General features: G+C 42.3%; 10 annotated features.

Annotated features, from left to right (window-relative positions):
* Positions 28,465-28,665: a silencer, noted in NCBI's record as "peak2354 fragment used in MPRA reporter construct". NCBI's record gives its function as "represses an SCP1 promoter by STARR-seq MPRAs in K562 erythroleukemia cells {active_cell/tissue: K562}" and the evidence as "EXISTENCE:reporter gene assay evidence [ECO:0000049][PMID:32103011]".
* Positions 31,082-31,261: an enhancer, noted in NCBI's record as "active region_9469". NCBI's record gives its function as "activates an Ori minimal core promoter by ATAC-STARR-seq in GM12878 lymphoblastoid cells {active_cell/tissue: GM12878}" and the evidence as "EXISTENCE:reporter gene assay evidence [ECO:0000049][PMID:35858748]".
* Positions 36,935-37,435: an enhancer, noted in NCBI's record as "H3K4me1 hESC enhancer chr15:58655345-58655845 (GRCh37/hg19 assembly coordinates)". NCBI's record gives its function as "activates a minimal SCP1, AML or CMV promoter by ChIP-STARR-seq in primed H9 embryonic stem cells {active_cell/tissue: H9 hESC(primed)}" and the evidence as "EXISTENCE:reporter gene assay evidence [ECO:0000049][PMID:30033119]".
* Positions 37,545-37,624: an enhancer, noted in NCBI's record as "active region_9468". NCBI's record gives its function as "activates an Ori minimal core promoter by ATAC-STARR-seq in GM12878 lymphoblastoid cells {active_cell/tissue: GM12878}" and the evidence as "EXISTENCE:reporter gene assay evidence [ECO:0000049][PMID:35858748]".
* Positions 37,695-37,754: an enhancer, noted in NCBI's record as "active region_9467". NCBI's record gives its function as "activates an Ori minimal core promoter by ATAC-STARR-seq in GM12878 lymphoblastoid cells {active_cell/tissue: GM12878}" and the evidence as "EXISTENCE:reporter gene assay evidence [ECO:0000049][PMID:35858748]".
* Positions 42,730-42,809: an enhancer, noted in NCBI's record as "active region_9466". NCBI's record gives its function as "activates an Ori minimal core promoter by ATAC-STARR-seq in GM12878 lymphoblastoid cells {active_cell/tissue: GM12878}" and the evidence as "EXISTENCE:reporter gene assay evidence [ECO:0000049][PMID:35858748]".
* Positions 53,616-54,115: an enhancer, noted in NCBI's record as "H3K4me1 hESC enhancer chr15:58638665-58639164 (GRCh37/hg19 assembly coordinates)". NCBI's record gives its function as "activates a minimal SCP1, AML or CMV promoter by ChIP-STARR-seq in naive H9 embryonic stem cells {active_cell/tissue: H9 hESC(naive)}" and the evidence as "EXISTENCE:reporter gene assay evidence [ECO:0000049][PMID:30033119]".
* Positions 54,116-54,617: an enhancer, noted in NCBI's record as "H3K4me1 hESC enhancer chr15:58638163-58638664 (GRCh37/hg19 assembly coordinates)". NCBI's record gives its function as "activates a minimal SCP1, AML or CMV promoter by ChIP-STARR-seq in naive H9 embryonic stem cells {active_cell/tissue: H9 hESC(naive)}" and the evidence as "EXISTENCE:reporter gene assay evidence [ECO:0000049][PMID:30033119]".
* Positions 67,508-68,707: an enhancer, noted in NCBI's record as "CDK7 strongly-dependent group 2 enhancer chr15:58624073-58625272 (GRCh37/hg19 assembly coordinates)". NCBI's record gives its function as "activates an origin of replication core promoter dependent on BRD2, BRD4, P300/CBP, MED14 and CDK7 cofactors, with strong dependence on CDK7, by STARR-seq in HCT116 cells {active_cell/tissue: HCT116}" and the evidence as "EXISTENCE:reporter gene assay evidence [ECO:0000049][PMID:35650434]".
* Positions 68,057-68,351: an enhancer, noted in NCBI's record as "tiled region #459; HepG2 Activating DNase unmatched - State 1:Tss, and K562 Activating DNase unmatched - State 1:Tss". NCBI's record gives its function as "activates a minimal TATA promoter and a strong SV40 promoter by Sharpr-MPRA in HepG2 and K562 cells {active_cell/tissue: HepG2 | K562}" and the evidence as "EXISTENCE:reporter gene assay evidence [ECO:0000049][PMID:27701403]".

Genomic DNA, 71,002 nt, shown 5'->3' with positions numbered 1-71,002 from the left:
ACCCTTACTTCCAAAATATAACAAGTGTTAGCATCTTATTGGCTCTCCTGTTCTCTCTTTGTATGTATTTGTATATTTATACCATTTATCAATCTGTCGTCTGCCTGCATACCCATCTATAACTAGTTGTAAGAAATATGTAAGAAGTAACTTGAGTTTACCCCCACTTAATACACAGACAAGAAACTTTTCATGTTAATAAGTAAACCACCTCAGCATCATTTTAGAGGTTACGTTGTTCGTATTTCATAATATGGATAGTCTTCCAAGGGGCTGTGGTAATTGATTATTTATAAAAGTGTATATTGCACAGAAATATTTGGAAAATAAATCTGTGATCATTATGAGCCAATAGGGCATGATGACTTCTATCCTAATCACCACTAGACAATTTCACTGCTGTGGTAGTAGTACTGAAAGCTGCAAAGCTGGGCCTTTTTGCCGTTGTGAGCCATACTGGTTGTTTGCTTCTTGTTCATGAAGGAGTCTAGAATGTGCCACCCCAAAATATGCCACTTTGGCGTAAAGATTATTTTGAGCAATTGTGAATCAACAGATAAAGGAAAACTTCTCTACTTTCTTGTTATCTGCCTAAAAGCAGAGCATAAATTTCCTCCCCTCTTCTGTACCACGATAACGTGTGCAACCCTTATCATTGGAATTGAAGAGCTGGCACCAGGATGAGTCTGCATAAACAGACCTTATTAAAATAACCCTGATCTTTCATCAGTTTCCCCCATATATTTCCTCATCACTTTCCCACAATTTGTTACTCCTATTTCCCAAACTTTATCAGCCCTCTTTTCTTTGTCTAGTCACTTCTCCACAATTTATCAACTTTTGTTAGAATCATATATAAGACCCTGGGCCTGACTGATTCTTTGGGTTTCTCACTTCTTTTCTGTGAAGCCCCCATGCATGTAGAATGAAAAAATACTAACACAATTTGTATGCCTTTTCTCCTGTCAATCTGTGTTTTGTCAATTTAATTCACAGTGGATCTCTCCACTCTCCCCTCCGCTTCTGGACTTTAAACAGGATTAAAATTATACTGCATTAAATGCCAGCTGTTTGCTCCTCACAGTGCAGAGCAGTACTTTTTAATTCTTTTTTTGAGACAGAGTCTCACACTGTCATCCGGGCTAGAGTGCAGTGGTGCAATCTTGGCTCACTGCAACCTCCACCTTCTGGGTTCAAGTGATTCTCCTGCCTCAGCCTCCCAAGTAGCTGGGATTACAGGCACCTGCCACCACACCCGGCTAATTTTTTGTATTTTTAGTAGAGATGAGGTTTCACTATGTTGGCCAGGCTGGTCTCAAACTCCTGACCTTGTGATCTGCCCACCTCGGCCTCCCAAAGTGCTGGGATTACAGGCGTGAGCCACCGTGCCCGGCCTAATTCTTAAACTTTAATGTGCATACAAATCACCTGGAGATGGTAGAATGCAAATTCCAGTTCGTGAGGTCTGGGGTGGAGCCTGAGAGTCTGCATTTCTAATAAGCTCCCTGGCAATGCCGATGCCACCGGACGGAGTCCCGCATTGAGTAATGAGGGGGCAGAGTGTGCCTCAGGGTCCCCCAGAGGGCCTGTTAAAACCCAGACTGCTGGGCTCTGAGAACAGAGTGTCTGATTCAGTTAGGTCTAGGTTGCGGCCCAAGAATTTGCATTTAACAAGTGCCTTCTCAGTAACGCTGATGCTGCTGGTCTAGGGAGCACACATGGAGAACCACTGGCTTAGAGGCAGTCACTGGAGCCAGGCCGACTAGCTTTGCAGCTAGAGTCCCGCTTTGTCCCTCTGTAGCCTCAGCGAGTTGCTTAACCTCTGTGCCTCACTTTCTTTAAGTCAGGGATAATAATACCACCGATGTTAGAGGGCTTTTGTGAAGCACTGTGTATGCTCTATATGTAGGCACTGTGTAATGTTATTATTTGCCATTCCTTTCAACTCAGGGATTAAAATGTGCACATTTTCTGCTCTTCAGACAATCTTTTGGGGGTGAGGTCTTCCTCTTACCCAGGCATATCCGGAGAACCTCTCTCCGTTCACTTGTGCCCTAGAAGGTAAAAAGTCCCCACATCTACTTTTGCACTATGGTGTTGATTCCTCAGTAAGCACATGGCTGCTGAGCACTGCCTGCCTTTAACCTGGGTGCACAAGAAATCCTTATAAACAAAGAACGCAGCCAAACCTAATGAGTACAACATCATCTCAGGCTGCAGCAAGGAGGTTTGTCTCCCTCAGCTTCCCTGGGAGGACCTGCTCTCTGTAAGCTCAAAGCCTGTTCTGGCTAGCATGGATTAGAAAGAGTGGTTCCCAGCATCCCAGGCAGCTCTCTGTCTAGAGTGTTTTAATCACATGCAAGGCTGAAAGTCAAGGGAGGTAAGCAGCCCCTGCAGCCAGGAATTTTTTACCTGCCTGGGGAGGCTGGAGAGGGAGATTAGTGGGCTGCTGAACATTTCAGGCAAAGCAGCTAGCAGAGCCCAGAGACACAAGGTAAGGAGGCCTGTGGCACAGCCACATGGGGTCCAGCGTGGCTGAAATGTGGAGTGGGAGGCCAGGAAGGGCATTAGGGTCACACAGGGCCTCCAGTGGCATGTGGGACGGAGGGTCCCTCAGTTAACTGAGGGAGGGAGGGAAGCTATATCAGAACGCTTTTGATGGCAAGTAACATAAACCAACTTGCCTTAGCTTAAGCTCAAAAAAATACTTCATTATAGGGATTCAGTCTGTTTCACAGAACCCAAGGACAGGCTGCCGCAGTCCCGCAGGAAGAGGCTGGAACAGGGTGCAAAAAGCCATCCAGACACTTTCTCTCCTCACTGGCATGCTGCCCCTCATGAGAACTTTCTCTGCTTTTACAGTCCACATGGCAATAGCCTATCCCATAGCACCCAAGCTGATGTGCTGACACGTTTTTGATTTTACCTTCTCGAGAGAGGTTCTTTCTTAGTCCCAATTTCAGATGTCCAGGAAAGAGGCTCTGACTGGCCATCTGGGGTCAGGGGCTTGGCACTGGTTCAATCCAATGCTGCCACAGTGGGGAGCAGAGACACACTGCAGAGGCCCTCGGGGTGGATCAAAGTGGGCAGAGCTGGGCTTCTTCATGAACCAGGTAGATAGTACATGGGCTACCCCAGAGGAAGGATGGCACAAACTCTGGGGTCCCTTCCCACCTGAGGTGCTCCAGTTTGACCTTTCTGTTCAGTATTTGTCCTCTCCCCATCAGCAGTGTAGGGAAAAGCAAGGGTAGAGCCCGTGGCTGTGGTTGCGGGTTTGGGCTGAGAGGATGGGGGCTGCCTTGCTGTGACAACTTTGGAAACAATATTGAGCTCTGGAAGGTAACACAGTCCATAAATAGCAACGAGATCAACCTGGCTAACACTATTTTGGAAGCTGAGAAAATAAATGACAGCAAACTGCCAGGCAAACAGTTCTTCCATAAAACATGAAGAAATGCTTCCCTAAAAGTATCGCTTTTAAACATAAAACAAAAAGCAAATAGTGGCATCAAAATATAAGGAAAGGTGACCCACCTGTGATCTCACTCTGTTTTCTTTGCCCGCTCTTTCCTTTCAGCTTTTGTTCAAATGCATGCAGCATCTTACGTAGTTTTGGAGATCATAAACAACATTTTGTGTTCTGTATTATGTAACGACTAATTTCCATGCTGCCTTGTCATCTTCTTAACTATCTTTATCAGTATGCCATCCTTCAAATTAAGTATGCTATATTTACTTAGTACATAATTAAGATCTGATTTTAAATTTGAGACTGCGAAGTGAGAAGGAATCTTAGGAAATCACTGAGTCCAAGGAAAATGAACTTAGAGAGGAGAGTGTCTTCCCCCAGGGCCACAAAACTGGTTAATTCTGGACCCGGGACTCCATGTCATTCATTTTTTTTTCAAGTGTATGTTTATAATTACCCACCCGATGCCACATATCAGTGCACAGGTTTCATCTCACTTCATGACTCTTTCCACCACATCGTGTGCCCTAATTAACATTTGTTAGATAGAAGTCATTTCTTGTTTTTCTTAACAGAGGTAAGAGTGCTATTTCAACTCACTGTCATGAAAATAAAGGTTGTGGAGCTGAAATGAATAACAGCAATTTTAAACCAGACTGGTTTCGTGACTGGTAGATAAGTCAGCATGCAAAGACATTTATGTCTCCCAGGTTTGGCTGGCTTTCGCAATGCCCTTTGCAAACTCCACAGGGATTTTAAGCTTTAAGTCTGGTTATAAGCTTATGCAAGCTGTTAGTCACCTTTTTAGATGAAAAGCATCACAGGCTTATGCTCGAAAATGTTGTGTGCTTTGCTAGAATTCCTTTTGAGTAATTCAGCTATAGTATGATTTTGAGGGAGAAATGATGGAACAGATACATTTCAAAACACATTTGCATTTAAAAACAGGAGTTTATCAGCTGAAAGAACTTATCTTGAAAGGTACACATGCAGGGCAAATTTAGAACAAGCAGAACAATTTAGACATGATAGCTATGAATTATCCAAAAGCTTAAAATACTGAGGGCACTTGATCGTGCAGAATCCCAGACATGGGTTGAATCATGAATGTCTGGTGTTTTACTTTGGAAAACATATTGGAAAAGGAAATCTTGTCACTGCCATATTTTCACAGATCTTTCCAAAACATTCTAGGTGTGCATCCACACAATTGTCAACACATGTTTGACCAGAAACAAACAAGTGGAGTGACCTAAGCCTTTGGTACAGCGAAGAAGGCTCTGGAGTCAGGATGCTTGGGTTGGTATCTAGGTTCTGTCACTTACTAGATATGTGAACTTGGCTGGATCTCAGCTTCCTCATCTGCAAAATGAGAAAATCATTTTGAATGGATAGAATTGTTGAATTAAACTAATGACATTAAATCATGTAATGTAGCACCTCTCAAACTCTAACAAGCACACAAGTCACCTGGGATCACATTAAAACGCAGGTTCTTAGTCAGTAGGTCTAGGGAGTAAGCTGACATTCTGTATTTCTAACAAGCTCTGGGTGATGCCTGCTGGTCTCCAGGCCACACTTGGAGTTATGAGGATGCAAAGTGCCTGCTATGTGAGAAACATTCGATAGTGTTAGTTATTGCTATCCTTCAGGTGGATTTCTCCCTCTTTTTCTTTCCTACCACACCCCCAATGCTCTCGCCCACCTAATCGTCTTCCTTCTTTCCTTCTGCTTTCAAGAAGGCTTCCAGATCTTTCTGCTCTAGCTACACCTTGACAGGCGCTCATGATTGACTGCACATGAACTTACAGCATGTGTGTGTGAGGGAGACGGTGGAGATGCTGCCGTGGCCATACTCAGATTTGGAAAGGTCAGTTCCACTTCCATCATGCCACACACTATGACTTATACTTGTGAATTAAAAACAACTCAGTCTTTTCTGGGTTAAAATGGCCTTTGTAGCAATTAGTCAATTTGAAGTTCAGACTCCCTGTGGGTGATTTCAGAGGGTCTCCCCTCCCTCTGACATTCCTCAGTGCCTTCAAACAAGAGAAGCTTCTGCATCCTCTCTGCTTCAGGGAGAGGTTCCTGGTGAGAGTGCTGTGTGTCCCAGCTTCCTCTGACCTCCAGCGGGACTCTTTCTGGCCATGGCCTCTGTCCTTGTGCACCTGCTACTGACACATTCATGGTGGGGTCCCCTGGGTGTGCTCTTTTAGCACCTTCCGGGCTTGGTGGCTTCCTTGTTGATGTGATGTCCATCTCTGACCTCAATGGCCTTATAGAACCTCTGGCAATCAACTGTGTCACTTGGCGACTCACAATGGCCACTCAAGCCCAGCCCCTTGCTCTCAACTCTGTATCCCTCACTAGCACATTTGAGAACTCCAGACACTTCCACACCACCTGTGAACAGAGATGTTCTGGACCCCTGCTGTGGCCCTCTTCTCTCACACACACCACCCTGTCATTCTGACCTGCTGTGGCTGCCTTGTGTGGTTGGCGTAGGGCAGCATGAGATGGCCAAACAAGAAGCACTGTGGATCCTCCTTGGTGTTCGTCTTTCCCTTCATCCTACCCCAGATTTCCATCTGTCCTTACTCCCTGCCCTGAGTGAGGCTCGGAGGCAGGGCAGGGAGGTCTCTGGAAGCTCCTTCTTCCCATTTCACCCTCTCCGGTCCTCTTCACTTTCTCTGAAGAAGGGCTGCTACTTACCCTTCTGTCTGCTGGAAATTGCCCTACATTATATCTTTCTTCCTTACCCCATAGTCTCCTTTTTCTAGGGAGATCCAGCTGCCCCTTCCCTGAGGCAATAAGTCTCATGCCCTAACCGTAATGGTGGAAAGGAAAGAATTTTGCTTATCGAGAAGGGAAATTAGATTTAAAATGTTTTAAAAATCTTATCCTAAACTATATATAGCTGCTGCATATACAATACACATGAAAAGTGGGCCTCCTTTGCTCTTTCCTTTTGTCCTTAGCATCACTAATCGATCACATTTCATAGCCTCGGAAACCTCCACATAGTGGTCCAGTCATCCAGTAACAATCGACAGGAGCTCACCTTGGAGATGGAAACTCTTTCTATCACTGGTATGGAGTCAAGCCTGCAGAAGGCAAAGCAAATAAGCTGAATCTACCCCTTATGTCCAAATAGGCAATGGAAGTTTTAAATTTGGGAACTATATAATTGGAAATGGCTTTAATGTTTGAAATAATTACTACATCCCTGCAAAATGGTCATGCAGCCTCTGCTTGCATAACTCTAATGATGGGAAACTCACTACTCCTTGACAGGGGATTATATTTTTAGACTATTCTAAGTAGCAGAAAAACATTTGGTATGTTGCACTGAAACCTGCTCTCTGCAACTTGCTCCTACACATAGCATATTTAATTCCTGTCCACACTGTCAGCCCTGCAGATATTTGAAGGCAGCCACTCTGGGCCCTATTAGCTTCTCCTTTCTAGGTTCAGTCTACCCAGTCCTTTTCAGTGGCCGAGCCTCCAGCCCCATTCACCATTAAGGATCCTCTCAATCCTTTCCCGTTTAATGAGCCGTTAAAAGTCAGGGAGGTAACTTTGACGGAGGAACCACCCACCTCATTTTTTTTAAAACTGGAAATAAATTGCACATAAAGGTGCTGATTGCTCAGAAGTGTAAAAGTGCCTGCCTTCTGCAGACTGACACTGTGTTCTCAGAATCTGTGGGTCATCCTGCTGTGTACATTGCATTTTTTCTCTCCCTACAACGCACACACACACACACACACACACACTCACACACACCCACACCCACCCTAGTGGGAATCATTTCTCAGCTGGCTACTCAAAGCAGCAGCCTGCACATGCTTGCTTTATTGCTTCCTTGTCCAAACTACAGATTTAACAAGGAGGTTGCAGGGGAAAATGTTTTCAGCTTGAATAGTGACATTGAAATCCTTGAGTTTTGAGAGATCTGTGAAAACAGGCTATTGAAAAGAGTTGGGAAAGTCCTGAAAGGGGCTTGCTAATGTTGGTGATACCCCACAATGAAGAGCTCAGAAGCAAAAGTTTTTTTTTGATCTTCTGCTCTCCTGTCTCTTAGTCTCCTTCTCCACCAAGGCTAGATATAGAAACTAGCTTCTTCCCCAAGGCAGGTCCTAGAAACCAGAACCCCCTTTCCCCAAAGGCAGCCCTGTGACCTAAAAATACTACTCTAACTCCCCGCTTCCCCTCTCCCCACCTTTCTGCATAAAAACTGGCCACAAAGAAATTATCTGATCTACCTTGTTTGACTGTAGGTCATAAGACCGCAATTCCAGAGAAGGCCCTGCCCCAAACCCAGAAGGAAGGAATGCGTGCTCAGAGAGGCTAAGAATCCAGACAGGCCTTGCTAGGTTTCCCCAAGCAGTCTTTAGCATTAGATCATAGCTTTTTTATCCCATCGTATTTCTACACACTGTCCGTCCTTTGTTGAACCTAAGCATAAAAACAGACAATTTCCCCTGTATCTTTGGGTCTTCACTGGGAAGGCTCCCATGTCATTGTAAAACTGTAATCAAATAAATTTTATATGCCTTTCAATAAATCTGCCTTTTGTGAGTGGATTTTTCAGGAAATCCTTTAGAGGGCAAAGGGAAAGTTTTCCCCTGGGCCGTATGCTAATTCCCCTTTCATTTTGCCACCCCCAGATGAGTTGATGCTGCTTATTCAGGTGGTGAATTCAGCAGAAACCTGTAGGCTAGGGCTAAGGAACCTTCATTAAAAAGGATGACGATAATAAAAACAGCCAACATGACTGAGCATATTCTGTGTGCCTCGTCCTGTCCTGTCTGCTTTACCCTTACAAGCCAATTTAATATTCACAAGTCCAGCCCCTTGCCCAAGGTCATGAACTAATAAGTGGTGGAGTCAGTGTGAGCCTATAGTAGACTGTGAGATGCTTAGTGACAGAAACACCATCAGAAGCTTTCCCTGAGTTCTCCCACACACCCAGAACAGTGTTTCTCAACCAGAGCCCATGCTGTAAACACCATGGGCTACCATGCACTGGCGGTATTGTCTATAATAACACCCAGCCCATGTCAAAAGGTATAATAAGTAAGCAGATTTACCAAAGTATTAAGCAAAAATATCCCCAAGTTTATGGTTAACGTCTCCATGTCTCATTTCCTTTATCTGTAAAATGGTGCTAATATAAATCAGTGGTGCTATTTATATAAATATAAATGGTGCTAAATACAATTTTTTCCTACTCCCCTTCCCCAAAACATATAGTCAGTTGTTTTTGAAACCAAACTACATTATTCAGTCAAATTTGATACTGAGTTCTGTTCTACTAAGATCTCCTTGGTCTGAAGCATTTCTTTAGGTTTTGCCAGTGAGATCAGTCTTCTCGGACCTCTCGTGAGTGCCATACTTCTGTAGCTTTTCCCTTTCTGAAATGTCTCCTGTTCTCCTCCTCCCTGCCCATCCGAGTTCTACCCATACTTACAAGTGTCTACTAAGCCCATCTCCTCCATGAACCCCCTAACTACCCCACACCCCTTTGAGCTGTCATTTGTCTTCCTGTGAACACGAGCCAGTTGTATTCCATCAACAAACATTTTGAGCATTTTTTATGGGCCCAGAATGATTCCAGATCAGAATTTCTCCACCTCAGCACTATTGACAATTTGGGTAGGATAATCCTATGTTGTGGGGGCTGTCCCAAGCATTGTAAGACATTTAACAGCATCCTGACCTCTTCCCACTTGATTCCAGTAACATCTACCATGACCCAGTCGTGACCATCAAAATGTGTCTGGACATTGCCAAATGTCCCCCCGAGGGCAAAGTTGCCCTGATTGAGAAACACTGTTCTGGATATGTGGGAGAACACAGGGAAAACTCCGGATGGTGTTTCTACTGCTAAGGGTCTCGTAGTGTACTTAGGAGTCAATATTAACCGTCATGAATCAATACGTGGTCAGTTAAGTACTAACTTGTGAAATATACTGCAATCTAATTTTTAGCTAATCTTGTAATTTTCTTTTTTGAGGGAGGGGTAGACAGAAATGGAAGCAAACTCTATTAGAAAAAGAAGATTGCTTTCATTGGGGAAGGAGAAGCATGTGGAATATTGAAGGAAGAAGAATTGTAGTTACTCTATCCGGTTTGTCCTGGATAAGTGCAATTCTTCAGAAGTTATTACTTTTTGAGTATTGAGAGATACGTTAATGGGAGAAAAATCACCCATATATCTCAGCTCTACTGACTTACTCTAGTGAGCAACAAATCTTCTGTTTAATTCCGTTTATAAATTCAACTTGAGTCCTGATCGTTTTGAGGAATTAAACGGTTCTTCAAGTGAATCCATAACCCAGTGTTGCCCTGGACATATTTAATAGCAGATTCTGGGTGTGTAAGATTAAGAGACACAATCCTTCAGTCTTTTCCCAAACAGTTTTATTACTAAAATGATTCATGCACTGGAAGTCATTGAAATTGATCAGTGGTGATTTATATTCCTGGCAGACAGTGCTTTTGAGGTTCTTTTCCTTAGTTGTGAAGTGTCAGTTGTCCAATGAAAGTTGCCAGTTGTTCAATGAAAATTTTGTCCCATTCTATAAGAAATTCACAATCCCAAAAACATTCTAAAGCCTGCAGAGAGCTGAGAGGTGACTCTGGATGCTGGTTTCAGCGAGCTGTACGTGGCTGAATATATAATGCAATAAAGCTAATCTGAGACACAATGTGACAATCAGTAGCAATTCAATGTGTGCTGAATGAAAGATTTAATATTAGCTTAGTGTTGCGACAAGATGCAAGACACAAGTCAATTTAGGGATGGAAGCCTTTCAACTGGATTTAGCAATCATCCAAAACTGGTTGCTGGATCTGGCAGAACTCAAACTTGGGCTCCAGCACCTCCACTCTCCTAGTGTCCATTGTCATTTGTGAAGTGGGGCTGATGTAAGTTAAAAGAGTTTATTTCTGCCTTAGCAAGTTACAGAGCTGTTGGACTGGAAGGGAGTTGGGAGTTACCTGGTTGAACTCCTCATTTTGTGAGCAAGGAATTGCAGGTCAAGAGTGATGATACAATGATTATAATTAAAAAATTAACATACACAGAGTGTTATTGTTTGCTAGATACTCCACTGAGTGCTGTACAGACATCGTCTCACTTTATCCCTAGGAAGTGGAACTATTATGAGCCCATTGTTACAGATGAGGAAACTGATGATCAGAAATTTTAGTCACTTGCCCAAAGTCACACTAAAAGTTAAGAGCTGACAGTATTCAATCCCAGGATTCTTCTTCATGCTCTCTTGACTTTGCCACTGGGGTTTCTCATTGTAAAGCCTCTTTCACTCTTTCTCTGCCTTCTTTCCTCCTTCCCTCAACACAAGGGCACTGAACACTTCAGCTGGATCAGGGTCTGGGAAAGCAGCTTCCTGCATTCCAGAGCTAATAGTGCAGTGTGGGAGGCAAATCCAGGACAGAGGAATGCAGCAGTTCATGTTTGTCAGCTCCAGTCTTTCTCAGAAGAAGCATGTCCAGCACTTTGGGAGGCCGAGGCGGGCGGGTCACAAGGTCAGGAGATCGAGACCATCCTGGCTAACATGGTGAAACCCCGTCTCTACTGAAAATACAAAAAATTAGCAGGGCGTGGTGGCGGGTGCCTGCAGTCCCAGCTACTTGGGAGGCTGAGGCAGGAGAATCACTTGAACCTAGGAGGCGGAGATTGTCGTGAGCCGAGATAGCGCCACTGCACTCCAGCCTGGGTGACAGAGTGAGAATCCGTCTCAAAAAAAAACCCAAACGCACAAACAAAAAAACCCAAAACAGCAGCATATAAGGAAGGGAGCCCTGAACCTAGGGCCTAGGACAAGCTCTGGTGCCTCTGAGGCCTGTCTGAGCAGGCCAAAGGGCCAGGCTGACCAAGGACGCTGCCACTGGGGTGAACCTTGTCCCTGTGATTTCTCTTTGGGTGGACTGAAAGTCATGGATGTGGGCAGCTGAGGTGATCCTGTAGAGAAATGAGTTTAGTTACTCTGAACAGTACAGAGAGCCTTTGTTGAGTTTAGGAAGGGATGAAATGGCACAGAAGGAAGGCCCCTATCATGTGGCCTCCGAGGTGGGGTGGTAGAAACTTGTGTGGGTACCAGGGACTGGGCTTTACTGGGACACGGGTATTCCTGTTCTGTGACTGTCCTTCCACTTGCCCTCTGCCCCCCACCATCAAGCTGTGCACCTTCAGTGAGCAGTAGTGGCGTCTTCTTCCTTTAATCCAAAATGCCGAGATGGTGCCTGGGCTTTCTGAGGTACTCAGTGGAGATTTGTTGAGTAATTGGGAGATCCTTGGTCTTACAGTGTCCAGAAATTGAACATTGTGAGGTATATTTAGAGTATCTGGCTGGTGGGGAGAAATAGGGTGAAGCAAGCCCATATGCTATATAAACAAAATGACTCTATGTCCCAGACTTTTTGGAACAAACAGGTTTCAAATATTCCCTCTGTTTTCCCCAAAAGTACATTCGTATCCGTTTGACCGTGTGCTCTCGTATTTTGGTTCAGAAAATATGAATTGCACAGCAAAGATGACAATTTGTTATCTCCCAGTGGCTGGACTATTGATGTCTGTTTTTTCTCAGGTATCCGGAGGCTTGAGACCCTGAGTAAGCCATTACAAGGCTGTGTGGTGAGCAAGAACGCAGTAGAGCTGTCGGCTGATTTATTTAATATCTTGTTCTGGCCTATTTCTGATACATGGGTTTATCTGTCTGGGTTCTGTAGAGAAACAGAGCAGTAGGTTGTATTTCAAGGAATTCGCTCATGGAGTTGTGGAGGTTGGTAAGTCTGAAACTTGTAAGGTAGGCTGGCTGGCTGGAAAGTCTCAGGCAGCAGTGAATGTTGTAGTCTTGAGGGAGAATTTTTTCTTCCTCAGGGTAACGTGTTTTACTCTTAAGACCTTTCAACCGATTGGATGAGGGTAATCTCCCAACTATGTACCCAACTGTATTATCGAGGGTAATCTCCTTTACTTAAAGTCAACTGATCGTAGATGTTAACCATATCTACAAAATCCCTTCACATCAACACTCACATTAGTGTTTCATCAAATAGCTGGACATGATAGCCTAGCCAAGTTGGCACGTAAAACTAGCCATCACAGTGGGCAAAATTAGGACTGCCCACAACTCGTCCCTAGAGGACCATACGAGGCACAATAGTGGATCTGGACATATCCTAGTAAATGTGGCAGCAGGATTACCCTCATAAACTTCTGTTCTCTTCCCAAAGAGAAGCATCCATAGCCCAGTTGACCTGCTTGTTAAACCCCAAGGGTTAAGTGAGCAAATATCTGGGAAGTTCCCCTTTAAGGGGACTGCTGCTCTATTTTCCAGGAGAGAGGTGTTGGAGTAACTCCTCCCCATTCTCTTCAACCTCTCCTTCCTCTCCCATGGGAAGGGGGTCCTGATCTGATTGGTGTTAGAAGGGGCAATCTACTATGGGCCCTGAGCATCTCTACATGTTCTTCTGTGTATGCCACGAATGTAAGACTGTGAGTACTCTTTCCCAAGTCTGCATTTTCAGCAGCAACCTTCAGAGAGAAGGTAACATCTCTCTCTGGACACAGAGCAGGCTTTGCCTCCACCTGCTATAAAAGCAGTGAACCACCCAAGTAGAGACTTTCTTGTAACACAACTCTCTGCATGTTCAGGGTTCATCTAGGACCACGTATATTTTCCCTATGGGACCTAGTGAGAGAAAATGGGAAATTGGTGTGACCATCAAACTAATAGTTTGGCTACGGCATTTGCTGTGAGTAATACACTCATGTGTCTCTGACTCAGGAGTCTTATGTATTTTGCCAGCATCCAAAAAACAGTTACAAGCTCCTTGTTAGCTTGCAAGTAGGCTACAGTCTCAGACCCTTCACAATTCTTGACAGCAAGAGGCCTTGATTCCCTGCAGGTGACAATATTTGTTCTATACTCCCAGCTTTACCATCCTCTCCATGCAAAGCAAGCTAGCTGAGTGGGATCTGTCCTAGAGACCAAACTCTCCCTACTTCAAGATCTCATTGAGGCAAGAAATAGTAAAAACTGTTTTTGCTTCCACTCTATTATTAAGAAAGCTGATGTTTTGATTCTCAACTGGTTTAGAATCTGGAAGGGATAAGAGGAGAACATCTAGGCTCTTCCAGAAACCCCAACAAGCATGGTATGTCAGGTGGTATGCTAGGATCTGGGGGTGCCAAAGAGAAAAAAGAAATGTCCCTGCTCTCTTAGAGCTTGTAGTTTAATGGGGATGCGACTGGGGGTTGCACAGATATTAAGATAATTACAGTGTACCGAAGAAGGCTGTTTGCTGCTTGCTGGCCATCTCTTTCTACTAACATTTTTTTCTTTCTAATAACTCTCTAAAGTCACATTTTAATAATCTTGATTTGATTTAGCTGATTCCTAAGTTTGTAACAGCAACTCGTTTACAAACTAGCTCTTGGGAAGAGTTATTTCTACAAGGTTAAGCTCATGATTCTATGTCGATTTGTACCAAGTTCATTCACAGGGACTGACTTATCTTGATAATTTTGGAGCCGTTTATGTTTTGATATTACCTTATATAATAATCCAGTGAAACAGAATGCAATATTAAAATTTAAGTGATAATGTGAATATTTAAATTACATTAAAGTAAGTAATGCATACACTAGATCTTTAAGTTCAGTCGTAAATTCTACTTTCATTGTATTTTTTAGCAAATAACACTCAAATGAAGTGGAAACTCTGGAACCCATAGGTCAATCTTTCAGTGCATCCACCCATGAAATGTTGCAAGTCTGCCCGTCACTGTGCCAGGCATTAGGGTTATAGGGTAACTGAGAATTTACTTTTCAAATAGTCTAGTCTCTGGCTAGGCATGGTAGCTCACATCAGCACTTTGGAGGGCCAAGGTGGGCAGATCACTTGAGGTCAGGAGTTTGAGACCAGCTTGGCCAACATAGTGAAACCTCGTCTCTACTGAAAAAAAAGAAAAAATTTCAAATGCTCTAGTCTCCTAAAGGGAGAAATGTAATCCAATCACACATTTGGAGAGGTTTGATTCGTACTTACTGACTAGTTGCTAATGCAATAGCCCTCAAGGTTATAGCAGTCTTGGAGACCGTAAACTTTCTTTTTGTTAGCTTGAATGCAGAAACAAACCTCTATACCCTCATGTAGGAACTGATAACCCAAAAATAACAGACATCCAAATACTGTTTGTATTTTTGCCATGATCTATATACATTCCTGAAATTAAATTTGTAGCAGGAAGCGTAATTCAATTTTGAAGCATTTATTGAGTTTCTACTATGCACAAAGACCTATGGTAGATTCTATGGTGGATATAAGACAAGATCCATGTCCTTGAAGAATTCGAAATCAAGTGAGGACGTTAATTATTGTCTTGGATTTATGAGTCTAATTGCCAAGCAAGGGTCTCCCTTGTCAACATAATAACTTTTTTTATGGCTGTTTGTGACGTTTTCATCAATAGCCTATTGGCTAAAGTATTTTGACATTAACCTAAATCATCAGTCAAGATATCCACATTGCAGGAAATGAACAAAAAGCTAAAAGGGAAGGGCGATGAAGGAATGGGAGAGAAACTAACACCTATGCTGGGCACTTCATTATCTAATACATTCACAAAACAATCCAGGAAGTATGTATTCTTCTTTCTCTTTTTATCAGGCGATGACATTAGAGCTAAAAAATGTTAGAACATTTCCTTAAAATCTGGACAGAAAGTGGCAGAGCTGGGATTTTAGATCCATTCAACACAAAGCTTTCTCTTACACTGTACTTACCAGTTTTCCAAAAATGCATGTGTGTGTATATGTGTGTGTTTTCAGACGTGAGTAAGCAAATAAGCAAGTGAGAACTTAGAAAGAAGTGGGTGAGTTTTCTGTCACTGGGCATTTAAAAATAAGCTGAATAATCACTGGCAGAGATCAAGAGGGGATTAAAACCTTGAGTAGGGGTTAGATCGTGATATCAAAATCCCTTTCAACACTGAGATTCCACTTCTATGAAAACATGAGTAGAATTTGCATGCCTTCTCCTTCTCTTGGAAGTCTTTGCAACATACGCTCCACATTGTATGAAGAGAATCATCTGTGTAGAAAATGGGCAAAGCAAGGTCCATGGGCCTTATCACTCCATAGCTTACCACCACGTGTAGCAATTCACCTGGCTGAAGATTTAACTTGTGATATATGTGCGTTCCCGTTTATTTGTTCTACAGAGGGAAGTTTCTGCAAGTTACATGTCAGCTTTGGAGGAAATGCAGTCTCCTTTTCACTGCAAAGAAGCTCCTTCCTCAAGGGGAAAGAGACAATTAGGTTTCAGACTTGGTTATGGACTGAATGTTTGTGTCTCCCTAAATTCATATGTCGAAGTCCTAACACTAATTGATCGTGTTAGGAGATGGGACCTTTGGATGTGACTAGATGTAGATGAGATCATGAGGGTTGAGGCCCCATGATGAGATTAATGCCCTTATAAGAAGAGAAAGAGAGACCAGAGTTCTCTTTCTATCATATGAGGATACAGTGAGAAGGTGGCCATCTGCAAGCCAGGAAGAGAGCCCTCACCAGTAATTGAATCTACTGGAACCTTGGTCTCAGACTTCCCAGCCTCTGGAACTATGAGAAATAAATATCTGTTGTGTAAACCACCTGGTCTATGATATTTTATTATAGCAGCCTGTGTTAGTTTGTTTTGCATTGCTATAAAGGAATACCTGAGACTGGGCAATTTATAAAGAAAAGAGGCTTATTTGGCTCATGGTTCTGCAGGCTGTACAAGAATGGCAGCATCTGCTCAGCTTTTGGTGAGGCCTCAGGAAAATTTTACTCATGGCAGAAAGTAGAGGGGGAGCAGGTGTGTCACAGGGTGAGAAAGGAAACGAGAGAGGGAGATCTAGTCTCTTTTTTAACAATCAGATCGCACATGAACTCATTACCACTGGGAGGGTACCAAGCCATTCGTGAGGGATCCACCCCCGTGACCCAAACACCTCCCACCAGGCCCCACCTCCAACATGGGGGATCACATTTCAGCATGAGATTTGGAGGGGACAAACATCCAAACTGTATCACAGCCTGAGCTGAGTAAGACAGACCCCTAGAGGCTATTGTTAGAACCCATCTGTAAGAGTTTGGCTGATGGTTCCATTGTTCGAAGAAAGAGGCATTTTGTGATGAGGCCCTTTGTGATGAAACCCTTTGAGTTTCAGGGATTGAAAAGAAGTGTGATTCTTTGAGGATGGAAAGGCAGAAAGGGAAGGTGAGGAGAGCAGTTGAGAGTCTCTGACACAGAGGGATAGGGTAACTAGCTCCTTGGCACATAGGTGTGGCATGGGGCTGGAATCGCTGAGCATTGGGAGCTGTGACCTGGAAGCCTAAGCAGCCTCACTGGCTGGTCTTAGCTCTGTGGGAGTGCATGCTCCTCTCCAAGTTCTGAGGACCATGTTCAATAGTAACACCAAATAGCAGGGAGAAACAGTGATGAGGTGGACTAACTGGACACCAGACCTCAGCTTGGGACGGGGAAATCAGATGTTCCTGTCTGCCCTTTGAACTGTGTACATCTCTAGGGTTTTTTGTTTGTCTTAAAAACTATTCATAGGAAGGAGGAGACTCAGGAGCTAATCCAGAAGGCAGGGCCTGATCAGGGTACATTTGAGTAAAAATCAGTTGCTAAGTTTTGCCTCAGGAAATATTGGAGCAGTTGATTCCCCAGGGCAGCCAGGGTCTCCTGTTTCCTGGGTGGTGGAGGCCAGCTGAGGCAGATGGGAGCAGCCACTTCGGCCACATCCAGATTCTGTACAGTGGCTGGACAGCCACAGTCTTTGCAGAAAACTCAATACCTTTATTTCACTTGGTTTCAGAACTCTCAGACTTGGCATCTCAAGAACAAAAGAAAATTCTAGATGGAAACCTCATTTAAATTCTGAAGAGTAGTTATACTTGGAGGCACAGTGTTCAGCTGTTTGGAGATTTGTATATTTGGCACTTACAAACAGCAGCATCCGTGACAACAACAACAGGGACATATAGATCTAAAGGTTTAATGTTTAATAGTTTATGTTTTGTTGTTACACAGACTTACAAGGCAAAAACAAAAAACCCCCAACCAGGCCTGTTGTGCATGTTGCGATTGAGTGATGGATCTTTGTAAGCTACTAGGGAAGTTCTCCTGGAGTCTTAGAGGGAGGGGAATGAGATGGGCTAGGAAGAAACAATGGTAAATAAAGCCCCTGGCTCCAAATACCCTGACTATTTGGCCTGCCATCCAATTTGCTGAGGAATTAAGAGCAAGTGCCAAGGAGTAGGGATGGAGGATGTCTTTTTTTCTTACGATTTGCTAGTTGCTCTCTTCCTTTGGGCCCGGCACTGAGTTTCATTCACGTCTGACAAATGCTCACCAACCATGACCAAGTGTCCAGAGAAAGACCCAGGGGCCTCAGGTCTTGGACAATGCAGATGCTGTCTTTGTTTTCCCAGACCCTTCCTTCAGCTTCCCCTGAGTCTGGGGCAGGCTTTGTTTTCCCTCTTGCTCCAAGACTGTATTTCAGAGACCTTGTGAATCTGACCATCAACTCCAGAGGTCCCTCCACTTAGGGTATAATCTTACAGCTTTACCAGCTAAGGGGCTGATGGCTGTTCAGTGAGATCCCAGCCAGCCTTGGGAAAGAAGCCCTGCAGGTTCTAAGAACAAACGTTTTCTTTCTGCTTTGGTTGGCCCCTTGCCTTCACCAGGTGTCATCAATTTTACTGATTCTGTCTCTGAAGCCATTGCTTACTCTCCTTCCCCCTGCCTTCATCCAGGCCTCTCTCACTTCTCCCTTGTATAATTGTGACAGCATCATAGCTCCTCTCCTCTCTCTGCCTTCAGATTCCTTCTGTTCCAATCTGTTTTCTACATGGCTACTCAAGAAATTCTTCTAAAACACACATCAGTTTGTGTCATTTTCTTGCTCACCAACTTCCCTGGGTTCCCCATCACCCTCAGGATTTTTGGCTATCCACTCCTTCCCCCTGGACTGCCTCTCCCCTCCCTCCTTCCCAGAAGAGGATTCAACTTTTGTCACCTCCTTGAGAAGCCTTCCCAGACCCCTCTGGGTAGGAGTTAGCCGCTTTTAGTTATTTCCTTCTTTGTGCTTCCATTGCATAATAACGGAGATCCCTGAATACTTACTGAGCTCTCTCCATAGGCTGAGAGCTCTCCAGACACCTTGCAAGCATCGTCTCATTGATTCTCACAAGAGCCTTATGAAGTCTGCACTTTCCTTATTTCCATTACAGTTGAGGAAATGAGACAAGCTGCCTAAACATATGTGAGGTTGTGTGTCTAGATGGTTATGGAAGCCGCATTTGAATCTGAGTAGTTCAGCTCCTGAGCCCATGTCTCACTAAGGGTACACTATTCTGAACCTGTGTATCTCTGTGACAGCACTTACAACATTTTATTATTGTTTATTTACATCTCTTCCTTTCATTTGACTGAGCTGCTTGGGGGCAGAAATACTGTGTTTTTAATCACTAAGACTAGCCCATAATAAGTGCTCAATAAATTCCTGAAGGAGAAAGAAAAGAAGGAAGTGTTACCATGATTATATCAATAAGAACATAGAAATAATTCAGGAAAATGTTCAAATTCCCTAGGGTCAAGACCAGGCCTGTGTTACCTATGTTAAGGGAATAATTTAGTCTACAAAAACAGGTAAATAGTTTTGCTACAAGTAAAAAGCTGATGTTCCTAGAAAGTCTGGGCCAAAGATGGATCAGCCCAGAACATTTGTCTTAACAATGAAATAAGTAATCACAATCAGACACTTTTTTTTTTTCTTTTGAGACAGAGTCTCACTTTGTCACCCAGGCTGGGGTGCAGTGGCCCCATCTTGGCTCACTGCGCCCTACACTTTCCAGGTTCAAGCGATTCTCCTGCCTCTGCCTCCTGAGTAGCTGGGACTACGGGGACACACCACCGCCCCCTGCCGCCCCCCAGCTAATTTTTGTATTTTTAGTAGAGACAGAGTTTCACCATGTTAGCCAGGCTGGTCTCAAACTCCTGACCTCAAGTGATCTGCCCGCCTTGGCCTCCCAAAGTGCTGGGATTACAGGCATGAGCCACGGCACCCAGTCATCAGACACTTATTTTGTAAAGAATTATTGAATTCACCCATACATGGTCTGTGTGGATATAGTCTGGAATCCAGGTGAGAACTGATGGAGTATTTATGGAGAAATGGCTGATTATAGGACAAGGATTTCTAAATATTCTAGGGAACTGACTAATATTTCCAAAGATTTCCTATTCTCCAAGCACAGGAACCAGCTGGAGTGGAGCCAAGGCTCAGGCTTGGTCGGGGCAGAGCAACTCCTCTATTTCACTTGTTAGATGTCCTAAACCATTTTGTCCAATGTTATTGATGCAAATTGGTGGTTGTGATGGTTAATTTTATGTGTCAACCTGACGGGGCCTTGGGTGTCTAGACTTTTGGCTAAACGTTATTCTGGTGTATCTGAGAGGATGTTTTTTGATGGGACTAACATTTAAATTGATAGACAGACTGAGTAAAACAGATTGCTCTCTCTAATGGGGCTGGGCCTCATCCAATCAGTTGAAGACCTGAATAGAAAAAAAAGGCCAAGTAGGAGGAAGTTCCTTCTGCCTGACTGCTTGAGCTGGGACACTGGTCTTTTCTGCCTTTTGGCTCAGACTAAAACATTGGCTGTTTTTGGGTCTCAAGCCTGCTGGTTTTTGGACTAGAACTTTCACCATCTACTCTCTCGATTCTCAGGCCTTCAGACTCAAACTGGAACTATACTTTGACTCTCCTCAGTCTCCAGCTGCCTGACCACAGATCTCGGGACTTCTCAGCCCCCATAATCTTGTGAACCAATTCCTTATTTTATATATGTATACTGTCATGCTCTGCATAATGACATTTAGGTCAATGATAGATCACATATACAATGGTGGTCCCATAAGATTATACTACTTTAGCTTTTCTATGTTTAGATATGTTTAGATACACAAATACTTACCACTGTGTTACAACTGCTGTCAGTATTCAGTACAGTAACATGCAGTACAGGGTTTTTAGCCTAGGACCGATAGGCTCTATCATATAGCCTAGTTGTATATTTGACTGTATCGTGTAAATTTGTGTAAGTACACTTTATGTTGTTCCTGTAACTGAAATGCAGATCCAGTCATTCACTGCTTGCAGAGTCCAATTAACAAGAGTGAGGTCTGATATAAAGGAACTGCTTTATATTCTATTATAAAGACACATGCACATGTATGTTCATTGCAGCACTATTCACAATAGCAAAGACATGGAATCAGCCTAAATGCCTATCAGTGGTAGACTGAATAAAGAAATGTGGTACATATACACCATGGAATACTATATAGCCATAAAAAAGGAGTGAGGTCATGCCCTTTCCAGAGACATGGATAGAGCTAGAGGCCATTATCCTTAGCAAACTAATGCAGGAACAAAAAATCAAATACTATGTGTTCTCACTTGTAAGTGGAAGCTAAATGATGAGAACACATGGACACACAGAGGGGAACAACACACACTGGGGCTTATTGGAGAGTGGGGGTGGGAGGAGGGAGAAGATCAGAAAGAATAGCTAGTGAATGCTGGGCTTAATACTGGGGTAATAAAATAATCTGTACAACAAACTCCCATGACACAAATTTACCTGTATAACAAACCTGCGCATGTACCCCTGAAATTAAACTAAAAGTTAAAAAAAATTCTTCCAATCTATGAACATGAGATGTCTTCCCATTTATTTGTGTCTTTTAAATTTCCTCCATCGATCTTTTATAATTTTCAATGTACAAATTTTTCATCTCTTTCGCTAAGTTAATTACTAAGTGGTTTCTTTTCGTTGCTAATATAAATGAGATTGTTGTTGGTGTATAAAATCACCATTGATTTTTGCATCTTGATTTTGTATCCTGTAACGTTAATAAATTTGTTTATTAGTTCTAAAAAAAGTGATATATTATATTTCAAAGCTAGCTTAGGGGAAGAAGTACAGGCTTCTTGTCTTAAGGGTAGCAGGTGCAGAAAGTAGGAATTATTTTAAAAGGGGGCTTGGCATGAATGGCATGCAGGGGAGAAAGCAATTGGATGGAGGTCCACATAATTCGCTTCAGTGCCTTATCTACTGGGCCATTGAGCTGGCGCCTTCATGGGCAGAACTAGGTTTTAAAAGTGTCTGAAACTCTCCAGGTGGGAGAGAATTTTGTAGTGGGCATACTTAGGCTTGTAAATTGAGTGTTGCTCTCGAGGCAATCTTCAGCCGGGAGAGAGTTCCACTCTGGAGCCCCTAAGCATATAGTTAGATGAACTTGCCCTGTAGGGAATGTCTGGTGATGGGGAGGTCTAAGTAGGAAGTGAGGAACAGGGGAAAAGGAGAAAGGAGAAAAGAAAAGAAAAAAATCATTCTGTTTTTCTTAGACGAATGGGAGTACTTGGTTACATTCCTACAATGACAAAGCTGCCTTCATGACTCATTTCTCAGAAAACAGTGCTGTAGTTAAGCGATGCATGACTCTATCTGTCTATCTATCTGTCTGTCTATCTATCTATCTATCTATCTGTCTATCTATCTATCTATCTACCTATCATCTATCTATCTATCTAATCTCCTATTGGTTCTATTTCACTGGAGAGCCCTGCCTAATACAGTTGTTTTAATTATTCCTCATTTCCAATGTACTTTCCTCCTTGACTTTCATTATGGGTGGAGCAGGCTCTGTTTGATTCTAAAATTATATGAGGAAAATATAAAGAGATAACCACAAAATTGCTAATTTTTTTGGTGGAGGGAATCTGTTATGTGGATAAAGGATTAGTCTTAATACTATATTCAAGTTAAGTTATTAATTCACTGAATTTTTATGGAGCACCTACTGTGTGGTAGGACTATTCCAAAGAAGCAATGATTTCTGCCCTTGTGTATGTATGTTTTATTTTTATTTTTTAATTATTATTTTCTTTGAGATGGAGCCTTCCTCTGTCGTCCAGGCTGGGGTGCAGTGGCGCGATCTCAGCTTACTGCAAACTCTGCCTCCTGGGTTCAAGTGATTCTCCTGCCTCAGCCTCCTGAGTAGCTGGGACTACAGGCGCCCACCACCACGCCCAGCTAATTTTTGTACTTTTAATAGAGATGGGGTTTCGCCATGTTGGCCAGTCTGGTCTCAAACTCCTGACCTCAAGTGATCTGCCCTCCTTGGCCTCCCAAAGTGCTGGGATTACAGGCATTAGCCACCCTGCCAGCTGTGTGTTTATGTTTTAAACAAAGGATAGAGACAATAAGCATGATAAATAAGTCTAACTATATTGTGTGTTAGAGAAAAATAAAGCAGGAAAGGGGAGTGGGGAGGGGTTCAATTTTAAGTAGGGAAGTCCTAAAGGGCTGCATTGAGAACTGTATTAGAAAAATGACCTGTACGAAAGTGTATTAGCTTCCTATTGTTGCTGTGACAAATGACCACAAACTTAATGGCTTAAAACAACACAAATTTATTCTCTTAGAATCCTGGAAGTGAGAAGTCCCAAATTGGGCTCCTGGGACTAAAATTAAGGTGTCAGCAGGGCTGTGTTTCGTTTGGAGGCTGTAGGAGAGAATTCATTTTCATGCCTTTTCCAGTGTCTCTAGGCTACATTCCTTGGCTTGTGGCCTCTTCCTCCATATTCAAAGCCAGCATTATCAGGCCAACTCCTTCTCACACTGTCATTTTTTTAGTTCTTGTTCCTTTGCCTCCTTCTTCCATTTATAAGGACTCTTGTGATTTCACTGGGCCCCCTTAGATCTTCCAGGATGTAGAATACCAAAACTATGCCACTCCAAAATACGACTGTAGGAGGCCAGAATGTGCTACTCCAAAATATGCCTCTTTAGCATGAGGATTATTTTTGAGCTAATTATTCTAAGAAACTGTAGACACCAGAGTAACTCTAAAAACAAAGAGTAGAAGTTACCCTTTTGTAAGGGAATTGTATTTTCTAAAGGAAATCCCCATTTGTAAGGTACCTGCTCTGTACCAGGAAGAGAAGAAATCCTCCAAATCACTAGAGACTTTTCTCAATGGAGAAGGCACTGAGTAAATCCACAGGAAAAACCTTGCTCTTATTACTGTGCTTTTCCTGACCTCCCCAAAACTGGCGCCCTTCCTTCCCCTCTCATCCCCCTCTCCCTCCCTCCCTCCCTCCCTCCTTCCTTCCTTCCTTCCTTCCTTTCTTCTGAAGATGACATTTGACCTGAACTAAAAGCAACTTCTTGGAGATTTACTCACTTTTCCCTGGGTATCTTTCTTGTATATATATAGTAGACCTGTTAATAAACTTCTGTTTGTCTCTTGTTAATCTCTTTTGTTACAAGGGTCCATGCCAATAAAAACTCAGAAAAAGGGGAGGGAAATTATTTTTCCTCCCCTATAAGGATAATCTCATCTCAAGTCTAGCTAATTACGGCTGTATCAATTTGTTGGGGCTGCTGTAACAGAGTACCGCAGACTAGATAGCTTGAACAACAGACATTTGCTTGTAATTCTGGAGGCTTAAAGTCTGAGGGCAATGGGTTGGCAGGGCTGGTTTCTTTGGAGGTCCCTCTCCATGGCTTGTAGATGGCCACCTTCTTTCTGTCTTTACAAGGTTTTCTGTGTATGTGTGTGTCCTCCTCTTCTCTTCTTGTAAGGACCCCAGTCATATTGGATGATGTCCCACCCTAATAACCCCATTTTACCTCTTTAAAGACCCTATATCCAAATCCAGTCACATTCTAAGGTACTGGGGGTTAGGACTCCAACATACGAATTTTTGGAGAAGGGACACAATTCAGCTCCCTTAAACATCTTCATCAACATTTGTAAATTAATGTGTTTGCTTTTTAAACATTCACATGCCTGGCAGGGTAAACTTACAATAGTAATAAGCAAAACCCTCTTAAGCATTTAAATTACTCTTGTATCCACTAAACATGTAATTATAGTAAATCAAGTTTGCTTAACAGTACCACAACTATTTATAAACTTAAAATTCTCCTATGCTTTTCAGCTAAAAATCAAAGTAAAAAACATCCGATTCTCTTAAACGTGACCCTTCATAGTTTTTGTTTTTTAGATTGTTGAGTAAGGGTGTGATCATTGCTGTCCGTGGTTAACTTATAAGAATATTCTGAAGACAACACAAAAAATTGTGCTTTGACAATAAAAACAACCTATGAAAATTTAACGTGCTGTTTTCATTCCAGGAGAAAGCTAACCTCTGCCAAGGACACACTTGAATTATTCCTTGAAAAGTTAGGAACAGTTTTCTTTTTGTTCCCTTTCCTCACCCCCAAAGAAAAGCTGACTCTGAAAAAGAGCAGATAACTTAACTGGGGTGTAAGTGATTAATAGAGACCTCCTGTTCCTTATCTTCCAGAGATAGAATATTGACATTGCAATGTTGGGGCTCAGAAAATAATATCCAAAAATGAAATCCTCAGAAGCAGAAGTTTTTCTATGACCTCCTGTCTTCTTGCCTCTCAGTCCCATTTCCCCCAAAGGCTACCCATGGAAATTAGTCTCTTTCCCAAGGTGGGTCATAGAAACCAGAACCCCTTTTCCCCAAAGGCAGACAGGAAAACTAAAAATATTACTCTATCTCTCCCCACCTTTCTGTGTAAAAACCGGGCACAAAGAAGTTATCTGACCTAGCTTGTTTGGCTGTAGGTCATAAGACCCTCACTCCAGAGAGGGTTCTGCCCATACCCAGAAGGAAGGAATGCATGCTCAGAGGGGCTAAGAAGAATCCAGACAGACAGGCCTTGCTGGGTTCCCCCACTTAGTCTATTAGCATGAGATTATAGCCTTTTTGTCCAATCATATTTCTACACTGTTCATAATTTATTGAACCTAAGCATAATAACAATTTCCCCTCCATCTTTGGGTCTTCATTCTGAAGGCCCCCATGTCATGTAAAACTCTGATCAAATAAATTTCTGTTCGTTTTCTACTATTAATCTGCCTCTTGTCAGTGATTTTCAGTGGACCTTCAGAAGGCGAAGGGAAAATTTTCCCTTAGCCCCCACAGTAACAAAGGCTGTTTTTGAATTGTGAAATTCACAAATCAGCCCGATAAGTTAAGAGTCAGGGAGCCTTCCAGGCATGGAGGCTGCCACAGCCTAAGACATTGGTGTTTGCTGGACAATTGAATAAAGTCACAGCAAATAGACAGCTACCACTCTGCAAACCCTGGTGTCAGCTTCTCTCCCATGGTCCACACAAAGGTTAGCATAGGTAGAAAAATAATAAGGACAGCAAGCAGCAGTAGCAATTAATACCAGGCATGTCCAGAGAGGGGCTGCGGGGAACGGGTGTTTTGCAAAGTCCCCAGTGTATTCACCTGTTCTATCCTGGTAGAATAAGGGTATCATCCTCTTGGGAATCCTTACAAGGTCCTGGTAGGGGCACTGTAGGGGGAGCTTCCTTTAGACAGTCTTGCTTCTGAGAAAAGAATGTCACCCCTTTCAGCAATTTGAGTAGGGCTGGTTAATTTACAACTGTCTTTCAGCCAGTGATTTCCCCTGGGCCAGCTCTGCCAGCAAACCCCTCTCCTGGAAGCAGTTGACACCTTCCTACTATGCATGATGTGGGCCCAGAATCACGGAAGATCCCAACACCCACTGGACTGTGAGGGCTGGTGGCAGGCTTCTTTTTTGCGGTTTATTGGCTCAAGCAGATGTGCAGTAAATTTAGGTCTTGGCTACTGAAGTATGTAGCCAACATTCTGCTGGACAGAAGGGCCAATGTGGTCATAGGTTTGGTGATGACGTGAAAGAAACCTAAAATCTTGGAACCCAAAATCACTATGCCAAAGGGAAAGTTAAGCTTGGGAACTGAGTCCAATTACACAAAAAACTACCTTCCTTTTGTTTCCAGACAGATAGCTATAATTTCACATGCTTACATTATCTTATGTGGAATGCAGATTTACTTGAGTGTGAGATGAATGCATAATTGACTTTTCCCCCACTCCCCTCTTCTCATACGTGAAATGCAGATTCACTGAGCACTAATTAAAGCCTCAGGAGAATGTAACCACTTGCCTCACTGCCTACCTTCCCTCCTTTTTTATTTCCCTCTTCCCCTCCTCTCTGCCCTTTCCCCTTCAAATATTGAAGTTCCCCAAACCGTCTTTGGAAAAAGCACAAGTCACAGATCCTTAAGCTGTCCACAAACTTAGGGTCTTGAGATTTGAAACTTTAGGGGCCATGATGAAACCTAGCTTCAGGCAGTGTCCTTTATACTGGGCCCTACAACTGATATAAGATTAAAATTTCTTACTTTGTAGGCTTTTCACTAAAAATGAGAGTTACTAATAGTTAACACTGAAATCAATATATATTTTTAAAGCACTAGACGTAAGAGAAATAATTCTGTACACAAAATATAGAAGAAAAGTAGGATGTGCTTTTAGTAAAAGTATTATAAAAATACATGAAAATGTAATTTTTGTTAAAGGGAAAGTAATTTTGTCTAGACCAGAGGTTTTTAAGTATTTTTTTAAATTGAAGGAATAAAGAAATGATGGATAAAAGTGATTGGATGTAGAAAGTTGAAAAAAAGAAAATAGAAACAGATGATAAAATGTTATAAAAGCTTTATAGAAATCTTATAGTCAAACTGAGATTGATGGATTTGTTTATAAGATTTCATTTAAAAAATAGCTTTAGCATTAATAATACACTATGCAAAGGTAAAATCTGGTTTTCTCTTTTGAACAAGATTTTCATGTAATTTTAAGACATAGTAAAAGATTTTTGTTTACCTTTTGAGTAAGCTGCAAAAAAACTTGGAGAGGAGTCAGATTCACTCAGCTGTCTTTACTGGATCTTATTGTTTAGGACACTGAGTCTCCTCTCTGCCAAAAAGTAAAAAGATTTTGCTTTAAAAATCTTTTGAATTATCATTTTGGCTAAATGAATGACTTATTTTACAGTGACCTGTGATTCTATTTTGCATATCAAGTGTTTTAAACCTTTGATATTTGACAAATTTTCCAAAATCAAAATTTCAAGTTCTAAATTTAGCCTTTTTGACTTCATTAACTTCTTTTTAGATATTAGGTCCCCTGAAGTCCGAAACAGATATATCGGCTTACTTGATATGTTAAAATCATACAGGAAGCATTGACAAATATTATATGGTGTTTAATTTAACTTTCTTTGAATTTTATTTATGTAAATGTATTGTTAATATGTATTCTGAAATTATATGGGATTTCTATAATTCTGATATGTCTTAGTGTATGTCATCAATAATAATTATGATTATTATGCTAAATTATTGTATGCCATAGAAATTTCCTAATTTCCTTGTCAATTGTGTCTTTGATCATGGCCATCCTAAGAGTTTTATCATCCACAATTGTTTTACTTTGATCCTTCTCAAAAAGTGGTATAATCAACTATTGTCCAAGACTTGCTTCTTTAGGGAAGTCCACAGAAAGGATTCTGTTGGGTGCTCTTAAATGCGGGTTTCTTATAACCTTGGTGAGTGTGCCATTGAACTTGAGGAAAACAAAATGTTTACAGAACTCTCACTGAAGAACTAATGTGTTCGTGAGGTTTACTAACCTCAATATAAAATGGAATGAGTTAATTGCATGTGACTAAACTAATAGAGGACTGAAATAATTTTTATGACCTGTTTTCTTTGTCTGAAACATGGTTGATTCTTTTCATTTTGTTTCTCAGAGTCAATAAAGCTTTTTTTTTCTTTTGAGTCATTTACTTTTTAACAATTGAGTAAAGTATACTCTTGTGAGCAAAATTTGAATCATGTTCTTTTTCTCTACCTGATTTCTCCAGAATTTGGAAACTATTTGTGAGTATTCTTAATTTTTGGCAATATATTTATTTGCATAAGTTCAATGAGAGCCTTTTCTTTGTAATAGGACACAATTGGAGACACTGGTTATTTTACCAAGACTTTGACTTGAATGGCATATTTTCAGATACGAACAGACTGCTTTGAGGAATTAAAATTGACTTTATGGAGCTGATAAAAGCCCCTCAGAACTACTGGCCTCATATTTTGTCTATGTAGTTCCTTCACAGGGTTCCTGACCTGTGATAAGTAAAGAATGTCACTTTCTTTTTTTTTTTTTTTTGAGACAGAGTCTTGCTCTGTCACCCAGGCTGGAGTGCAATGGCGCAATCTCAGTTCACTGCAAGCTCCACTTCCTGGGTTCAAGCGATTCTCCCTGCCTCACTTTCTGACAGGCCCGGGAAACTCAAGTTATTTTGGGATCTTGAGAAGAGAGGAATTTACCCAATTCATACAGATACAGATAAATTCTCAGCTGGGCTTGAGAGGCCTTTAAAAATCTAATCTGAGATTCCTTATGAAAAAGCTCCAGCAAAGCCAATTCAAAAAGAGCCTATTGATCAATAATTATTCTGGCTGCACTTGATGCAAATGATCAGGCTAAGTATAATAAGACTAAAACTTATTTTGCAAATAAACTGGTCCTACTATAATTTATCTTTGGTAAAAATGGGGAACTGGAGAGAGAAAAATCATGTTTCAAAAGAAACTATAGTAAACCTGTTATTAGATTCTAGCCTTGTCTGTTTTTCAGTTTTTATTATTTGCCTACAATTTATCTGGACTGTACCTTGCATTCTTTCCTGACTACAAGTCTCCAAGCTAACATTTTCAAATTATTTTTTTCTCCCATTTTTCTAACTACTTGAAATCACTAGAAATTATGACTGTGCTTTTCTTAAAGCCCTACACACTAAAGCTAGGCAACTTAGACTTTGGGAGAAATAACAGCTATATGTATACACACACACACAAACACACACACATACATATACATATATACACACACACATATACACATACACTGTATGTATACACATACACATACATGTAACCTATGTATGTGTGTGTGCATTTATTTATTTATATCACCTTCCTGTCTGCCTACAGATGTATGGACTTCTTGGCCTTTTTGGTAATATAGCCTGAATCATGTTTTCAGGATTGCTTTCCCTTTGTTGTTATAATCTGGCCTTTTTGTCCTCCTTTTTTCCCTGCCCTTTTTTCTTTCTTTCTTCCTCCTTCTGTTTTGCTGTGTGGGACAGGAGACTTCATGTCCTCTTAGGAGTAAGCCCTCCTAGCCATATGAGACCTCACCTTCTAGGAGTAAATTAAACCATTCTAGATCTGAGGAATATGACTGAACCTGTGACCGCAGACTCATTTTCTTCTACAATGCTTTCTCCTAAAGATTTCGGAGAACGGGAAATGTGAAAGAAAAACAAAATCTCGGGATCCCAAACTCACTATATCAAAGGAAAAGTTAAGGTTGGAAACTTTTTTGGAGTCACACAAAAAACTACCTTCCTTTTATTCCCAAATGGATAGCTGTAATTTCACATGCTTACTTTATCTTATGTAAAATGTAGAATTACTGAGCTTGAGGTGAATGTATAATTGACTGTTTCCCCCATTCCTTTCTTTTCACTGAGTGCTAATCAAAACCTTACAAGGATGTAAACACTTGCCCCATTCCTTACCCTCCCTTTTTTTTCCCCTCTCCTTCCCTCCTGCTTGCTCTTTTGCCTTTAAATATTGAAATTCCTAAAACCCTTTTTGGAAAAAATACAGGTTACAGATCCTACTGTAACTTGTGTTTCTTTTTCCTGGGTGCATCCTCAACCTAGGCAAAATAACCTTCAAATTGAGATCTGCTTCAGCCACTTTTTGATTTACAATAGCAATACCTTGGCGTGACCAAGATTCTGCACCTGAGAGTGAACAGGTTTTGATGTAAGGCCCTTGGTTGGACTACTGCTGATGTGATAAGCTGTGCCTCTTCCCTTCTCGCCCTTCCTCCCACTTTGCTCTGGGATCTGTGGGTGATTACATTGCTCTGTGGAACGGTATCACTGTGGTTGGACTTCATTCCAACCAGGATACATCTTCACCTGCAGATATAGGGAACATCAATGGTTTAAGACTGTTCCCTTACTCTATCTAACCTACATGCATCCCAGGAAGAATAGTAAACCCCTAGTTACAAATAAAGAGGTCTAGAATCATAGTTGTCAAGGAATGATCTCTGGATTATGCAGCAAATCTAGTCTCTAAATGTGAAGCTGAAACTTGAACCCAGGTCTTCTGTATTCCTGTCATTTTCTCTGTACAACCCTGTGTCTCTATCAACCAAACCATCTACAAGCATCTGCAGGAATCTACTGGTTAGCAAGCATGCTCCCAGACATTTGGGGTGGGAGGAGATACAAATAGAAAAATAGAAAAATACCAGTTTACAGCTATATAAGAAAGCTGCTAGTAACAACTCCAGACCAGTGCTAACAGAGATACACACACACGCATGCACGCACACACACACACACACACACACAGAGACAGAGAGAGAGAGAGAAAGAGAAAGCAAGCAAGCAGGGGAGACGGGGGAGAGTCCGTGTGAGAGTGAGCTTGTTCACTGGAGTGGTCACAGAAGCTTGGATGGGCCTGGGAGGATTCAGTTCATTATTTACTCAGGCAACAAGGATGTGGTGAACCAGAATCTGGGCTGGGTACAGGAAAAAGGCTACATTCCTGCAGATATTGATGGTCTAGCTGGAGAGATATATGCGCCAACAAGGATTACAGTGAGTATAGCAAGTGCTACTGTAGAAGCCAGGGGTGCTGTAGGGCCCCAGAGAAAGGTGATGGACCCAACTGAGCACCAGGAGGAAGAGAGGATTTAGTAGGATATATGAGGCAGTGCAGTGATAATGTAAGGTGGCAGGTAGATCTGTAGGAGGGGCACCATGAGGGTACAAGTGAGCTGGAAGGAGGCGTGGAGAGAAGTGGGCATGGGGACTGGGGACACAGGGACTTCAGAGACACGTGGGATATGGGAGAATTTGCCTTGAGACTCTCACAGTGTCTTTCCAAACCTGTTGTACTTCACTGCATCCTTAGCATTCTCTCTCTTTTTTTTTTTTTTTAAACTTTAAGTTCTGGGATACATGTGCACAACGTGCAGGTTTGTTACATAGATACACGTACCATGGTGGTTTGTTGCACCCATCACCCTGTCATCTACATTAGGTATTTGTCCTAATGCTATCCCTCCCCTTGCCCCTGACTCCCTGACAGGCCCCAGTGTGTGATGTCCCTCTCCCTGTGTCCATGTGTTCTCATTGTTCAACTCCCACTTATGAGTGAGAACATGCAGTGTTTGGTTTTCTGTTCCTGTGTTAGTTTGCTGAGAATGATGGTTTACGGCTTCAACAATGTCCCTGCAAAGGACATGAACTCATCCTTTTTCATGGCTGCACAGTATTCCATGGTGTATATGTGCCACATTTTCTTTATCCATTCTATCATTGATGGGCATTTGGATTGGTTCCAAGTCTTTGCTATTGTGAATAGTGCCACAGTAAACATACGTGTGCATGTGTCTTTATAGTAGAATGATTTATAATCCTTTGGGTGTATACCCAGTAATGGGATCGCTTGGTCGAATGGTATTTCTGGTTCTAGATCCTTGAGGAATCACCACACTGTCTTCCACAATGGTTGAACTAATTTATACTGCCACGAACAGTGTAAAAGTGTTCCTATTTCTCCACATCCTCTCCAGCATCTGTTGTTTCCTGACTTTTTAATGATTGCCATTCTAACTAGTGTGAGATGATATCTCATTGTGGTTTTGATTTGCATTTCTCTAATGACCAGTGATGATGAGCTTTTTTTCGTATGTTTTTTGGCCACATAAATGTCTTCTTTTGAGGAATTTCTGTCCATATCCTTTGCCCACTTTTTGATGGGGTTTTTGTCTTTTTCTTGTAAATTTGTTTGAGTTCTGTGTAGATTATGGATATTAGCCCTCTGTCAGATGGATAGATTGCAAAAACTTTCTCCCATTCTGTAGGTTGCCTATTCACTCTAATGATAGTTTCTTTTTCTGTGCAGAAGCTCTTTAGTTTAATTAGATCCCATTTGTCAATTTGGGCTTTTGTTGCCATTGCTTTTGGTGTTTTAGTCATGAAGTCTTTGCCCATGCCTATGTCCTGAATGGTATTGCCTAGGTTTTCTTCCAGGGTTTTCATGGTTTTAGGTCTTACATTTAAGTCTTTAATCCATCTTGAGTTAATTTTTGTATAAGGTGTAAGGAATGGGTCCAGTTTCAGTTTTCTGAAGCCATTTTTCCCAAGGCCACTTATTAAATAGGGAATCCTTTCCCCATTTCTTGTTTTTGTCAGGTTTGTCAAAGATCAGATGGTTGTAGGTGTGTAGCATTATTTCTGAGGCCTCTGTTCTGTTTGATTATTCTATATATCTGTTTTGGTACCAGCAGCATGCTGTTTTGTTTACTGTAGGCTTGTAGCATAGTTTGAAGCCAGGTAGCGTGGTGCCTCCAACTTTGTTCTTTTTGCTAAGGATTGTCTTGGCTATATGGGCTCTTTTTTGGTTCCATATGAACTTTAAGGTAGTTTTTTTTCTAGTTCTGGCAACAAAGTATATGGTAGTTTGATGGGGAAAGCACTGAATCTATTAATTACTTTGGGCAGTGTGGCCATTTTCACAATATTGATTCTTCCTATCCATGAGCATGGAATGTTTTTCAATTTGTTTGTGTCCTCTCTTATTTCCTTGAGCAGTGGTTTGTAGTTCTCCTTGAAAAGGCCCTTCACATCCCTTGTAAGTTGGATTCCTAGGTATTTGATTCTCTTCGAAGCAATTGTGAATGGGAGTTCACTCATGATTTGGCTCTCTGTTTGTCTATTATTGGTGTATAGGAATGCTTGTGATTTTTGGACATTGATTTTTTATCCCAAGACTTTGCTGAAGTCGCTTATCAGCTTAAGGAGATTTTGGGCTGAGACAATGGGGTTTCCTAAATATACAATCATGTCATCTGCAAACAGAGACAATTTTACTTCCTCTTTTCCTGTTTGAATACCCTTTATTTCTTTCTCTTGCCTGATTGCCCTGGCCAGAACTTCCAATACTATGTTGGATAGGAGTGGTGAGAGAGGGCATCCTTATCTTGTGCCAGTTTTCAAAGGGAATGCTTTCAACTTTTGCCCATTCAGTATGATATTGGCTGTGGGTTTGTCATAAATAGCTCTTATTATTTTGAGATACGTTCCATCAATACCTAGTCAATTGAGAGTTTTTGGGAGAAAGGGGTGTTGAATTTTATTGAAGGCCTTTTCTGCATCTATTGAGATAATCATGTGGTTTTTGTCATTGGTTCTGTTTACGGTGATTGGATTACATTTTTTTGATTTGCATATGTCGAACCAGCCTTGCATCCCAGGGATGAAGCCGACTTAATCATCAGTGGATAAGCTTTTTGATGTGCTGCTGGATTTGGTTTGCCAGTATTTTATTGAGGATTTTCACCTCAATGTTCATCAGGGATATGGGCCTGAAATTCTCTTTTTTTGTTGTGTCTCTGCCAGGTTTTGGTATCAGGATGAGGCTGGCCTTATAAAATGAGTTAGCGAGGAGTCCCTTTTTTTCTACTGTTTGAAATAGTTTCAGAAGGAATGATACCAGCTCCTCTTTGTACCTCTGATAGAATTCAGCTGTGAACACATCTGGTCCTGGGCTTTTTTTTTTTTTTTTTTTTTTGGTTGGAAGGCTATTAATTACTGCCTCAATTTCAGAATTTGTTATTGGTCCATTCAGGGATTTGACTTCTTCCTGCTCGAGTCTTGGGAGGGTGTATGTGTCCAGGAATTTATCCATTTCTTCTAGATTTTCTAGCTTATTTGCGTAAAGGTGTTTATAGTATTCTCTGATGGCAGTATGTATTTCTTTGGGATCAGTGGTGATATCCCCTTTAACATTTTTTATTGTGTCTATTTGATTCTTCTCTTTTTTCTTCATTAGTCTGGCTAGTGCTCTATTTTGTTTATCTTTTCAAAAAACTGGCTCCTGGATTCGATGATTTTTTTGAAGGGTTTTTCACATTTCTATCTCCTTCAGTTCTGCTCTAATCTTAGTTATTTCTTGTCTTCTGCTAGCTTTTGAATTTGTTTGCTCTTGCTTCTCTAGTTCTTTTAATTGTGATGTTAGGGTGTCAATTTTAGATCTTTTCTGCTTTCTCCTGTGGGCATTTAGTGCTATAAATTTCCTTCTAAACACTGCTTTAGCTGTGTCCCAGAGATTCTGGTATGTTGTGCCTTTGTTCTCATCGGTTTCAAAGAACTTATTTACTTCTGCCTTAATTTCGTTGTTTACCTGGTAGTCATTCAGGAGAAGGTTGTTCAGTTTCCATGTAGTTGTACGGTTTTAAGTGAGTTTCTTAATCCTGAGTTCTAATTTGATTGCACTGTGGTCTGAGAGACTGTTTCTTATGATAGCCATTCTTTTGCATTTGCTGAGGAGTGTTTTATTTCCAATTATATGGTCAATTTTAGAAAAAGTGCGATGTGGTGCTGAGAAGAATGTATATTCTGTTAATTTTTGGTGGAGAGTTCTGTAGATGTCTGTAAGGTCCACTTGGTCCAGAGAGCTGAGTTCAAGTCCTAATATCCTTGTTAATTTTCTATATTGTTGATCTGTCTAATATTGACAGTGGGGTGTTAAAGTCTCCCACTATTATTGTGTGGGAGTCTAAGTCTCTTCGTAGATCTCTAAGAACTTGCTTTATGAAGCTGGGTGCTCCTGTATTGGTTGCATGTATATTTAGGATAGTTAGCTTTTCTTGTTGCATTGATCTGTTTACCATTATGTAATGCCCTTCTTTGTCTTTTTTGATCTTTGTTGGTTTAAAGTCTGTTTTATCAGAGACTAGGACTGCAACCCCTGCATTTTTTTGCTTTCCATTTGCTTGGTAAATCTTCCTCCATCCCTTTATTTTGAGCCTATGTGTGTCTTTGCATATGAGATGGGTATCCTGAATACAGCACACTGATGGGTCTTGACTCTTTATCCACTTTGCCAATCTGTGTCTTTTAACTGGGGCATTTAGCCCATTTACATTTAAGATTAATATTGTTATGTGTGAATTTGATCCTGTTGTTATGACGCTAGCTGGTTATTTTGGCCATCAGTTGATACAGTTTCTTCATACTGTCTATGATCTTTACAATTTGGTATATTTTTGTAGTGGCTGGTACCAGTTTTTCCTTTCCATATTTAGTGCTTCCTTCAGGAGCTCTTGTAAGGTAGGCCTGGTGGTAACAGCATTTGCTTGTCTGTAAAGGATTTTATTTCTCCTTTGCTTATGAAGCTTAGTTTCGCTGGATATGAAATTCTGGGTTGAAAATTCTTTTCTTTAAGAATGTTGAATATTGGCCCCCACTCTCTTCTGGCTTGCAGTGTTTCTGCAGAGATCTGCTATTAGTCTAATGGGCTTCCATTTGTGGGTAACGAGACCTTTTTCTGTGGCTGCTCTTAACATTTTTTCCTTCATTTCAACCTTGGTGAATCTGACAATTATATGTGTCTTGGGGTTGCTCTTCTCGAGGAGTATGTTTGTGGTGTTCTCTGTATTTCCTGAATTTGAATGTTGGCCTGTCTTGCTAGATTGGGGAAGTTCTGGATAATATCCTGAAGAGTATTTTCCAACTTGGTTTCATTCTCCCTGTCACTTTCAGGTACACCAATCAAACGTAGGTTTGGTCTTTTCACATAGTCCCATATTTCTTGGAGGCTTTGTTTGTTCCTTTTCATTCTTTTTTCTCTACTGTTGTCTTCATGCTTTATTTCATTAAGTTGATCTTCAATCTCTGATATCCTTTCTTCCACGTGATCAATTCAGCTATTGATATTTGTATGCATCACGAAGTTCTCATGCTGTGTTTTTCAGCTCCATCAGGTCATTTATGTTCTTCTCTAAAGTGGTTATTCTAGTTAGCAATTCCTCTAACCTTTTTTCAAGGTTCTCAGCTTCCTTGCATTGGGTTAGAACACACTCCTTTAGCTTGGAGGAGTTTGTTATTACCCACCTTCTGAAGCCTACTTCTGTCAATTCGTCAAACTCATTCTCTGTCCAGTTTTGTTCCCTTGTTGGCAAGGAGTTGTGATGCGTTGGAGGAGAAGAGGTGTCTGGCTTTAGGAATTTTCAGCCTTTCTGTGCTGGTTTTTCCTCATCTTCGTGGATTTATCTACCTTTGGTCTTTGATGTTGGTGACCTTTGGAAGGGGTTTCTTTGTGGATGTCCTTTTTGTTGGTGTTTACACTATTCCTTTCTGTTTGTTAGTTTTCCTTCTAACAGTCAGGCCCTTCTGCTGCTGGTCTGCTGGAGTTTGCTGGAGGTCCACTCCAGATCGTGTTTGCCTTGGTATCACCAGCGGAGGCTGCAGAACAGCAAATATTGGTGCCTGTTCCTTCCTCTGGAAGCTTCATCTCAGAGGCGCACCTGCCAGATGCCAGCCAGAGCTCTCCTCTATGAGGTGTCTGTTGACCCCTGCTGGGAGCTGTCTCCCCATCAGGAGACACAGGGGTCAGGGACCCACTTGAGGAGGCAGCCTGTCCCTTAGCAGAGCTTGAATACTGTGCTGGGAGATCCGCTGCTCTCTTCAGAGCCATCAGGCAGGGATGTTTAAGTCTGCTGAAGCTGCGCCCACAGCCGCGCCCCTTCCCGCAGGTGCTCTGTCCCAGGGAGATGGGAGTTTTATCTATAAGTCCTTAACTGGGGCTGCTGCTTTTCTTTCAGAGATTTCCTGCCCAGAGAGGAGGAATCTAGAGAGGCAGTCTGGCTACAGTGGCTTTGCCAAGCTGTGGTGGGCTCCACCCAGTTCAAACTTCCTGGCGGCTTTTTTTACACTGTGAGGGGAAAACTGCCTACTCAAGCCTCAGTGATGGTGGACGCCCCTCCCCCCACCAAGCTCAAGCATCCCAGGTTGACTTCAGACAGCCGTGCTGGCAGTGAGAATTTCAAGCCAGTGGATCTTAGCTTGCTGGGCTCTGTCGGAGGTGGGATCCACTGAGCTAGACCATTTGGCTCCCTGGCTTCAGCCCCTTTTTTAGGGGAGTGAATGGTTCTGTCTTGCTGGTGTTCCAGGCACCACTGGGTCATGAAAAAAAAGCTGCTGCAGCGAGCTTGGTACCTGCCCAAATGGCTGTCCAGATTTGTGCTTAAAACCCAGGGCCCTGGTGGCTTAGGCACCTGAGGGAATCTCCTGGTCTGTGGGTTGTGAAGACCGTGGGAAAAGTGTAGTATCTAGGCTGGAATACACCGTTTCTCATGGCACAGTCCCTCATGGCTTCCCTTGGGTAGGGGAGGGAGTTCCCCAACCCCTTGTGCCTCCTGGGTGAGGTGAGGCCCCACCCTGCTTTGGCTCACTCTCCGTGGGCTGCACCCACTGTCTAACCAGTCTCAGTGAGATGAGCCAGATACCTCTGTTGGAAATGCAGAAATCATCCGCCTTCTGTGTTGATCTCGCTGGGAGCTGCAGACCAGAGCTCTTCCCATTTGGCCATGTTGCCAGCCTGTCTCCCTGCATTCTTTTAAAATACAGATTCTCTCCTTTTACTATAAGATTCTGATTTTCAGCAGGTGCTATGGTTTAAATGATGGTGTCTGTTCCAAAATTTTTGTGGTAACTTAATCCCCAATGCAACAGTATTAAGAAGTGTGGCCTTCAGGAGATGATTCAGTCATGAGGACTCTGTCTTCACGAGTGGAATTAGTGCCCTTATAAGAGCTGGAGGTTGAAGGGATTGTCCCCTTTCCCTTCCATCTTCTCCTATGTGAGGACAGTGTCCCTCCCCTGTGGAAGATGGAGCAGCAAGGTGCCATCTTGGTAGCAGAGTTGGGACCCTCTCCAGACACCAAACCTGCTGGCCCAGCCTCCAGAACTGTAAAAAAAATTTCTATTGTTTATAAAGTACTACACAGAATGAGGTGTTTTGTTAGAGAAGCACAAACAGACTGAGACAGTAGGTAGGCTCCAGGTGTCTGTATTTGACATCCATCTCAGGTTTACTCACCGGTATTTAGAAACCACTGTTTTAAACCAAATCTAATGATTGCCATTCTTTTATAGTAATTGACTTTTTAAAAATACACTTTATATTTTAGAGCAGTTTAGGTTTACAACAAAATTGAGAGGAAGGTACAGAGACTTTCCACGTATTGCCAGCTCCCACATACGCACAGCCTCCCTTACTATCGAACCACACTAGAGTGGTACATTTGTTACAACTGATGAATCTACACTGACACATCCGTATCACTCAAAGACTATAGTTTACATTAGGGTTCATTGTAGATGTTGTACATTCCGTGGGTTTTGACAAATGTATAATAACACTTATCCACCACTGCAGTGATCATACAGGGTAGCTTCACTGCCCCAAATGCCTCTGTGGGCACGGCATATTCCTCTCTTCCTCCTCGCAACCCCTTGCAACCATTGATCAGTTGTACTAACTGACACTTCCTCTGTTTGGGCATTTCTGGACATTTTGCAACAAGACTTGCTCCTGGTGGCTGGTTCCTCTGCTTTTTCCCATTATGAGATGTTTTTTTTTTTTTGAAGGGGAGAAGCCAGAACCAATGATGTCATTTCTCTGAGGCCTGATGAGGAAAACTGAGCCCATCAGTCTTTTAACCACTGGAGGAGGATCCTGGTGGGAACACTTAGTAATTTGAGATCGTAAAAATGAATGGTGTCATGTAGTAACTGTTAACATACGCCGCAAGATGTTTATGATTCCCTGGGGCCAAATATGTAAACATTCTTCCAAGTTAAGCTGCAGGAGATAGTCAATTTCACAAAGAGATGATTTTTCCATTTATATAAGATGACTGAGTAAGAGGAAATATGGGGTGCAGGGAGTAAAACCGTTTATCTAGAGCCTGGGGCAAGGGCACATGCATCAGGCACCATGTGTGGTGGGCAGGTGGCTTGAGCTGGAGACCCTGGAAGAGGAGCTTGGGCTATGGCCTGAGCCCCTGTGGGAGGTCATGTAGTCCCTCTTTTGAGACAGGGAAAGGTCCATGTTGGGGTCTTTTACCTTCTTGAGAGCAGATGAAAGAGAGACAGAGATGGTTCTTGGAGATAGCGTGAACTGAACTTGCTGGATATGTCCAATTCTAGGAGATTAAGGTGGCTTAGAAGGATTCCTGTGTGGAATCAACTCAACTCACAAATCAAATGAGACTGAGTAAGTGGACAGAAAGGGGCACCATTATAGATTGAATTTTTTCCTCCTGGAAAGGGATGTTGAAATAGAAATACCAGTAACTCAGAATGTGACTTCATTAGGAAATAGAATCTTCATGGAAGTAATCAAGTTAAAATGAGTTCATTAGGATGGACCCTAATCCAGTATGACTGGTGTCCTTCTGAAAGGGCAAATTTGGACACAGAAACAGACATGCACACAGGGAAAACACCACGTGAAGATGGAGGCAGAGATAGGGAGATGCATCCTATAAGGCAAAGAATGCCAGTCATTACAGAAACCAGGAGAGAGGCAGGGAACAGGTTCTCCCTCACAGCCCTCAGAGGAAACCAACCCTGCCGGCACATTGTTCTCACATTTCTAGCTTCCATAACTGGGGGACAGTAAATTTCTGTCATTAAGCTCACCTAACTTATGATGCTTTGTCATGGCAGTCCTAGCGAATGAGTACAAGCACTTTATCTCTTTTATTATGGATCTAAGTTTCATGAAGACAGGAATTGTGTGTTGTTCATGGCATATTTTCAGTGCCTGGAAAAGTGCCTGGCACAGAGTAGGGGCTTAAGGAGTATTTAGCTCAATGCCTGGATCCTTTGGGGGGATATAGAGAGGTTATTTGAGCCAGAGGACACAAACCAATAGCCATCATGTAGTCAGCACCTGGTATGTAGCTGTGATATTTGGTGTTATGAAGATCATCTCTAATCTACAATGTAACCTGCAAGGTAGGTCTCATTTTTCTTAAGTCACAGAGTGGAAACTGAGGTTTAGAGAGATTAGGAAAATTGCCCAAGGTAACACAGCTAGTAAGTGGTAGATGTGGGTTGTAGCTCAGGCCTGTCTGAGTCTCCAGCCCTTGCTCTCATCAGTAGCCAGGACAGCAGAGGGAACCAGGCACACAGCCGGTGCCAGAGTCCCCTTGGAGCAGACGTCAACTAGTAGCTTGGGGATAGATCTCTAGACCCTGGAGAGGTGCAGTGCCAGAGCGGTCATGTTAGGCAGAAATCTAACTCCCCCAGTGGGGGCGTAAGGATGGACATGAGACTGGGGGAGGAGGAGGAATGGAGCTCTGTGCGGAAGTCCCTGGTCACAGCAGCAGCAGCGGGCTCTGGGTTACTCGGACGTGTGTGTGTGTGTGTGTGTGTGTGTGTGTGTGTGTGTGTGTTACCAGAAAGCTTGATGCAGTTGTATAGATGTGGGTGAGGCTGACTCAGACTTTAGGGAAGATGTGCTGCAAAAAGAAATTCTGCGTCTTAAATGGCTGCTGTGCGGCTGGCAAGACAGCAGGAAAGTGGACATGATTGCACTTCCAAGTTGGCTACCATTCCCCCTGCAATTTCCCGAGACTGAGGCCATACAGACGGTCATGAGACTGAGGCCATACAGACGGTCATTAGCCAGGACAGGGTTTTAAGACCCTTTTAAGGCTGTGTTCCCTGATATTCCCTTCAGGGCCATCCTGAGAGGAGCTCTTTCCTTTTCCATCTCCTGTCTGGGAGTTTCCCAATTCTGAAGCCTTTTCCAACCTAATCTCTAATCCATGGGCTAGAGAAGCAATTCTCAGGCTCTTCTATACTGAGCCCCACTTTTGGATGCCATTCCATTTTTTCATCATGTTGCTGGTACCTAGCACGATGCCTGGCACAGAGCTCCTTCGATATATGTTTGCTGAAGGAATAAAATGAGAGGCCTGTCTGGGCTGGACCTTGCAGGACTATACACCATGGAAAGAGCTCCAGTAGCACGATGTTCATTGCCTGTGTTGGGGACTGAAGGGCAAGGGACCTCTGTGGATCAGTGGAGCTCCCTGGTTGAGGAAGTGGCACCTCTGGGGCTCTGTGACCAGGAACAGAGAGTCTTTTCTTGGTTAGCACAGACCTGCTGCTCTAGCTCCTTGCTAAGCTTCAAAGTGGAGAGGAAAAGAGCCTCTGAGGCTATCCAGATTGATGTCTCCTCAATATTGTGGTGGTTATGGTCTCAGAACTGTATGAGCCAGCTATACTTCTAGACCATTGTCAGGTGTACAGATTGCCTAGGGGCGGGGATGGAGTGTGTTTAAAATGCAGATTCCTAGGCCTTTCCACTGCGAATCCAGCTTCAGCTAACCTGGGGTGGAGCAAGCGAAAGAATCTGCCCACAGGTTGTACTGATGCCACTGGCCAGAGGATTGTACTTTGAGAAATGAATCCCTACATTTTCTCACCTGTAAAATGATGCTTTCAGATATCATTTGTTGGGAAATTGTAGAACTCTTTCCAGTGCTGTGAAATAGAAGCACAAGCAGCTTTGTTTGTGTTATCAAAGGTTTAACTCTAATACCAGAGCTTGATTGCTAATGGGCTTCCAGAAGTCACATATTTCACTGGTCCAGATGCTTACCTGGTTTCCAGGTATGTGTGAGAATCTATGCCCACAAAGCAGGAAGTAGGAAATGAACTGGAAAGGATGAAGCTGCTGCCACAGTCTAGTGCGGTATGCCTCCCTCTGCATCCTTACAGATCAAAGGGATGCTAATGTAGGGGAATATGCAGATTTTTCAGACTCTAGCTCGCTGGGTGGGTGATTTCTTTTATGTCATGAAATAACATGAAAGAAGGAAACCCTTGGCTTTGGATTGGCCTCCTGCGGTGGAAAGTCCCAGAGATGTGAAGTCTCATACTAAGGCCTCCCATGCATGATGTGAGGTGAGAGTAAGATTGGATGGGAGGTGCTGGCCCTTCCTGGGAGGACATCTGATACTGAAGGTGACTAAGGTACGTTGGGCCCTGTTACCCACAAAAGACCTCTGCACTTCGGGGCTGATCACAGGCTAAAGGGCCCCATAAAGAGCAGGCCTGTTGATGCTTTGGGAAGCCTGGAAGCTTTGGTTTCTTGTCACAAAAAAGTGCTGAGGTGGTGTAGAGTCTCCGTGAATGAGGTATTACCAGCCAGCCTGGGACAGACGCCTGTGGAACAAGCCTCAAGCTCACCCTGGCTAAGTTAACAAGCTTGACTTCCTGCTCTGCGAATGTTCTCAAAGCAATAGAGTGATGTTAGGTGACTGAGGCTCACTGCAGAATGTGTGTGGTTGTGTGTGTGTGTGTGCATGCAGGTGAGGGGTAGTGCAGTGGGGGCAAGAGAAAGGGTCCTGGCCCTGGATCCTGGGACTTAAGAGAGCTTCCAGGACCTGAATGGTGACTCATTTTTGTAGGAAAAATCCTTATCATATCCTATGATGTCATTCAGAATTGACTCTGGCCTCCTGTCCTCATATCTGGACATATTTCCCACTGTCTTGCTGTAACCCTGACCTGACGCAAGTTTTGGGAGCTGTGCTTAAGACCTGGCTTGTACCATTCTCCTCTTGGGGCCCCAGGAGGGTGCACTGCCATCCCATGCTGGCCCTGGGTTAAACAGAACTCAAGAGCCTTCATGCTTGTGCTTACTGCCAGAGACAATCTCCAGTCTGTATGGAGAGTAGAGTACAAGATGGGACAGCACTGGACTTCCTAGCTGTTAGTGATACCCACTATTTGTCCTTATAAAGTGCTAAGACTCATACTAATACCAATATGGATACAAATACTAATATGAATCCAAATACTAATGCCAATACCAATTCTACCTCAAATACCCATAGCAATCCTAACCCTAATCCTAATTCTAGTTTTTCCATTTGCTCCTTAGGGCTACCTCAGGAGAGATGAGTCAGTGTTTGCAGGAGTACTGTGATATTGGAGTCTCCTTCCCATCTTAGGGCCCTTTTCCTTTGATGAATACTCCGTAAGAGTTGCCCACCTTTCTCTTCCTAGGAGGAGAAGTGAGTTCCTAAGAAGACAGCGAAGCTTTGGAGCTAGAAATAGAAGGAGAAAACAGTCAGATGGCCCTGAAAAGTGGGCCCCCACATTCCGGCTCATGTGGGATGCAGAGGAAATCCCCTTCTTGTTCCTGTGAGGTTGGGCAGTGTCAGAGCCCCTGACCCCCACCTCTATCTGCCAGAGGGGGTGCAGCCTGAGGGAGAGAGGTGCTGCGCCTAAGGTGAAGAGCTGGAGGGGTGTCCTCCCTAGCTCCCCTCCTTCCTTTTATTATTATTTTTTTTCTTTGTGACAGTCTCGCTCTGTTGCCCACGCTGGAGTACAGTGGCACAATCTCTGCTCACCGCAATCTCCGCCTCCCGGGTTCAAGCAGTTCTCTTGCCTCAGCCTCCCAAGTAGCTGGGATTACAGGTGTGTGCGCCCACACCTGGCTGACTTCTGTATTTGTAGTAGAGATGAGATTTCACCAGTTGGCCAGGCTGTTCTCGAACTCCTGGCCTCAAGTGATCTGCCTGCCTTGGCCTCCCAAAGTGATAGGATTACAGGTGTGAGCCACCGTGTCTGGACCCTGGCTCCCTTCCTTCTGCCAAAGAGGGCAGCCCTAGCGTTTTTATCTGGTATAAGCCCCTCACCACAGACAGCTGCTCAGAACCCCCATCCACAGGTCCATGTGCTGGCTCTGCTCTTGGCAGGAGCCACCTTCCAGACCAGGTTCTTCCCACTTGTTGGAAGAAAGAAGAGCCAGCTACACATGGCAAAACCCGCCTCTTAGGGTGTCAGGGAGAGGAGGAGGGAAATGCTGCAGGGAAGGTATGTGGCTGATTTGTTTTGTCTATAATCAATACCGGCCATCCATTTGTGCCCAGTTCAGAGGATGTGGAGCGTGGTTTTATTGCTTTCCTGGAGGATGGAGGGTCATAACTCTTGCGGCTCGGCTTTTATGGTTTGTTGTTAGTGGTAGCCAGGCCTCACTCCGTAGGAGTCTCTAATCAGGATGCCAGCCTCCACATTGTTCTCTGGGACATTCTGTTTTACAACACGCTCCCGTTTGCTGAGGGGTGAGTCTTGCGCTGTCTCTTGCAGGTGGGCCCGCTGTCTTTGCTGGCTGACTGTGCTGGGCAGGGTGGCCTGGAACCTGAAAGGAGGCCAGCAGGGTGGGCTCAAACTCCCTGCTCTCACCAGTGCTCGCTCTTCATTGCCAGAAGCTAAGGAGGCCTTGAGCACTAACAACCCCCAAGTTTTGGGTTCTGCCACAGGCGCTTAACTTCCTCCAGCTTTATATTTCTTGTCTGTAAAATGGAGCGAACACCTGCTTCCTTTCCCCACTGAATGATGTTGAGTCAGAGGGATGATGGATGTGAAAGCACATGCAAATAGGAAGGCGCCTTTGAAAGCACTAGCTCTCATCATTATTATTATTTTCCACTTAAGTGTTTTTACTCAATGGATTTGCCACTGCAGCTTGTGCTGACCCTTTTCACTCTGCAGTCCCTCTAAAAATACCACTTCTTTTGGGCGGGGAGCAGGCAGGGCTCCGCATGCTCCGCATGACCAGGGCTGTGAATTCACAGAGCAGGAGCTGAGTTATATATAGGGCGTCCTGGGAATTGCCTGGACCCTCTTTCAAGTGCAGGCAGGTGTGGGGATCTCAGGGCTGCAGGTAGAAAGAGGATCTGTAGGAAAGAGCTGTGAGAGGAAGCCCCCGGGGAGAGCAAAGCTGGGGGCTGGGCACTGCCTAGTGGCGGGTGGGAGTGCTTGGAAGACATTAGATGTGGGGACCTGGGCTTCACTCTTGAACAGGTAGGGGTCTCCAGAGGTTGCTAAGCTCAGGGGAGGATCCTTGAAGGCAGATGGGGAGTGGAGTGGGGTGAACAGCCAGGGAGGCCGATCCATGCAACGCCTCCTTAGCCTGGCCCAGGGCATGTGTGTGAGGATGGAGAGGGAGGGGTGGGGATGGAAGCCTCGGTCTTGCTCTCAGGGACTGTGGTGGAACAGATGACATGGCTGGGTGGCAACGGGGTCGGGAGATTGATTGGGGAGCATGTTCTAGTCCCTTTTCTCTCTTCCCTGAGCTTCTCTGGATGAAAATGTAGTCTCTTTGAGTTGGCTTCCAGGTGTGCCTAACTAAATCACTTGGGGGTAATATTTCCTTCTCTTGGTGTGTAGAAAGTGTATGTTTTATGTGTGTTTTTTCTATCCAGTGAAAGTGGGATAAAACAACAAGTCTGCGGGTTTCTTCTCAGGCTCACAAAGTAGAAGCTCTTATTTGAAAATCTTTGCTGGCACATCCTTTGAACTTCATTTGTCCAGAAGCCTGGCTGAGTATCTGATCCTCCGCCAACCATGTCAATATCTGCTCCCTGAATGCCCCTTTTATAGACCAAGGAGTGGAAGATAATTGCCGATGGCTTGGAAGTCTGTGTGGTTAAGGAGAGAAGCCTGGTATCAACTTGTAAACCCTAAAGAAACTTTCCCACTTAGCTATCCTTCCAAGTTTCCCCTTAACTTATTTATTTATTTATTTTGAGATGGAGTCTCACTCTGTTGCCCAGGCTGGAGTGCAATGGCATGATTCTTGGGTTCAGGCAATTCTTTGGTCTCAGCCTCCCAAGTAGCTGGGACTGCAGGCGCATGCCACCATGCCTGGCCAATTTTTTGTATTTGTAGTAGAGATGGGATTTCACTGTGTTGGCCAGGCTGGTCTCGAACTCCTGACTTCAGGTGACCCACCTGCTCGGCTTCCCAGAGCGCTGGGATTGCAGGCTTGAGCCACTGTGTCCCGGCGTATTTCCCCTTAACTTTTAAAACCTTAGCCACACACTCAAATGTGTTTTTAGCTAGCTAAAGTCTGCCTCTCCAGGGACAGAATGAAGCTCGAGAAATGGTTCTTCTGTCACATCACTTTAAACCATGCATTTTAAAATTGACAAAGAATACATCAGTGTCCCCCACTGCCCCTAGTGTGGACATCAGAATTTGTTCAGAGAGGAGGGACTACAAAATCTTTCATTTAGATTTTTAAAAACATAATAAATGTTGATATTTCAAAGACAATTTCCTCTTTTTAAGTGTTTTCCTATCCATTATCTTTTTGTCTTTCCATGATCCTTCTTGGCTCTGTGTTACAGTTGAGGAAAGAAAGGTGAGAGGTGTAAGCAGGTTGTCCAGATCAGATGGCTGCTAAGTGGTGAAACCAAGGTCAAATTCAGAACTTCTGACTCTAGGGCCGTCACACAGCGCTGTCTTTAAGTTGTTGAAGTTTGGTTGTGGTGTTGAAGGTCCCTTCAGCTTTTCAGTAGGGGAAAAAGCGTGTGCTGCTGGAAGCCAGCAAGGCAGGTCTCCCTCCATCCCCTAGAGCCTCCTCCGGGGGCCAGTAGCAAACAGCCTAAACAGCAACGAATGTAAGCGGCCCCCGCCTTGAAGACACAGTGCAGTCCTCAAGCCCCTGGTGCAGAATGGGCTGCTGTAAAATGAAACTCTACCGGAAAAATATGGCGGCTGCGTGCCAGTGACTTGGTAACAAGGAAACCAAGTGGTGGCCAACAGGAGATCATAAAAGCAAAGATGCAAAACCCATAAACCTAGGAAATTATGGAAAATCCTCAAACCACTTTCCAAATCCTAGACTTGGTATAAATGTACGGTACTGCTAGTATTGATTATAAAAACAAGGCGCCACTGCCCTTTAGGAGGTTTTTGAGACCACAGTATAAGAAGTTATCTTCCCAACTGCCTTGTTTTACCATAGTACCCCCTCCACAAACCGACTTAAAATTTTGTTAAGGATTTGTTTGAATTTTTTTGTGTGTCATACCTGATCAGTGATTGTTCATCTTTCTCCCAGATCCTTTGCTCTTTGAGGCCAGGATCCTGTCACCCTTATTCACATTCCTCTTGTACCCAAAATAGTCGCTTATAGACAGTAAATGTAATATGTTTATATTGAATATCCCAAGCCACTGCTACCACAACCACCAAAGCTTGGACAAGCTTGAGTGTGATGCTTTCACTGCACTATTTCTTTTCAGATGTAAAACATTGGTTTGCAAATGAGTCCTCAAAATAAGCTGAGCTATATTAACAAAAGCCTTTAAATGTCTCTATGTTTTGGCTGCTCTGTCTATGGAGTAGCCATTCTTTATTCCTTCTTTCTTAATAAACTTGCTTTCACTTTACTCTGTGGATTCGCCTCAAATTTTTTCTTGTGTGAGATCCAAGAACCTCTCTTGGGGTCTGGATCTGGACCCCTTTCTGATAACATCTTTCTGGCGAACCATGAAAGGATGATACTGAGACCTCCAACCCAAAGGAAATAGACTGCAGCAATGATTGGCCAACTTTGGATATCATCTTTTGTCAGAACTTGAGTTATGAGTGGCCCTTGACATACTGATGCTTTCTGACTGAGCTCTTGTCTACCCTGAATACAAGAGACCCTAACAGTTAGGCAGGAATATGATCGCCCCATTCAGCCTGAAGAAGTTACAGAAGATGGATCTTTGTCCCTCTACAACCCTTAGGGTTAAGGGTTCTCTTATAAAAGGGAAGGGGGAAATGTCAGAGGCTGTGGAACCAGAGTGACTCCATCTCATATAGAGGGTGGGTCAAAGCTGCATTCCCAGGAGGCTAGGCATTCTAAGTCACAGGATGAGATAGGAGGTTAGTACAAGATAAAGATCTTAAAGACCTTTCTGATAAAACAGTTTGCAGTAAAGAAGCCAGCCAAAGCCCACCAACACCAAGATGGTGATGGGAGTGACCTCTGGTCATCCTCACAGCTCATTATATGCCAATTATAATGTATTAGCATGCTAAAATACACTCCCATCAGCACCATGACGGTTTACAAATGCCATGGCAATGACAGAAAGTTACCCTATATGGTCTAAAATAGGGAGGAACCCTTAGTTCCAGGAATTGCCCGCCCCTGTCCCAGAAAACTCATGAATAATCCACCCCTTGTTTTGTATATAGTCAAGAAATAATCATAAAAATGAGTGACAGTGGTGTATGCCACTGCTTTGCCTGTGGAGTAATCATTCTTTATTCCTTTACTTTCTTAATAGGTTTAACTTAATTTCACTCTTGAGAATTGTAAGGAAACAACTAGGAATGCAAATATATTTATGCACATGAAGCTCATAATAATATTATTTATAATAGGTAGAAACTGGGAATGACCCACATTTCTGACACTTTTGAAGGGATTAAATTAAATAATAGTTTTTCATATGATAACATTTAAAATATGTTTATTAAGGCTTTTAATGGGCCAGGGAAATGCTTATGATAGGATATTGTGTGAAAAACCAAGAATTCAAAACCATATGTAAAGCTTGAAATAAGATTATCTGAATTATGAAAATTGAGAATGGAAGAATTGCAAGGAAAAATTAAGAACTTCAAAGCAGAAAAATTTTTTTATTACTTTCTTCTTTATATGCTTCTGTATATATGGATTTTTAAAACTAAAACTAAAGTAATTCTGGAAAAACCAACATATAATGTGTTAAAAGGGATGAAAGTCACCATTTAAAAAGTCAAGAAAGCAACATATATCCAAACATTTATTACCAATTAATAAGAAAAATTATAGGTGAAACAAAAGGAAAAATGGGAAAAGTATATGAACAGGTAATAAAATAAACACTTAAAAACGTTCTCATCCCATAGCTGTTGGGGTAATGCCAATTAAAAGAACACTGTGAAAACCAATTTTTCACCTAATGATTGGCAAAAATGAAAAAGAGTTCTAGTGAATTACCTACTACTATCAAGTTTCTTTTACAATAGTGATGAACACGACTATTCTGGGAAGGTATAATCTAGTAAATATAGAGGTATACACGTGTGGGGTCTTCATTTGTCAGAGGCATCAGATGGGAGAATCAGCCCACCAAAATCAAAAGAACTTTATGTCATGAATTCTATAAGTTGGATACTCCGAATGAGTACTGTGTGGGACTTCCTTTCTTTTAAAATGTGCATCTCATTTCTGGGTTGTGTGAGAAGCCGACTCTGAGACAGAGACTAGCATGTGGGAAGGTTATTAGGGACTGTCCAACCATGGTAGTCTCAGGGAAGCTGTAGCATAGACCCTATGGGCAGGTCTAAAGATGGGGTGACCCTGCAGAACTGTCCTGAGTTGAAACCAGAGAACCTGGCATTTATACCCTTGTATCAAGCAGGGATATGACTTGACCTTGAGGAGGGGACTTTTCATGCAGCTGAGGCATCTCCCCAATGGCTGACTGCTGGGGCTGGCCTCCATGTCACTTTCAGAAGCTGGGGGACAAGGTCTTTAGTTTTGGAAAAAGGATCTGGGGCTGCATCATAGGGTCCACTACAAAATATGCGCTTGAATGGCTTTTCTTTTTTCTTTTTTTTGGAGGCAGAGTCTCCCTCTGTCGCCCAGGCTGGAGTGCAGTTGTGCAGTCACAGCTCACTGCAGACTTGACCTCCTGGGCTCAAGTGATCCTCCCACCTCAGCCCCCCAAGTAGCTGGGACTACAGGTGTGTGCCACAACACCTGGCTAATTTTTGTATTTTTTGTAAAGATGGGTTTTTGCCATGTTGCCCAGGCTGGTCTTGAACTCCTGGGCTCAAGCAATCCTCCCACCTCGAAATTCCAAAGTGCTAGGATTACACTATGCCTGACCTTGAATGGCTTTTCAAACTTCTGGAAAGACAGTGGACCTTGGGTGATATTTGTGTGTAAAGAAGCTGATGAAGCTGATGCACTGCGGGCTGAGGTGGAGGGGTAACCCACTTTCTTATTTTTCCCTGGGTGCAAATTCTTTAGAAAACAGCCAAAGTCATAATAAAAGGGGAGTACTGATGAAGATGTGGGAAGACTGACATTTTCGTATTTTGCTTTTGGTGGGGGTTGGATTTCTAATTTCAGAAAGTAATTTGGTAATATCTATTTTAAAAAGAACACATCACCATTTCCAAGCAATTCCATTTTTGTAGATTTTCTTCAGAAAAGAAAGGTCCCTTGTGTAAGGATGTATCTATAAAAATGCTTAATCCAGTAATGTGTGTAGTAGCCAAGACATAAATCAAATAAACCACAACACAGCAGAAAATAATTGGAGTATTCATTAAATCGGAAATAATGGAATAAAATATCAAGTTCACACTACACACTGGGATGTAGCTACTTAAAAAGAGTTTGATCTGTATGCATTGACTTGCAGGAGTTAAATGGAAAAAGTAGGATGTAGAGTCATATGTGTAGATAACCCTGTTTTAAAGAAAATAAAACTATAGACATTTAAGGAACGATAAATATCAACATTTGTTTCAGTTGCCACAAGCGTGAGTTACTTTACTGATTAAAAATTGATAAGAAAAAATTAAGGCTGGGCACAGTGGCTCAACGCCTGTAATCTCGGCACTTTGGGAGGCCCGAGGCGGGTGGATCACCTGAGGTTTGGAGTTCGAGACCAGCCTGACCAACATGGCGAAACCTCACCTCTACTGAAAAAAAAAAATAGCCAGGCATGGTGGTGGGTGCCTGTAATCCCAACTACTTGGGAGGCTGAGGCAGGAGAATCGCTTGAACATGGGAGGCGGAGGTTGCAGTGGGCTATCGCGCCATTGCACTCCAGCCTGGGCAACAGAGCAAGACTCCATCTCAAAAAAAAAAAAAAAAAAAGAAAAAGAAAAATTTAAGTCTGGGCGCAGTGGCTCACTGCTGTAATCCCAGGACTTTGGGAGTCCAGGGTGGGTAGATCATGAGGTCAGGAGATCGAGACCAGCCTGGCCAACATGGTGAAACCCCCTCTCTACTAAAAATACAAAAATTAGCTGGGCGTGGTGGTGCATGCCTGTAATCCCACCTACTGGGGAGGCTTAGGCAGGAGAATCACTTGAACCTGGGAGGTGGAGGTTGCAGTGAGTCAAGATTGTGCCATTGCACTCCCGCCTGGGCGACAGAGTGAGACTCCATCTCAAAAAAAATAAATAAATAAATAAAAGAAAAAGAAAAGAAAAGAAAAATTTTAAAGGAAAAAATGAAAACACCTTGTTCCCTCCATCAAAACAAAGGGATTCATCAACCCAAATTGGGCCCTGGAGTTTCCGGGAAATATGCAGCATTTAGTCATGAGTGAGTGTCCACAGCTGGACACCTGAGCCTGGGGCAGCCAGGGGCTGGAGCCGCTCTTCTGTGGCTTTGGCTTCTCCTCACCTTTGATGAGAAAGTTCTCTTCCCTCCCCATATGTCAGTTCATCAACATTAGAAAGATATTCTAGACTATAGTTATAATATTTACACAGAATCAAATAGAAAAAAATTTGAAAAAAAAATGTCTGGCTTGTATTCCCCTTCAATGATCTCAATTACTTCCTGTTTAGCACCTGCTACTTTATCCTGTATCATATAGCAAATTTCTTCTTGTTTGCAAATGACTCAGCCAATCTCTTCTTGCCTCATCCTGGTGTCCCCCATCTCACTTGTGTTTAGAGTCTCAAAAAGACATAAGGCCTTGGCTTGATTGAAAGAACATATGACACAGAGCTTGATTGCCATGGATTCAATAGGGAATGAATCCCTGTCCCTGCTGAATATTCTCTCCAGCACTATGGAGGTCCCCTGTAGAGGCTGCACCTGTCATTGCTTCAAGAATTCTGGCCTTCTCTTGGCCATGTTCACCACTTTTGAGCACAAGGTTTTGGTGCTTTTTCTCAGGAATACTTTGCATTATCCCTGTTTTCTGCTATCAACCAAGGCCAGAGACAGGGAGCTTCTCAGCGTAGCACAAAGCAGTGGTTGTGGCAGGGAGGGAGGGTCAGGTGCAAAGTGTTTACTGACTCTTCTCTGGTTTCATCTTTCCACTGTAGAAATAGCTTAGGGAGTGGGGGAAGGTGGCAACACAGTAGGTATTGAGTAGGTAGCAGCAGACAATGTGAAATACCAAACAGTGAGAACTTGAGGCACAAAACTGAATCTGGAGAGTGTGGAAGGCCTGGATTGAACCTTGCAATGCAGATGTAGGAATCTTTTTTTTTTTTTTTTTAATACTTTAAGTTTTAGGGTACATGTGCATAACGTGCAGGTTTGTTACATATGCATACATGTGCCATGTTGGTATGCTGCACCCATTAACTTGTCATTTACATTAGGTATATCTCCTAATGCTATCCCTCCCCCCACCCCACCCCACAACAGGCCCCAGTGTGTGATGTTCCTCTTCCTGTGTCCAAGTGTTCTCATTGTTCATTTCCCACCTGTGAGTGAGAACATGTGGTGTTTGGTTTTTTGTCCTTGAGATAGTTTGCTGAGAATGATGGTTTCCAGCTTCATCCATGTCCCTACAAAGGACATAAACTCATCATTTTTTATGGCTGCATAGTATTCCATGGTGTATATGTGTCACATTTTTTTAATCCAGTCTATCATTGTTGGACATTTGGGTTGGTTCCAAGTCTTTCCTATTGTGAATAGTGCCACAATAAACATACATGTGCATGTGTCTTTATAGCAGCATGATTTATAATCCTTTGGGTATATACCCAGTAATGGGATGGCTGGGTCAAATGGTATTTCTAGTTCTAGATCCCTGAGGAATCACCACACTGACTTCCACAATGGTTGAACTAGTTTACAGTCCCACCAACAGTGTAAAAGTGTTCCTATTTCTCCACATCCTCTCCAGCACCTGTTGTTTCCTGACTTTTTAATGATTGCCATTCTAACTGGTGTGAGATGGTATCTCATTGTGGTTTTGATTTGCATTTCTCTGATGGCCAGTGATGATGAGCATTTTTTAATGTGTCTGTTGGCTGCATAAATGTCTTCTTTTGAGAAGTGTCTGTTCATATCCTTCGCCCACTTGTTGATGGGGTTGTTTGTTGTTTCTACCTGACTTTAAACTATACTACAAGGCTACAGTAACCAAAACAGCATAGTACTGGTACCAAAACAGAGATATAGACCAATGGAACAGAACAGAGCCCTCAGAAATAATGCCACACATCTACAACTATCTGATCTTTGACAAACCTGACAAATACAAGAAATGGGGAAAGGATTCCCTATTTAATAAATGGTGCTGGGAAAACTGGCTAGCTATATGTAGAAAGCTGAAACTGGATCCCTTCCTTATACCTTATACAAAAATTAATTCAAGGTGGATTGAAGACTTAAATGTTAGACCTAAAACCATAAAAACCCTAGAAGAAAACCTAGGCAATACCATTCAGGACATAGGCATGGGCAAGGACTTCATGTCTAAAACACCAAAAGCAATGGCAACAAAAGCCAAAATGGACAAATGGGATCTAATTAAATTAAAGAGCTTCTGCACAGCAAAAGAAACTACCATCAGAGTGAACAGGCAACCTACAGAATGGGAGAAAATTTTTGCAATCTACTCATCTGACAAAGGGCTAATATCCAGAATCTACAAAGAGCTCAAACAAATTTACAAGAAACAAACAGATGTAGGAATCTTAAGAATGCAACCCTGGAAAGGTTCCCCATGGGCATGAAGAATCCTGATTACTCAATTGCTTTGGGTGCCATCTCAACATGATACCCACAAGGAGCCCAGCCCTCCTCTGCCTCAGCGTTGAATTCCTAGGAAGCACAGGCAGCCCCAGCCACTCTGCAGGCCCTTGGGGTCCAGCCCACACCATTTGCAGCTCCTCGCTGCCCTTTATTTGCCTGCACACACTGCAGTAAAGGCTCCCTCCTCACACAATGGCCTGTGGGTATCTGCGGTTTGGGACCTCTGTGATGGCTAATTTAAGGCATCAACTTGACTGGGTTAAGTGATACCCAGATAGCTGGTAAAGCATTATTTTGAGGTAAGCCTGTGAGGGTGTTTCCCGAAGAGACTGGCATTTGTGTCAGTGCACTGAGTAAGGGAGATTCAGCCCCACCCAATGTGGGTGGGCACCATCCAATTGGCTGAGGGTCTGGATAGAACAAAAAGCCAGAGGAAAGGCAAATTCTCTCTCTCACTTTTTCTTGGAGCTGGGGTAGGAAATCTTTCAGCTCTCCTGCCCTTGGACATCAGAGCTCCAGGTTCTCTGGCCTTTGGATTCTGGGACTTGCACCAGCGTTCCCTGGGTTCGTAGGCCTTCAACCTCGGATTGAGGGTTACACTGTCTCAGTCCTCCATATTATAGTCAGCCTCCATAATTGCATGAGCTAATTCCCCAATACATTCCCTCTCATCTCTCTCTCTCTCTATCTATACACACACACACACACACACACACACACACATATATATATATATACACACACACATATATATATATAGTTGGTTGTGTTTCTCTGGAGAATCCTGACTGATACAGACCGCTAACTCTCCCTACTCTCCTCTACGTTGTTCAAGTCACTAACTCTTTGCAGAGGGCACAGCTTCCAGGTTTTCCTCCCATAAATCCCACTGCCAAGGGCCAGCGCATCCTCTCCAATGCTCAGCTTTGGCTCTTGAGACCCAGGACTTAATCCGAGGGTTCCAGTCCTTCACAGTGCTTGATGCCCTATTGTTAATGGTGGAAGAGGTCTGAGTTACCCTGAGTTACCAGCGGGGAATCCGTACACACCTGCAGCAACTTCAATTCTTCCTCCTCAAAAGAAAGAATTCAACTGAGGGGCCGAAAGCAGAAAAAGAGACCAAGATGAGTTCCAGGGCAGGAGTGGAAGTTTATTAAAAAGGCTTTAGTACAGGAAAGAAAAGAAAGAACCCTTGGAAGAGATCCAGGTGGGCACTTGAAGGTCAAAGAGAAAAAAAGAAGCTTAAATGCCCCTTTTAGCTGTGATCCTAGGACTTTTATAGGCTCGCCTCTTTCCCATGATTCTTCCCCTAGGGTGGCTTTCTGCATGCGCAGAGCCCTCCTTACCCTTGGGAAGTGAGCACACCCAATGTGTTTAGGAAGTTTTATGCATGCTCATCTGAGGCTTTCTTCCTTTTTCTGGTGGAGTGTAGCCGGAATATTATACTTTGCCATTTTTGTCTCTAATGTGCATGTCCAGGAAGTTTCTTCTCCCTGGGGTCTGTCTTTAATTAAAACTTCAATGTTAAAAGGTATGGACCATCAGAAAATGTCCTCTCCCCAGCTGGCTGCCAATTTGTCACTTTTAGAGAGGTCATGTGATCATTGCCAAACCATCACCTGACATTTCTAGTGCACGGGGGTAGAGCCTGCTCCTGCCCCACTCATGCCTAACTACCTATAACACTACTTGAGTATTTGTCTACATTAAGTCATTTATTTATGGAAGGAAATAATGTATACAGTGGTCCATTTCCAAGATAAAGTGCCCTGAGTCAGCTTAGGTCAGCAAACTACAGAAGAAACAGGATATACTAGGCCCTGCTTGGATAGCCAATGCCTGCTTGTCGGGCCCCACTCCCTTAGGTGCCCTCACCCAGACCAAAGAAGTTTAGTCTAAAATGAAGTTTACTAACTTGCAAAGTAGCTCGCTTTGCCTGTTCTTATCAGCCTGCCCAGCTAACTAGGTCATAATTCAAATACTTGAAAAGCCCCTGAGCTAACTAAGATTGCAATGCATTGTGGGCTGCAACAAAATGCAGCAAGAAAACCCTAAAGAAAACACCTAAAGCCACTTACTCAACAATCAATAGGCAACATCTGGGAAGATTGTGACCCACATAGTACTCAGCCTATGAGGAACTGCGGGAGGGACCTGCATACTAGGGCATAAATTGCTTGTTGTAACTGTGCTGGGTATGTCTGCCCACCAGACACTCGATCTTGCAAGATCATCATTAAAAAGTCTTGCTTCTGCTGTTCTCCAGGTCTCTGAGTCTATTCTTTGGGTTTGGATGGGTGTGTTTGTTTCTTACATTTACTCAAAAGCATTCAGAATATGTCCTATGTGTTTGGTACCAAAGGATATACAGATGACAAAGGATATACAAATGACAAAGACATGTATCCCTGCCCTTGAATTGCTTACAGCCTAGTAGGAAACAATAAAAAAAGAGTGATTAGGATATCTTCCTAACTTCAGGGCTAGCATGTCCCCTACTTCATCCTTGTGGGAGCTTCGAGACTTTTGGTAAGCCAAGCTCTTTGACCGTGGCCATTCCAGATTACCTGGTGCTTATTTTCAGTTCTAGCTCCAGGAAGCCTTCATGCTTCCAGCAAATAGAATTAAAACATTCCAGCCTAACCCCATTCTCCTGTTCAGTTTTTTTGTTCTCAGCAACAAGCCTTCTTTCTCATGTTCTTCCCTTCTTTTCCAGAGACAATCTACTTTGCAATTTTCTCAGGAAATTTGGAGAGAGGAGCCAGGGACCTCCAATTTCTTTCTTTGAAGAATCTTCCCCAGGAGATGGTTCAGAATAGGTGTGTACATGAAAGAGAATCCTCCCTAATCTTCCCTTCCACCTACCCCATATCACAACCGACATTGGATTCCTCAAACTGGGCAAGCTACATGCTTTCAGAGACCTGGACACATTACACGGAAGAGGGATTCCCCTCATTTTGGCCATCATGAACCCATTAGAGGAAATTGAAAGCTGAATTACACTACAGCCACTTAGGAAAGAATAATGAGAAGGAATAATGAAAGTTCTTTTAATAAGGTGACAGCAAAGTGTCTCCAGCCTTTTTTTTCTTAACATTTTTTATGTTTTACTTTTGCCTCACTTTGCATTTCAATATTCTGAATTTACATAAATAAAAAACCCCTAGCTTTGCTTTTGCATGTGCTGGGAGCTTTGCTGACTGTAGGCTTGGAATCTTTTCATTTATGAAAAGCATTCATTGAAGTTCCACTCTAATGATTCTTGGAAAGCTCAGGGGTTAACAGCCAGGAGGAAAAAAACCAGATAAAACAAAGTTAGGTTCACAGGAAGGACTCAAGATTGGAAGACAGTGCTGGAATTCTGAGCTTGTGTGGACATCAAATCATCATCCCATTCCAATCCATTATTTGTTTATTCATGCACTCATTTATTCAACAAGCATTTAAAACACCTCTGATGGGCCATTTATAGCAGGTAAATCTCTCCTTTGCCCAGAGATAGGAAATTATTTAAGGAAAATCCTGCAAATTTAATTTTCCTTATATTAAAAATTGTGAAAAATATGCAGAGGCTGATTGATGTTTATATGGTGTACATAGTGTTTACTGTGTGCCAAGCGCTGTTCTAAATGCTTTACCCATATTATTTTATCAGCCCTTTATGCACATTCTATTCTTATTCCCATTTTACAGATGAGACAAACGAAGCATTAACAAGGCCACAGAGCTAGAATGGTAGAGCTGGGATTTGAAGGTGCTCAATTTGGCTCCAGGGTTCATTCTTTTAAACATTCAGCACACTCCCTCTGTAAAGTCGCTGAAGAGTCTGCCTTAAGAACAGTGCTTCTGGGGGCTCCATCAGGCACAGCAGCTTCAGGAGTCTGAGGGAAGTGCTGGGGCTATGATTCAGGATCCTGGGGAGCTCTGCATGGGTCACAGCGCCGAAGGAAGTTCTAAGGGCTGTCGTCCCTGATTTGTGATTGCTTCTAAAATGCCAGAGTTTGACTATGGTATCATCATGGGCTAATTCCTCGGTAAAACACACTGTCTCTCTGTGTGTGTGTGTGTGTGTGTGTGTGTAAGAAGCATAGGGAAAGGAGATCATTGGGCTGAAAAAAAACATGTAGTCCAATATTTCCTAAACTTTAATGCGCACGTGAATCACCTAGAGTGGAGCCTGAGACCTGCCTTTCCGAACCATGCTGAGGTTCTCCCTGTCAGAGAAGCAAGGAAATAGAGAACCCAAGTTTGGTTTCAAACTCTTAAAGAAAAACAGTGAAATGCTTTCTTCCAACTAAATCTTATATGGGCATCCAACGAGTAAAACATAAAAGTGGAGCCAACCGTGATTGAAGTGAAGGGGGCTGCCAGAAGCCTCATTCAAAATGCTTTTTCTCCCCTCCCAACTCCCGGAACCTCAAGGAAACGCAAGCCCTCGCCCACTGGCTCGGACCTTCTCCCTGCCTCCCACCAGAGCTGCGCCACCTAATACCAGTCACAGTAGTTACTGAGCATTTGATATGTGGCTGGGGTGACTGAGGAACAGAATTATTCATTTTATTTAAATTAATCTAAGTTAAAAGCTGAAGCAGTATCAAATACTTTTCTGTTAAACACAACTTTATTATTTTGGTAGGACAGTTCATTACATCGCCTAAGATCTTGTAGTCAACACAAATACCTCACTGATCTAGTGGGTGTCAGGCAGGTAATTCAGTTTGAATGATTTCTTTCTTTGTATCTGATTTAACTTGTGTTTATTTGAATATTTCATGCAGGCAACATGAGTTACAGTGTAAACTGTAATTAGTAATAAGTTTTGTTAAACTTTTTAACATTATTGCATTTAATTGTAATATCATTAAGTTGGTTTTCTAGTTAAGTATAGATAAAAATTTAAATTAAAAATGAAGACATACTACTGTCATGGAATCTAGTGGAGATGCAGAAGCTAATATTGTGACTGGAACAGTAAAAAAAAGATTGGAGCAAATTTTAGATTTCAGGGCAGTCTCAGTTTGCTATGGCAGAGCAAAATGCAAAAGCTATTATTGTATAAAACATTTAAAAATAATAAAGTGAGTAATATTAAGAGAAATTTGCAGGAAATGCACAGTGAATTTGATAAGAACTTTCCTTTGAATAGCCAAAAAAGAATCAATGAACTCAGACACCTGAAATAAGAAGTAAATGTCCAATAAAATTTTTAAAAATTTTTCAGCATTATCTGAGTGTGTGCCTTTGGTTATCTTTAAAATGGCTTGGATTCTTGAACGAAAATGGAAATCACTTTTAGGTGGACAAAGAGTAAAATAAATTATCTCAGTTATGAAAATTTGTTGGAAATGATAATGGAAAAGACTAAAAATACCATTTTATAAAAAGTGAAAGATCTTCAATTAAGCCACCAAACAGTTGTTAGTAGAATATAAGACCATTTAATAATATCAAAGATAAATTGATTCAAATTTGAAAAACTGCAAGTACTTTTCTCCAGGTTTCGATGAGCTCAGTGATGTAAAAGACACTGTTCAGTTAGCACTTAGACAACTTTCTTCTCAAACGACTTCCAAATTTACAAAGAAATGTGAATTTGTGCCCTAAAAAGTTGAACTCAAGGCATGAATATCTTTGAATCTCTCTATTTTTTTTGCTTCACCTTTCTAATCTTTACTTTCTTCTTCTTTTTTTTTTATTATTACACTTTAAGTTCTAGGGTACATGTGCACAATGTGCAGGTTTGTTACATATGTATACTTATGCCACGTTGGTTTGCTGCACCCATTAATTCGTCATTTACATTAGGTATTTCTCCTAATGCTATCCCTCCTCCAGCCCCCAATCCCCTGACAGGCCACGGTGTGTGACGTTCCCTGCCCTGTGTCCAAGTGTTCTCATTGTTCAATTTCCACCTATGAGTGAGAACATGTGGTGTTTGGTTTTCTGTCCTTGCGTGAATCTCTTATAGCTATCAAAGAAATTCATTTAGATATGAAAAAATTAGCTTCTGTTGTAATTGTGATCTAGTTACATCAGTTTAAAAATGTAGATTTATTAGAATCTTGGAATAAGAGATTGATGTTTCCCTTAATTCTTAATTCCATGATGTAATACGTATTACTGAAACTACATGTGCTCAGTTTTCTGAAGGAGACTATGAAAGCTGTATGGATGCAGTTGTTAAGATTGTTCAGTATATGTGCAAAAGCTATGAATCATCACCAGTCTGTGGAACCACTGAAAGAAATAGAAGATGATGAATTTAACGATCCTGTGTTCTTTGCCAATACTGGTTGATTGAGTCGTGGAAGAGTTTTACAAAGATTTGCTGTACTGTTAGATCCAATTCAAGATTTTCTTGAAACCAAAGGAATACTTGCCAAATAGTCAAAGACACAAAATGGTAATGTGATTTGTGTTTTCTCTTCAATGTTACACTGCATATGAACAAGCTAAATTTGAAGTTTCAAGTAAAGGAACAGCTTATTTGTGACCTAATTAGACAGGCACAAAAATTTATGTTGAAATTGAAGACTTTCATAATTCAAACCAATGATAACAATTTTACATCTTTTTTCTAACATAAATCAAGTGCAGAAGATTTAAATTGTAACTGTAAGTACAGGGGCTAGGCGCGTGCCTTATGCTTATAATCCCGAACTTCGGGAGGCTGAAGTGGGAAGACTGCTTGAGACCAGGAGTTCAAGACCAACCTGGACAACGGAGCAAGACTTTGTCTCTACAAAAAAACAGAAACCAAAACCAAAAAAAGAAAAAACAAAAAGAAAAAACAAACAACAACAACAACAAGAAACCCTACCAAAATACCAAAACCACACAACAAACTAGCCAGGCGTAGTGGTGTAGTGGTACATATCCATAGCTCTAGCTACTCAGGAGGCTGAGGCAGGAAGATCCCTTAATTCCAAGAGTTCAAGGCTGCAGTGAGCTATGATTATACCACCACAGTCCAGCCTGGGTGACAAAGCCAGACTCTGTCTCTCTCTACAAAATACAAACAAAAACCTATTAAGAGGGTAGATCTCATGGTAAATGTTCTTGCCACAATAAAACAAAATTTTAAAACCAAAAAAGAAAGTACAGTTGGCCTATATTCTCAGGTTGAACCAGCTTACAATGTCATCTGCAGATTCAATGGACAGTACATAGAAAATATTTGGGAAAGAATAAAAATCACAATACAACAATAAAAAGTAATACAAATTTAAAAACAATACACTGTAAAATAATTATCTGCAAGCATTTTCATTGTATTAGGTATTATAAGTAATGTATCAGTGACTGAAATTATACAGGAGGATGTGTATAGGTTGTATGCAAATACTACTTCATTTTATATCAGGGACTTGGGCAGCCATAGATATTCATATCCTCTGGAGGGTCCTGGAGTACTATGTAAATTGGTTGCAAAAAGTCTCTTTTCTAGAAAAACTGGGAAGACATTTTGTTCATATTGATACATTTAGAATTCTTTTCCTATTTATTTATATATTATTCTTTTGAGTTCATGCCAGTGAGACTGAGCTGACCCAAGAGTTGGTGAATTTACCTAACTTGGACAAAAGTTTATTTAAAATGGGTACACTTTTTCTTCTAAAAAAAGGTGAGCTATTTTGGCCAATGTAGATGCAAATATTAAAATAAAATTGGGTCCAGGCATGGTGGCTCACACCTGTAATCCCAGCACTTTGGGGGGTTGAGGCAGACGGATCATCTGAGTTCAGGAGTTCGAGATCAGTTTGGCCAACATGATGAAACCCCTTCTTTACTAAAAATACAAAAAAATTTAGCAGGGCGTAGTAGTGCATGCCTGTAGTTTCAGCTACTCAGGAGGCTGGAGAATCGCTTGAACCAGCAAGGTGGAGGTTGCAGCCGGCAGACTTCATGCCACTGCACTGCAGCCTGGTCAAGACAGCAAGACTCTGTCTCAAAAAAATAAAAAGAAAAAAATTATTTTTGATGTTTGATTGACTTATTTCGAAACTTTTAAATGTGTTTAGAACACTTTGGTTATATGAATCTATTTTTTAATGGTATATTTTTTAAAATCTAAATACAAATTTAGTATTTCTGATGAAAATTTGGTGTTCAAATCGAGATGTCCTTTAAGTATAAAATAGCCACCAGATTTTGAAGGCTTAATATGAAAGAAAGAATGTAAACTATATTATTAATTGATTTATTATGTTTGATTGTATGTTGAAATAATATTTTGAATATATTGGGTTAAATAAAATATATTATTTAAAGTAATTTTTCTTGTTTCTTCTTACCTTTTTAATGTAGCTATTAGACTACTAGACAATTCAACATTATGTACTTGGCTTTCATTATTCATTCTTCTGTTGCACTCAAGATAATTGTGCATGAAACTTCTTCATGAAAGCAGAGATCATCTTTGTTCTTTAATTTTTTTTTCTCCTGCTGAATCCTTGCTTAGCACATAGCAGGTATTCAATAAATATTTGTTAAATAAGTGAAAAAGTTTGGGGTGTTTAATTCTCTGTCAGAAACATCTTTGCACAAGTTGATATGTGAGTGTATTAAAAGTAATCTAGAAATGGCTTAAAGTATACAGGAGGATGTGCATGTATTACTCTCAGAATAAATGCCAAAATAATTGTATAAAAGGGCATGGACCATTTTATTGCTGTTAAACATTGCCAAGTTAATCTCAGAAAAGATTGAATCAATTTACAGTGCCATCAACATTGTAAATTGGTTCAGACTATCAGTCTCCCAATGCCAACTTTTAAAGGAATGTAGAGTGATTAGCAATGTGACACTGGCCAAGTTACTTAGCTTTTAGAAACTCAATTTCTTTAAACTATAAAATGGAAATAATAACGTAAGGCTGAAAATTAAGTGAGAAAATGCATAGGCAAATACTTACCCAATACTTGCCTCGTGTGAAGTAGGTTTTAAATGGATGATTCCAGTTAAAAGAATCTTAATTTCATAGTACTTTCTTACAGTAGTCAAGGTCAAGAGTGGTGGTTTCTGCTGAGGGCATACATGGCCAGGAGAGGGTGGGCAGTTGCCACTTTGCAGAAGGGGACAGAAGAAATCAGACTCACTTAATGAGGAACTGCCAGAGCTCTAGGATTAGACATGTTTGCAAAAAGAAAATAGCCTCATGGTTTTGTACACTTGATTAGCTATAAAGACTTATTTAAAATAATTATGGGAGCTAATATCTGAAATGTGCCTAAAACTCCATCCAAGGAATATTTTATTTCAAAATGAATATTTTAGATTTCCTAGCAAATGGGAGAAAAGTCCTGAATAAAAATCCCCTCGGGTAATGATTTGACAAATTCTCCATTGGGGGTAGGTGTAGCGCTATAACCAGTTTATGGGAACACCAGGAAATAGCTTGTCAGCTGCTCCATATCCAAATATTATTTCTCAAACCTGGGAGTACCTAGATATGCACTGCTGAACATGGTAGCCACTAGCCACATGTGGCTATTGAGCATTGAAAGAAACGTAGCTTGTCTATAGACTTAGTGTAAAAAAAAAAAAAAAAAGTAAGCTATTTCACCAATAACACTTAAATATGGTTACATGTTGAAATGATAATATTTTTGATGTATTGGGTTAAATGTACCATTATTAAAATTAATTATTACAGTTGTAATAATTAGATTAAAATGAAGTTTATCTGTTTTGTTTTCCATTTTTTAATTTTTAATTTAATTTTTTTTTTTTTTTATTAGAGACGAGGTCTCGCTATGTTGTCTAGGCTGGTCTCAAACTCCTGGGCTCAAGCAGTCTTCCTTCCTCAGCCTCCCAAAGTGCTGGGATTACAGGAATGAACCACCATGCCTGGCCTTCTTCTTTTTTCACATGTGGCTATTCAGGCATATCTCAGAGATATTGTGAGTTCAGTTCCAGACCATCGCGATCAAGCAAATATTGCAATAAAGTGAGTGACGTGGATTTTTCGTTTCCCAGTGCACATGAAAGTTATGTTTACACTATACTATAGTGTGTTAAGCATCCAATAGCATTATGTCTAAAATAACAACAATATGTATATTTTAACTTAAAAATACTTTATTGCTAAAAAATGCTAATGATCATCTGCACCTTCAGCGAGTTGTGATCTTTTTGCTGCTGGATGGTCTTGTCTTGATGTTGAGGGCCTTGCTCTGGATTAGGCTTTGACTTACAGGAATGTTGTGGCTGGTTTGATCTTCTGTCCAGATCACTGAAACTTTCTCTACCTCAGCAGTAAGGCTTTTTTTAAAAATCATTCATGTGTTTACTGGAGTAGGACTTTAAATTTTGCTTTTTTTTTTTTATCATTCGTGTGTTTATTGGAGTGGGACTTTAAATTTCTTTCAATAACTTTTCGTTTGTATTCATAATTGACTGGTGTAAGAGGCCTAGCTTTCAGTCTTTCTCTGCTTTCGATATGCCTTTCTCACTAAGCTTAATTGTTTTTAGCTTTTGACTTAAAGTGAGAGATGTGTGACTCTTCCTTTCACTTGAACACTTACATGCTACTGTAGGGTTATTAATTGGCTTAATTTCAATATTGTTGTGTCTTAGGAAATAGGAAGGCCTGAGGAGATGGAGAAAGACAGGGAATGGCTGGTCAGTGGAGCAGTCAAAACGCACACAACATTTATTGATGAAGTTCACTGTATTCTATGGGTACAGTTCATAGCACCCCAAAACAATTATGATAGTAACATCAAATATCACTGATCATGGATCACTAAAACAGATATAATAATAATAAAAAAGTTTGAAATATTGTGAGAATTACCCAAATGTGACATAGAGGCACAAAATGAGGACATGGTGTTGGCAAAATGGCAGCAATAGACTTGAGCAGGACTGCCAGAAGTCTTTACTTTGTTAAAAAACAGTATCTGCAAAGCACAATAACACAAAGCACAATAGAGTGAGGTGTGCCTGCATTTACTTCTGTGGCTCACATTATATTTCTGCTGGGTAGTGGTCGTCCAGATCCCTCCAATTGCCTTTAGCACTTCTTAGCAGCAATCTTCTATGACTACTTAGATACTTTAGAATATGCATTGACAACTTGGATTAGCTCTAAGCTTGGAATTCACAGCCAGGTAACGCAACAGCTGAGGTGTTTGCTTTATATAAGGACCTGTGAAAGCAGATTGGCAACTGCTAAAATAAAAACCAGAACCCAGGCCAAGACCTCACCCCAGTTCACACCAGCAAAATCTCAGAAATTCCCTTTATGTTTTTGCTAAAATCAACAATTAATGAAGCCAAAAGTCTGACACTGATAACTGAAAATAAGCATTTTTTTTTTCTTTTTCTTTTGGGATTTCAAGTACAGAAAGACAAAGATAAAATGAACTAATAATCTAGCCCTTTCATAAAAACAAAACCACTTAGATTAGCAATTATGCCAATTTGGGTCCTCTGAGAAGCAGATGCCAAGACAAGGTTGATTTTGCTAGAGACGTGTTGGGAGAAAAGACTGTGAAGGATAAGGGGGTAGAAACAGGAGATGGCAGACAGCCTTCAGACCATGTGTGCTGACCTGCCACCTGTGAAAGGAGAGAGGGAAGGAAGAACTGGGCAGAGCTCCTCGGACTGCAGCACATTCCTCAGAGAATCCTGGCCAGGTCCACAGGAGTCCCTGAATGCAAAGGCTGCTTGTTGCAGGCAGCCTATGTCCAGCAGGAAGGGGCTAGCACTTGTTCCCACCACAAGCAGCCCAGGGGAGGTGTGGCCTTGATACCAATAGGGAGGCAGGCCCCAAGGATGCTAACTGGGGCTGGCAGTCAACTCTGCTCCCTTTGGCATTTCCTCTTGGAAGAGAGCTAAATGGTGCACTGCCACACCATCAGAGAAATATTGATCTCCAATATTGGATATTGTTTCAGATTTGAGGTTAAATTTACAAGCCCATATGTCCTTGTGTTTTTCTCCACACTATGTGATTTGGTGAAGAAACTGGGTACTTATGTAAACCAATGTACTGACCAGAGTCACAACACCAGATTCTATTAGTCTTGGCTCTGCCACTCTCTAGACACTTCACTTACTTCAGCCTCAGTTTGTTATGGATAATGATATCCACCTTGTGAGGTTGTTGTGATCATTAAAAAGGATAACATGTGAGACAGTGTTTCACAAAGGTAAGATTGTTTGACCACTTTGTTCATATCCTGATGGTCCCACCTGATTTCTGGAATGCTAAAGAATTTCAAAGGCAGGTAATGCCATGTTGAATTTTCTCAGCTATCAGAAAAATTTGGCTTGAAAATCATATCTACCTATGAAAAGTCGTCTGAAACTCATTCTAGTTGATCCCGTTCGCACAACATTCAGGGCTTTCTTGCAGTTATTTCCTCTTACAGCACTTCCTGCAGACATTTCCAAGGAGGAATCCTTCACTCCACTCCAGTCTCTGCTCAATCGATGTCTCCTCCTAGGCCTGCCTTCGCCAATAGCAGCTCCATCACCTTTTGCCCTCTCCTTGCTTTGTTTTCCTTCATAGTACATATAAGTTCTCGATATTATAATGTTTAACTATTAGTTGATGGTAGTCTTCCTTATTAAAACATAAGCTTCATGAGGGTAGGGCTTCCTCTGTTTCATTCACTGTTATATCCTTTAGAATGCTACCTGGTGTCGGGTAAGGAATTGACTTTTTTTAACTGAATGAAATTCACATGTGGTTTCCAAAAGGAATGAAATGGCAAATGAGGAATTTTTCATGAATATCCTGGTCTACCTTAATGGTAAGTGGGAGAGGAAGAAAGACGCTAATTATAGAATACCTCAGATGGGTTCAGCCTCTTCCTCAGTCAGACCTTTCACCGGAATTGCTGGCAAGAAGCAAATGGACAGGTTTGGCACTCATCATTCTTCCTTACTCAATTTCTCTAGGGGAGGTGGGCAAGGGTTTTGTAAAGACTCATGGTAATCATGTGGTAACACAAAACTGAGTAAGAGCCCTGTCTAGCCCACCAGTGGGACACTCAGCCTTTGAGGGTCAAGAATGGTTTTGTCTGTTTTAGCTTGTCCTGTAAGTCATGAGCAAAGACACAAGTTGTGGTGCAAAGAAGAGAAAATACTTGCTTTATTTTGACCTAAAGGGCAAAACTGGCATCACAGAATGGCTGACGCCTACTGCTTAGGTCTATCCTGCAAAAAAGGGGCTATCACTGAGGGAGGAAGAGTTGTTCATCCTTCTCAGCATTCAAGCTGAGGGTAGTGTCAATCTAGAAATGTTGTAGAGGTGGTTACTGGCTGAGTGTAGGGGGTTCAGACTAGGGGAACTTTGTAGTCCTTTCTCATTTACTGATTCTATGAATTTGAGTCATCTCTGAGCTAACAAATTGTTTACTTAGAAAGTCAACAGAGAGAAAAAGGGACATGGGATCATCAAGCACCCAGATGGAATGCAATAAACTCTCATACTGGTTTATTTAAGACAACTTCCTCTTGTCTTAGCCAAGAAATAATCTGTGGATCATCCTCAGTTTGTAACTGCCTTCAGAGTGATCTATGTTTTCTGGGAGAGAGAAAGCTTAACCCCAATCCCCCAGGACTGCAGGGATCCCTGCAGGTAGAGGGGGGACAGTCTGCCAAACACAGAACCCCTCTGAGAGAAGAACAAAGGGCAGAGCTGAAATTCCAGCAGTCATCTCTCCTTAAAGGTTGCCCTTGTTGCCTCCATTCATGGAGGAGAGAGTTGGCCCCATTCACTCAGCAGCACAAGTCTGATTCTCCTGATAGTGTGGTGAGTAGACAGTGCAGAGGGCCTGGGAGACAGAAGACCCAGGTTCTATTCCCAGTTCCACCTCTAATTCACTTTATGACCTTGGTCATGTTGCTTGACCTCTCTGGGCCTCAAATTCTTTTCCAGAAAATGAGAAGATTGATTTAAATGATCTCTAAGGCTCCTTTGTGTGTATGTGAAAATATGACTGGGGGATTCAGGGAAGGCTGGGTACTTGTTCCCTTTTAGAGCTGTCTCTGAAACGCAGCTTAGCATTTGGCACTGGGGGTGGGAAACAAAACAGAGAATCAGCCTTGAGATGTGACAGACCTGTGGGCTGCCTGTCCTGTCTCCTTCACAGGGCTCTGGGGCGTCTCACATTTCCTAGAGTGTAGCTGCCTCATGGAAGAGGGCAGAAGGCCTGGTGACAAAGCAGCAGATCTTGTCAGCTGACTCCCCTGCCTTCCATCCCCCCACTGACCTCGGAGTGGTGAGTCACGCTTCGTCACCCAGGGTTACTGGCAGCAGGCCCCACACAACTTCTTCAGCTTGTCAACACCCAGGATAGAATAAATCATCAGAGACCCATTTTTAGCCAAGAGTGAAAAATGAAGTCACCAGGAAAAGCAATAGAAGATGCCAATTAGGAATGCAAATAGGAAGCGAGGGTTTGTTGAAGGACAGGGTTATCTTCGCAGGGAGCCAATCCCCGGAAGGCTGCAGGCTTCTGGATTTGCAGTCTGAGTTTGCAGCATCTGGTGAGGAGGGCTCTGGGAAGAGGCCCACAGCTGGGTGGGAGTGACCACAACACTTCCTGCCCTCTTCCACTTTCAAAACCACATCAGCCAGGCTGAGGGATCTTAGCTTCTTCTTGCTCCAGGAAGTGGGTCTTAGAATTATCACATCACAGGGAATTAGGAGGGAGATGCTGAATTCTCTAATCTAGTGACTTTCCTGTCTTTTGTTCTGTTTTATTTTAGGAGCAGGACAAACAGGGAGGGGAGGGTTTGCAGCCTGCAGGCTGAGCCTCCCTCTCTTTTTCTTCCCTACTCTGGGCTAGACTAATTTGTCTCAAAGGCTCTTCCGCTTTTACCATTCTGTAGTTCATTGTCAGATTTCAAAATAACACATTCCAGCAGTGTTGAGCATGTGGGCAAATTCTGATGAAATAATACCATTTCAGTAAAAAGAAAAAAACCCGGTTCTGTCACTTTTATTAGCTATGGGATCATAGTTAAACCTCAATTTCCTTATCTGTAAAATGAAGAAAATAAAAGTACCTATCTCAGAAGGTCTTTGGGAAGATTGAATTAAGATAATAAAGGTCAACTCTTGCTCAACACAGTCCTATCCATAAACATAGGCAATAGTGTTGCTGAATAGAAAATAAAAGCTGGTGGGACCCACGGTCTCCTAGGGAGACAGTAGGAGCCGGGTGCTGCTCCAAAGTCTGGGGGCCCATTCTATGCTCTGTGGGTCTCCTGAAGGGACTCAGTGAATTCTCGGAGGAGACACCTTGCAACACGTTCCTGTGCAAATCCTGCAGGAAATCTAGGGGTTTCTCCCTGGACTTGGTTGGCTTTAACCCCTTCTCCTGGCCTCGTGTATGCCCCACTTCAGGAGGGAGGACAGCTTCAGTAAATGCACTAGGATCCAGAGAGGTAAGTAGCAACTTGTTTATGCAGCCATTCATTTATTCACTCATTCATCCAGCAAAGACTCTGTACCCATCTATACGTGGCAGTGCAGCCAAGGCTGGGAGGATTCAGAGATGACTGAGCCTGGGTCTTTCTCTTAGCAGCTGTGGGGAGGGGCCAGCTTCCTCGGGGCTCAGCTTTTTTCTCAACTCCCACCTTGTCTCCTCCCTCTCCTGCCCATTAGTCTTGGGCTCTGGTGATTTTAACTTGAAAATGACCCTTATATTCATGGGCCTCTTCCTCCTAGGCTGCTACTTGAAACCCCAGAAGTGGGTGAGATTGCCAAAGGACAGAATATCCGGAAAAGAGAATTTACATCAGTGTGAAATCTTGGGAAATGTGTACATATGAAAGAAGGATGTAGAAAAAAAAAAAAAGGCTTTGGAGGGGGCAGGCACTGGTGGATGTCCAGGTGTTACACAGGGGGTGGGGGAGCCCAGCTAAGGCTGCTGGATGATGAGTAGCCTGGGGAGCAGCACACAGGAGCAGGTAGGTTTGTGCTTTTAAGAAAAGCGGACTGTCTAAGCAGGTAGTCAGCCTCAGGCTGCAGATAGGACAGTGGACAGGGTTCGGTGGCCAGAAATTCTCGGGGCTGGATGATTCTCAGAAGTCCAAAGCTGGGGAGCAGCATCAGATTTCAGGCTTCTGCCTCTGGCCAGACCCCAGTCCCGGCAATGAGGCGGAGTTCTGCCAAGAACAAGGCAGTTTCTAGTTCTAAAGTGGTGGAACAGGATAAGGATTCAATTTCCCACACTGGGCATTCGGTTAGGGCCAGCCCAGCAGGGAGGGGGTTGGCCTGCAGGCACAGATCTGGTGGCCTCAGCTGGGGGAGAACAGGTCTGGCAGGGGTTGGGAACTAGGCTGGGCTGATGTTCCCAGAGAAAGGTAAACACAAGGAAGTACGTCTGAGGTAGAATTGATTAACTGGGTTGTTGGGCTAGATTGATTGGAAGATTGTGACCTTTGCCTTTGATATCATCGTGGGCCAACCACAGGGAGTATCTTCTCCTCATTCAGACACAAGTGCATAGACTATAGGCCCATCAAACAATATTTTACAATTGACAGATGTCTATGTCTGTGATTCATCTGGTCCTCATCCCAACCTTGTGCACGAGGAAGGGGACGTCACATTTTCTCCATTTTGCAGATTAAGAAACTGGGTCACAGTCAGAGAGGGGAACTTGCCTGAGAAGGCAGCTGTAGGCCAGGAGCCAGGATGGGCATTCAGGGCCAGGCTCAGGCTACAGTTCCCTGGGGCCTCTCCGGTCTTTTTTTTTATTTTGGCAAAAGGAGGATAGTGGTTGAAGGTAGACTTCAGGTCCTGCCCCTTCCCGACTTGCGTGATCTGGGGCAAGTTGCTTACCCTCTCAAAGCTTCCATTTCCTCATTTTTAAAGCTAATTAATTAATTAGTTAATTAAACACATAAAATTGACATGTAATAATTGTACATATTTATTGGGGACACAGGAGTATTTTGTACATATATACAATGTATACTGATCAAATCAGAGTAATTAGCATATCCATCACCTCAAAGATTATCATTTTTTTGTGTTAGG

This window comes from Homo sapiens, chromosome 15 (assembly GCF_000001405.40).
Source record: "Homo sapiens chromosome 15, GRCh38.p14 Primary Assembly".
NCBI lineage: Eukaryota > Metazoa > Chordata > Mammalia > Primates > Hominidae > Homo > Homo sapiens.
The sequence above is the reverse complement of the archived record's forward strand: the minus strand, read 5'-3'. Positions and strand labels throughout refer to the sequence as shown.